The 72,089-nt window shown below is 35.4% G+C and overlaps 1 long non-coding RNA gene across 1 annotated transcript; it reads right to left on the bottom strand.

The window, feature by feature from the left end:
- Positions 1–39,886: 39,886 nt before the first annotated feature.
- LOC116183493 (uncharacterized) lies at positions 39,887–66,429 on the bottom strand. The gene is made up of 2 exons (XR_004148127.3): positions 61,216–66,429; positions 39,887–40,102 (listed from the first exon to the last, which is right to left on the bottom strand). It is a non-coding gene; the product is annotated as an uncharacterized LOC116183493 (long non-coding RNA).
- Between the last annotated feature and the right edge of the window lie 5,660 nt (positions 66,430–72,089).

Genomic DNA, 72,089 nt, shown 5'->3' with positions numbered 1-72,089 from the left:
GTTGTGTTCATACCCTGATAGGCATGATTTATTTTATCAAATTTTAGCCAGTTAAAAGACTGATATTTAAGCTTCCTATTTGGCTGGGGATTGTCTTATATAGTATGGAATTTCTCAACAGTGCAACATATTCCATTGGCCCAGATAACTCTCCTAAGAAGACACTCACTGTCTGCAGCCATTTCCTTCCACCAAGTACTGAGGAAAATTAGTAAAATCTTTCTGTGATACCTTGAAATATGTTGTTCCTTTTATTTCCTAAATTTCCTCTTTGTTCTGTGTTTGTATCAAGATACCTTCATACAAAATATTTCAAGACGTCTGTATACAATGTGCCATCCATATTGTGCCAACCATATGTGACATCGATGTTAGCTGGTGACACGGAGCTGTGGCACAGGTACAACATTGGTCTGCTGCCATCCAAGCTGTTAAGTTGTTAACCCAGGCTTGACTCCTGTTGATTTTCTCCCAGATAGCACCCAAGCATGCCTCAGGGCATTCATTTTAATAAATGTTTGCAGAATATCTGTAACACAGCATTTCTAATTTTAATGATAAATTTCAATTAGTGTAACTCAATCAGATATTGAAAGTTTTTTGTGGGAATAGAAAAAAAGTAAAATAAATCAAACCCACATATCTGCCTTTAAAGAACACCACAACATGAAAATGAGTGTACTTTTATAGCTTGTTAAATAACATTGCAATGCCAAATTGAAAATCCTTTTTAGTAGTGATCAATCCATTTCAAAAATTAATCTTCAGCAGATTTTTTAATATATCTAGTTTTGGTTTTCAGTTTGTTTGCTTATCTGTTTGTGATTTCAGAAAATATAAATATGTACAGACACATGACACTGAAATACTTAAAAAAAACTGAGTTGCAGGCTCAGAATGGAAAATCTGAACCAGCTGGTTTAGTTTGGAAAATTTAATGAAAGCTCAGTACAATGAATTTTGATTGGAAGTAATCCATAATGTAATAGGATGTGGTCCTGTCAGGTGATACACTTTTAAATTCATGACAAATGGCTTTAAATTTTGGAAAACATTATAACAATCTCTTAAACTGCAACTATCTTAGGGGAAAGAATATTGTCAATTTACAATCTACATTTTAAATAGACTTGTTACATCAAGTTTAATCATTTATGTTCAGCTTGCATTAATTTCTATAGTTCAAACTATTTGTAATGCAAATAAAAGAAGTGTGATGTTAGTAATAGTGAAATGATGCAGGGAATTCTCTGAAGTGCTGTTGAACTCTGTCACGGCTCAGAAAAAGTGGACATTATACTTACTGCACATGGTAGAGTCAGTGAAGCAATAAATATTAATTCTGTCCCTGCAGGGAAGGGGAAGACGTTTTATTAGTATGAGCTAAGTACCTGTGGTTGTTAAAGAATTTTCTTCTTATCAGCTTTGAGAAGTTGAGTAAAAAATAAAGTTGACATATCAGTACTGAATTAAATTAAGACAAACCTTTCTGCTGAAGAAGTTTACGAATATTGGCAAATTAGATTATTGTAGCAATACAAAAAATTCATCAGAATACCTAAAGGACAGTGCTTTAAAATGAAAAATACATGGTTAAAAATGAAGAACATAATGGAGAAAAAAAAAGATTGTAAATATGTAAAAACTCAGAAATGAGAATTTTGATTGCAAGTAATGGATAATGTAACACGATGTGGTGCTGTCAGGTATTACATTTGTAAATTAATGACAAATGACTTAATTTTGGGAAAATTTTATAATAATCTCTTAAACTGCAGCTTTCTGAGGGAAAAAATATTGTCAATTCACAATCTACATTTAAAATAGAGTTGTTAAATAACGTTTAATCATTTATATTTAGCCTGCACTAATTTCTTCAGTTCAAACTATTTGTAATGCAAATAAAATGTGTGATGACTTGTGAAATTTTAAACCAGCACCTTTGACTCTACAACTTTAGTTATCATAAAACTGTACAAGTGAACACTCAAAATTAAATATTTTGAGGTTGTCATCTATTTCTTTTCATTTATTACCCTATTTTAATCTGAGGTGTTTCTGTAGATAGATGCTTTGTCAGCTCTATGCCTTCATTTTTAAAAAAAAATTGGTTTTGTCTCTGACAGCATCTGGTTTATGCTTATTTTCTATTTATGTATGCCAGAAAAACAAATGACACCTAAATTGAGGTTTATAAAAATATATCTTTGGACCCTCTGCAATATGGCAGCCCATCAGAACTCCTCACCAATGTCTCTGGACACTTATTTATTATTATTATTAATAATAATAATTATGATATAATTCTACCCAAATAGGTAGAAATATGAGTAAATTCTACCTGCAGTCTGGTATGGTTTCCTTTTTTTTCTGTAAGATTATTTACTGGAGCCACTTGATAAAATATTTCTGTTCTTTAAAGTTTGTGGGAAACAATCATCTGCAAGTCTTCTGAAGTTCATATGAAGAAATCAGAAGGAACGTGCCCTTGGAGACAAAAAAGAAAAAATGTCATGGGATAATGACACTGGTTTTAATACAAATATATCAGCTTCACTTACCATGTGGAAGACTATAACCCAAACTAAATGGATTTGTTTGTTTACCCATATCTATCTCTTGATACAGGTATAAATCTATGGCTTTAAAATTTCTGAAAGTAGGGAATAGTTCAGTAGTGTATCAGTAGTATTACTAGGTGTTTTCTACCTCAGCATCTGGTGTCAGGTGTAGTGTGTAGCCAGGACATTCCAGTGTCTGAGTTCTCCACAACCACCACATGGGAAGCCATCTTACCTTCCTGGTAAATTTTTTATGATTTTTTTATTATTTACACAATTTTCTTACATATTGAAGGTTTTTCCTACATCTTGTGGTGTTTGAGGTTTTTTTCTCTTACTTTTAGGGAGCTTGTATTTTGGTTTTATTGCTGTTTGCTTTTTGTTTGGATTTCTGGGGTAGATTTTTTAGGTTTTTGTGAGGTTTTTCATTCCAAATATTTTTTTCTTATTTTTTTTATATTTTTTATTCTTATATTTGGAATATCTTATATTCCAAATATATTTATAGTACTTTTAATATTTAGTACTTTTAATGACAATCAGAATAAAGAAGTACTCAATGAGAAAAAATCCCACGCAAAAACCAAAACCAAAACCCACAATAGTTACACTGGCACTTCTTTGTTCAGAGATACTCTGTATAACTGTTTACACAATCCCTGCTTCCTTTCTGTCCAGCTCCCTAAGGATTTGAAGAATCTGAGGATGAGAGGGACTATGAAGGACACTTCACTCTTTTCTATGAACAGAAATTTGGAAGTATAATGTACTGCATCTGACTGGGGTTAAGTTAAATTTATTCCTAGTAACTAACTGGTATAGTTCTGTGCTTTGGATTTAGGATGTGAATATTCTGATACTATACTGATGTTTAACTTACACTTTGTCAAGGTGTTTTCAGCTTCTCATTCTGCTGGTTGTCCTGTCAGACATCCACAAGCAGCTGCGAGGGGACGTAGTTGGGACAGCACCCAGACAGGCCAAAGGGATGTTCCATTCTATGTGCTGTCAAGCTGAGGAAAAAAGTCTCAGAGAGGTTGGCCAGGGTATGGCAACCACTGCTCAAGGCTGCACTGAGCACGTGGCGGCCTGTGGTAGACAATTGCATTGTGCATCTCTTGTTTTCCAGATTCTTTTATCATTATTATTTTTGTCTTCATTTTCTGTCTGGTTCAGTGGTATTTATCTCAACTACCTGTTTTGCTTTTTATCCACTTCCTTCCTCTATCCCACCATGATGGTGTGAATGAATGACCTTGTGGTTTTCAGCTGCCTGCCAGCTTAAACCCCAACATATACATGTGGAATTACCATGGATGCAGATAGATCAGCTCTCACCTCTCAAAAAGTCACCCAACTGCCTCTTTCCTCTGCATTATATTTGCATGTCCTGTGTGTAAATCTATTTTTATAGGGCATTTCACAGATAAGTCCCAGGTAAGTTTTCCACCTTTAAATTACCGGCCATCTCCTTATCCCAGGTACTATACTGAAAAGAAACCTTTAAACTCAAACCAAACCAAAATAAACTTAAAAAAAACAACTCCAAACCCCAAAGAAAACAAATGTCAAAGTTGTGAAAAAATGCATTGGTAAAACTCTATGACTAAATGAATTTATTTATTTATTTATTTATTTATTTATTTATTTATTTATTTAAGGAAAGTGTTTTCCTCCAGTTTCAGCCCCCTTTGCTTCTGTACTGATCTGTTTTCTCTAAGTTGTAAGACCTTCATAATATGTCATGGCTCAAAGTGGCACAGCATCACTTGCAAAAAGAAATGTTCATCTCTTGGGTGGATTGATTTTTGGTCTTGGCAGCTAGTCTGATAAAGATAGATTTCAAGACTTTGGGGGTTACAGGTATGTTAATTTGTAAGGTCGAAGCTGCATTTCCTGGCCTTTGTCTAATATGTTTTCAATGTAGGCCACAATCTTTTATTTCCATGTTTGAAAAAAGTTTTGCAATTCTTATTTTATTGCCAAAGTAAATGTCATGAATAGAAATGAATAGAATAATATTGTTCTTTTGAATAGATGCTCATTATAAATATCTACAATAAACTTGCCAGTTCAAGGATGATATATTGATTTATTTTCTAATTTCAGCTGGAAAACTACAAGGCAGCTGCCTGGGTTAGCATTTTCAGATTCAAGATGTATTCCCTCTATGAAAGAAATAGATTTTCTTATTCTCTTTGATGGAGCAATTGTTCTGACTACATTAAAAACATGCTACAGCAGTTTATAGTTTATCAACACTACTGTGCATGTCTGTCTAAATTTAAATATGCTACATAAAGAAAAAAACCCATCATTTTTATTCAGGTTTGGATATTAGTCACAAAAATGTGTATCTATTTTCTCTACTTTCCTAAAGAGACAAGATAAAATAGTGCATCAGAGCAGTGTATCTGAAATAATTATTAGACTTTTTTAGGAACTTTAAGACTCTGTTTTGGTTTCTTTGCCTTATGGATTTTGTCAAAAGTATTGAAGGGTGATTAATCATACCTAAATTAAACCTGAGAAATTAGATATTTAATACATACTCCCTTTCTCTTCCAAGGAGAGGGACATGTACTATGGACTGTAACTCATGTAGTCTTGTGCATGGGAAAATAAGCTAAATAGTTTATTTGAATCTGTTATAGTAAATATGGTTGCTATTAGTGTTGCAGCCTACTTTTCATGGATCCTGACAAGAAGGAATGACATAAGGCTCTTCATTCTGTAGATAAGCCATAACTTGATAACTGTGATAATTTTTTTTTGTGGGATGTCTTGGCCGGGAAAAGAGAATAAATGTATCCATGCCTCCTCTATCTGTCAAATTCTGAACACTTTCAGTTTTGGAAAAGGAATTCTACTTATTATAAAATCAATTGCTGCCATTCAGGGCCAACAACTGATGTCAAAAACTAAAAGTATTAGATTAAGAGGAATCCAAACTGTAACAGCTGAAAAAGTCTACTGAAAATTAGTCATGATTGTGTTAGTCTATGCTGGTTTCAAAGGCATTCCCAGCAGAGCAGGAAATAATAGGTTGGTTTTACTATTCCAGCTTCTGAGAAGCAGTGATATTTCCTGTAATCAAACTTTTGTTTTGCAAAAACAAAAGTCACTAAGTTAATGCATTGAAAATACACTGTCATGGGAAAATGGGAGATGACTACAGGTGTGCAGAAATCCTAAAATACTATATTGATTGTTAGTTTGCTTTGTAATGGAGAGATTACAGGATATAAGGTAAAATCTTGAGAAAAGGTGTTATATACATTTATAAATTTAGCACCTCTTTCATCTATTTACATTTTTACCAGGTATTGAACCAACATTTATTTGGTGCTTTTGCTGACACACATACATACATTTTGTTGAAAAAGAATTACATAAGTCAGAATTTCTTAGATATTTATATTTACATACAATTATGACCTTACTGCTATTTCAGCCAATCTCACTCTAAGAACAACTCATAATATATTATGTTCAGTTCAAAGAAGGCAAAAGTCCTCCTAGACATATATAAAGATGTACCTTCAGTTGCCAGAACATGTGTGTTCAGAACAGCTATTTTTCCATATGATATCATATCAAGAAACTCTGTTGTGTCTATTGTGATGACTGCAAAGATTCTGCTGTTAGCTATAGTTCAGAGGTAAATTTGCAGCAACTCCCACATTTGTCTCAGTGTTTTGTACCAGATTTTGAAACATTATTTCAGTAAAAGGCAAACAGAAATTTATCTACTAACTACTGCTAATTAAACAAACAAACAAGCACAAACAAAAACAAGCAATTAAATTAGTAAAATTGTAGCAGATTAAGAGTTTTGTCATGAAGACTCTGCTGTCTGTATTAGAATGTGTTTCAATCTAGGTAATCCAGTTTCAATATAACTCTTGGATGATGGTTTTTCATCAATGGCAAGCCTGCCATTTTACAATTCCCAGGCTGAAGGTTTTTTCAGTGTAGATGTTCTCTCATTCATCTGAACAGTGCTGTCCATCATCTCATTCTTGCTCTCCAATGACATGGTAACAGAACCAGCTGGTCAGCCATCTCATTAGTCTGAAAACTCCAAAATATCTTTTTTTTTTTTAATTCTCATCTATGTTTTTTTTTTTTTTAATTAAGGGCTGTTTTCTTTTTCCCTCTTTAGTTCCTTGCCAAACACTGGACTTGATTTTATCATCCTGCTCAGTATCTCCAAGGTCCATATGATTTTTAAGTGAAAACATTTCCCACTGATAAGTTACAAGCTGAAAATGCAGCAAAATTGTCAAATTATTTTTAGACCACTTCCCTGATGTTACTGTATATCTTTATGTCTGTTTTGATTTCTTCTTCCTCTCTTTTTGTATGAACATTTGGAGAGATTTTGAAAGAAAATTTAAAATACTTTGTAAAATAATACTTGAATTAGAGAGGAAATTAATGGAGTTTTGATCACCAAAAACAAGGCACTGATTTTGAAACAGAGAATTTAGACCCCTTTATTTAGAAACTGCAGTTTTATCCTGGAAAAAACAGGCTGCTATAAGTCTCTCTCAACATTGGAATTGGTGGTCTGAAAGTAGACCTCTTATGCTCTTCACAACTTGAAATAAAAACTATAAAAGAGTTCTGTAACAACACAGTAACAGATCATTTTTAAAGCCTTGCAAAACAACTAAAATTAAAAATTGATTTAAAAAAACTCTTTATTTTGAAAGTTACTAATTTTTAGCCATAAGCTTATATATAAGAGCTCCTGAGTGTAAATCACACACACATCCTTGCTTTCTCCATACATCTGATTCTATCAGAGAGCTTAATTTAAACTCTTTTCCCAAATTAATATCATTGTGGCAGAAAGAACCTTTCACCATGAAGAACATTATGGGCAGTTGCCAAATTCCCCTAACACCTGGACCTGGTAATTAGGCTCATATTTTTGTTTGCACTTTTAACCAGTAGCAAGGCAGGCAGGCAGGCAAGAAGGCAGGCAGGAGGGAGGGAGGGAAGGAGGAAGGGAAGGAGGGAGGAAGGAAGGAAGGAAGGAAGGAAGGAAGGAAGGAAGGAAGGAAGGAAGGAAGGAAGGAAGGAAGGAAGGAAGGAAGGAAGGAAGGAAGGAAGGAAGGAAGGAAGGAAGGAAGGAAGGAAGGAAGGAAGGAAGGAAGGAAGGAAGGAAGGAAGGATTAAAATCCTGAAATGTATGGCAGTCTTATACTGAATTCACAATATACAGGATTAGAAGTAATACAAAAAGGCCAGTGAATGGAAATTGATGTATAACTATTGGTCCTCTAGATTTTGACTTTATTTTATAAGGGTAGGAAACAATCAATAAAAATTACTAAGCTCAGTTTTAGGACAAGAGTCTGGATATTTTTAAGATAAATTGAATAGATTCTTCCCATGGAACAGATTTTCCTAGAAGCTACTCTAAGGCATATGGAAGGCAGGGAGATGATTTGGGACAGCCAGCACAGCTTCACTAAAGGCAAATTTTGCCTGGTCAAAGCAGTGACCTTCTATGATGGGGTGACTACATCAGTAGACAAAGGGTGTGATTTATCAGATGTGATTTATCTGGACCTCTGTAAAGCTTTTGACGTATTCCGCTTACCACATCCTTCCCTCCAAACTGGAAAAATTTGGCAGGTAGACTGTTTGGAGGAATAAGAATTGGCAGGATGGACACATCAAGAGGTAGTGGTCCATGACCTAAAGTCCTCATGGAGACTAGTGACAAGGAGTGTCCTTCAGGGGGACCAGTGCCATTCAGTGTCCTCATCTGTGACATAGACAGTGAAATGAAATGAACCTTCAGCAAGATTGCAGGTGACACCAAGCTGACTTGTGGGGTTGAAATTCCAGAGGGACAGGATGATATTCCTGTGGGACAGGATGCCTTTCAGAAGGGCCTGGACAAACTCGAGAGGTGAGGCCATGGGAATTTCATGTGGTTCAAAAAAGTGCTGTGCAGGATCAAGGCAAGGCCTGTATCATCCCCGGCTGGGGGATGAAGGAAATGAGACCATGAGATCAGCCCTGCCAAGAAGGATCTGGGTGTGCTGGGGAATGAGCAGAGGGACACGACCCAGCCACGTGCCCTTGCACCTTGGAATGCCAAATGCACCCTGGGCTGCATGCAAAGAACCATGGGCAGCAGGGGAGGGCGGGGATTCTGTCCCTCTGCTCTGCCAGCTCTGGCACCCCCAACTCAGGAAGGACATGGACCTGTTGGAGCTGGTCCAAGGGAGGACCACAAAAATTGTTAGAGGGCTGGAGCATATCTCCTTTGAAAAGAGGCCGAGAGAATTGGGGTTGTTCAGCCTGGAGAAGAGAAGGCTATGAGGAGACCTTATTCTGGTCTTTCAGTACTTAAAGGGGACCTGTAAGAAAGATGGAGACAGACTTTTTAACCAGGCCTGCTGCAACAGGACAAGGGGCAATGTTTTAAACTAAAAAAAGATAGATTTAGACTGGATAGAAAAATAAATTTCTTACAATGAGGATGCTACCCCAAAAGGTGGTAGATTCTCCATCTCTGGAAACATTTAAGGTCAGGTTTGATGGGACTGAGCAACCTGATACAGTTGAAGAAGACCCTGCTCATTGAAGAGTTGTTTGACTAGGTAACACTTCAATGGTACCTTGCAACACAAGCTATTCTATGATTCTATGATTTTATGTCAGAGATTTTAGAATTTCCCTGTGTTAATTCTCACCTTAAGTGGAATGGGTATTTTTGCTAAAAAAGGAAAAATAATAATAATTATTATAATAATTATAATAATAATAATATAGTGATTTAAGTCACCATTCAGGTTTTTAAACTATTTAAGTGGACATTTACTCTCTTTTGGACATTAAAATTAAGTTAGAAATTACAATTACATTTTTTTCCTTTGGATATTAGCGGGCTTTTTTCTGGTTGACAGGAAAGCTCATGATGCTACAAGGATAATAAGCTAAGCACAAAGTGAAATTTGTGTAGTTACATAATACATCTTTTAGTAATCTAAAGCCAGCACGAATGTTTCCTTTAGAAAATGTCACATACTCTGTGATAAGTACATTTTTAAGAATCCTGTTAGAGTCTATCCACAAACTTATTATTTGAAGTAGTTGAACTTGCAAAGGTGTAGCAGCTGGAGCTTGTTTTTTTTAGGCAAAATTTAGGAAATAATTCACCTGATGGACATCACAAGACAAAAATCCAATCAATCACACATAAAGTCTGTTAGCACAGCATGGCTAAAGAAGTTTTAAAAATTCATTCTGGTCACCAAGCAGATAAGAGCTGAAGAGTAGATTTATTGATTAAGAAGGTGACAGTCACTTTCCAGATTATAATGTCACTCTAACCAGTATTGCAATACTGATTTTCCAAGGAGATTCTAAGGAATAAGAGACCTCCAGGAAAAGCTATTTCAGATATGAAAAGGATTTTAAAAATAATGCATTCTAATCAATATTTAGTCATCTGGTAATATCAGATATGCAAAGCTTTAAAAAATAGCCTTCTAGCTATATTGAAAATTGTTATCTAGGACAATATCCCTTCAGATGCTTTGTTTGTGCTTTAGCACTTTACATAAATATATATCTATTTCTATCAGTATACATTAAAAGGGTTGTAAAGTGTGAATTTTGCATTTCAGTATGTTTTCACATTATCTAGCTAATGGTTTTGATTAGAATGGCCAAAGTATTTACGTGGTTGTCATTAAGACTTTTTTTTTTTTTTCATTCTACAATGTATCACAGATTCAAAGGCCTTTTTGGACAAAGCATTTGTGCTTTCTGACATAAGTTTAATGCCTGAATGCTTAGAAACACAAAAAAAAGCAGCCCAGTTTGAGATACAATGTACCAATTCACAATAACAAAAGTAGGCCTTAGTCCATACCTTCCACTGGTTCTGGGTAGTTTTAATGGTTCATTACAAGTATAAAATACTTATATTTGTAGAATTAAAGAAATACTTCAAACAGATTTCAAATGGTCTGAACTGGAAATATTTATAATGTTATCAGAAATAGTAACTGGGATCAGGTTTTTCCTTATGACCTATTTTATTAACCATTTTCTTAAATAATTTTAAAGAAATATACAAATTGCTAGAAACTTCTGTTTTTCGTTTTGCAGATTTTTTTATCCAAGGATAAACATACTCCCTTTCACTTTTTCTTTTATCTGGACCTAATCAGGCCTAGGAAGTAAAAATATTTATACTCAAAATTTTCATTTACATTTAAATTAAATCATTAAAAAATAAATATGCTCATTTTTGGCTTCAAAAGGAATAACTTTTTCTAGGTTCTGAAAAATCAAACATTAAAATATTATAACAACTTAAAAGACGGAACAGTTATGTCACAGCAGCACATTTAATTCAGTAGCTGAAGTAAAGAACAGAGACTTGACTGAGATAAAATAAATAAAAGTTGCATGATTAGGTGAGCCTGAGAGGAGAAATATTTCTCTATTTTTCTTCTGAGAACAGAAAAATCATAATAATTTTATGCAAAGTGAGGAAAGATAACACTAAAAGTTCTGAGCTAGTCCTTCCTCAGAATAGTTTTAGCTTCTGCAGTTTTAATGACATTTTGAAAATACAAATTTTCTTTAAAATGCTTCACGTGTAAACCTTTGATGAGTAGGAGAAATATTATATTTTCACCTTTAGCCAACTGATGAAACAGAAATGTATGAGACAAGCAAAATCTACAAGGGTTTTAATATTAAAATTTAATTAGTTTTGGAGGAAAAAAAAAGAAAATTAAAAAGAAAGAAGCAGCCTCCATTGGTGTGATTTTGAGAATCATTTCAGATGCACAATTTTTATTTCAGACTGGGAATTATCTTTTTATACTTTAGAGTATAACATTGTATTTTGAATGTGACACACTGAAAAAATCCTTGTATACCTAGTATTTAATCAGATCTGAGAGCCGTTGTTTAATTTAACAACCCCTCCCATTAATATTGCTCTCAACAACCCCTGCAGTGCTACAGGTTTGGGGAAGAAAGTTTGCAAAGTGACTCAGTGGAAAAGAACCTCAGGTTGGTGGCCAACAACAGTTGAACACAAGCCAGCGTGTGCCCAGGTTGCCAAGAAGGCCAATGGCATCCTGGCCTGTATCAGCAATAGTGTGGCAGCAGGACCAGGGCAGGATCATCCTCCTGTACTTGGCACTGTGAGGCCACACCTCAAGTCCTGTGCCCAGTTTTGGGCCCCTCATGACAAGAAAGACATTGATGTGCTGGAGAAAGTCCACCAAGGGAGCAGGTGAAGGGCCAGGAGCACAGGTCATATGAGGAGCAGCTGAGGGAGCTGGGGATGTTTAGCCTGGAGAAAAGGAGGCTCAGGGAAGATCTTCTCACTCTGCAACTCCCTGAAAGGAGGTTGAAACTGGGTGGAGGTAGGGTTCTTCTCCCAGGCAACAAGTGGTGGCACAAGAGTAAATGGTCTCAAGCTGTACCCAGGGAGGTTCAGCTTGGTTGCTAAGAAGAATTCCTTTACTGAAAGACTTGCCAAGAATTGTAACCGACTGCCCAGGAAGGTGGTGGGTCACCATACGTGGAGGTGCTCAAGAAATTACTGGATGTGACCCTAAGAGGTGATGATCAGTCAAAGGTTGGAACCAATGATCTTAGGGGTCTTTCCAACCTAAATGATTCTATGGTACTGTTGCTAAAATATCTAATTTCTAATAGATAATACCAATACTTCTGCTTTTCTGATAAAGCAGATAGGTGGGGTTTTTGCTGTTCTTGGGTTTGTTTTTTTTTTTGGGGGGGGGGGGGTTTGCAGGTTTTTTTGTAAAATAGAGGTGTCTCACTGACAATTGATGGAGAGGAGAGAACAAAAAAAGAAATTATAGATATAATATCGGGAACAGAAAGTCTTTTAGACAAATGGCAAAGGCTCCAAGATGAGAGAGAGAAATATACCAGACTTCCAGTATGGAACCATCCACATAGCAAGAAATGGATATGGAGTCAAGCAGGTTTGTTTGAACAAGGGAAAATAAGCTGAAATATGCACAGACATTTTTCAACTGTTATGTGCTTTTGAATGTTAATGAATCCTGTTGTCCATAGAACTGATGCTTTAAGAAAGTGTCCACTTAATCTGTTGATGAGCTACAATAAACCTTGAGATTTTAGATTAATCAGGATATGAGGACATTTTTTTTTTTTGTATTATTGCTCTAAAGCAAGTATGGCTCAGAGGCGCGTGCACTGCCACCTACTCGTGTCCTGTGAACTTTGCAGTCACGTGTCCCAGTGTCCCACAATCCAAGAAAAACTGCCAAAGAAGTGCTAAGAGGTTTCATGTCTTCAAATACCTGGATGTCAAATGCTTTATAATTTTGTAGTGAGCAATTACCTTATTAAATTTTCTACTGGGAATTTTATCTTAATTTTTTGGAAGTCAATTAAAAATCTCATTAATTTCTGAGAAAGCTTATTTATCACTGAAATAATTTTGTGTGACTTGTATTTTTATGTCATGTCTCCATTACTTTCTTCAAAGTAATCCTAAAATTCTTTTATGAGTTTAAATCCATACATTCTCTCAAATTTTTGAAATCTTTCATCATATATATATAGATAATTGTTTTTCAATATATAAATTTTATTTCAGGTCTTTTAGCAGAGTTTTACTGTGTTTTTCTTAAAGCATTATGCTAAGAAATCCTCATTTTTACTTCAATTTTTTGATACTTATTATTGGAAGGTAGTTGGGAAAATAGTATCAAATTCTTTAAGCTTGATTCACTCTTTATCAGTTTTATTACTTACTCTCTATCAAGCTCAGTCTTGTCAATCTGTTTCTCAGGTCTCCTTTGTAATCCTGCAGGATTCATATTTATCACACACTGCCTATGAGACCTTGGTATTTAGCAATAAAAAGGTCCATTGTCAGTTGCTTATAGCTTTTTCAATAATTTAACTCTCCAGGCTGATATTCTTTATGCTCCCTTCAAAATTAATATCTTTCAGAAAAAAAAAATCCAAACTAGGTCTATTTGGCATGCCAATCATGTTGCAAATAATATTTGGTGATAAACGATTTATTTTCAATCACAGGGAGAAAAGGAAGATTAATTTATATATTTTTTCACTCTCTAGGAATGCCATTTAGTATCAAAAACATTTTAAAATTGTAAAACTATAATTAAATTTATCCATTTTGAAATATATCAAAAAAGTTATAGCCACAGCCTTAGAAATCCTACAGAATAGGAAGAAGCAAAAGCAAGTCTTCATCCTGATAAGTCTGAGATTACATATACAACTTTTCATTTTAATGTAGTATGTTTCTGTAGGTGTACACGTCTGTGTGGGCTATGCAATGTCATTATCAGGAAATCCACTGCTTTGGAGCTGGCTAAACTAGAGTGCTTTTCTAGAGACAGACCATCTGAACGCACTTGCCCTGCAAGTTTTATCTTCTTTCTTTGCCTGCTCCAAGTTGAGACTGTTACAGGATCTGTCCTGTAACAGAAGGCACTGCTTGATGTTTGATAGTAGGGCTAAGGAAAGCTTGGAAAAATCTGATTTAGTTTTAGTGTTACCATACTGGGCACTGACCATAGTTTAGCCAACAGTGAAGACTGATGTGTTTTTCCTGAGGTGTTTCTGCAAATATGTGCACGAACATTAAGATTTGAATTTTTACTACTCTGTTAATGTTTCTGTATGGTACATTTGGCCTCTTGTTCTTATTCTGTTTTCTCCTGACATCTTGATCTTTTCTTCTAGAAAACATCATGTGCTTATTTCATCCTTATGAATAACATCAGTCAAAATCTTTTATTAGAGATGATACTGAGGTGATACGGTTCATGCACACCCAAATAGTCTCCTCCATCACTTATTCAAACAAGTATAAATGCTTTCTAGAGTACAGTTCCATCTTTTTAAAATCAATTTATGCTCTGTGTACAGAATAATCAGTGGTACTGCTCTTTGTCTAACAGAATTTGTTTCGCCACTTAGGATGCTCTATTTGAGAAAAGCTTGAAACAGGAAAAGCTGTAAAAAAAGAACAGGTAAGCATGGTTTATAAATTTGTTCCACTACAAAACTAGATACTTCAGGAGAACAAGAAATATAGGAAACCATAAATGTTAGGAGGAGGTTTAAGAAAGTGAAATATTTGTTGATTGCCAGTATTTAGAATTATGAAAGGTTCTCCAGAAATTGTACCAATCTTCCAGCCTTAATATTTTTACTGGGACAATATCTCTTACTGTTTTTCATGGCAAGCTTTTCCAGGTGGGTAATTGCAGAGGTAACTTCAGTGAGAAGATGCCATAACTTGTCTGCATGTTGGAAAGATACAGTTCCAGCCAGGTACAAGATGAACCTGATGCTGGCCAGAGCTGAGCCAGTTAGAAACATTGGTAGTGCATGTGTGATTACATATTTAAGAAAGTGATAAATAGCTATGCAGTAGCTGAGAGAGAGAATATATGAGATAAAACACACTGAAAACAACAAGGTCAGTGCAGAAGGAGGGGGAAGGACTGAAGGACTGCTCCAAGTGCAAGAGCAGAGATTTCCCTGCAGCCCGTGGTAACACAGGTTACTCTGCTGCTGACCATGAAGGACTCCATGCTGAAGCAGGTTGTATCCTGAAGGATGGTGTTATCCCATGGAAAGCTTGCATTGGAATTGGCTTCTGACAGGACCTGTGGCCCCATGGAGAGGAGTCCATGCTAGAGCAGGTCTGCAGTCTGATAGGACTGCTTTTCCTGAGGGTGACCCACACTGCACCAGTCAGTTCCTAGAGGACTGTACACCATGGAAAAACATACACTGGAACAGTTCCCAAAGAACTGAAGTCCATGGGAAGGACTCATGCTGGAGAAAGCCATGAAGAACTCTCTCACAGGACAGACTCCATGTTGGAACAGGGGAAGAAAATGAGAAGAAAGGAGCAGCAAAAGCATGTGATGAAGTGACTGCAATGGCCACAACCTGCCTCTACTGCTGCTTGGAGGAAGGAGGTAGAGGAGTCAAGAGGGAAGTTGAGCCTATGAAGAAGGCAGGAGTGAGGTGCAATTTTTAAAAATTTGTTCTTATTTCTCCATAACTTGTTCTGCTTGATTGGTAAGAAATTGATTTCCCCAAGTTTATTTTGTTTTGCCTGTGATGGTAATTGCTAGGTGCTCTCCCTGTCCTTATCTTGACCCACAAACATTTTGTCATTTTTCTCCTCCATCCTGTTGAAGAGGGGATGCGATAGAGTGGGTTGGTGGCCACCTGGAGACCAGTGAAGGTCAATCGACAACCCTCCCTCTCTGCATCTTCTTTCATATACTGAAGATTAAAGAAGTTTCTTTCCTCTCATCTGACACCTCAGCCCCATATAAAGGGACACATAAAACAGAATAAAGGTGTGAAGTTCTTAGTAGTTTTCGCTGTTTCTTTAAAAACAAGAATCAGAGATTTTACAAAATCAAATACCTCCTTCTTGGACAAATTTCTCATCTTGTGTTTTCAGATTATATGAAGATCACAGCTGGTTCCTAGAGGCTATAATTTCCTTTTGCTTGTTTTTTTCAGTTTCAAAACTTAATTGCCTACAGAACACAAGGATGGGGGAGGGGGTGGGGAAGAGAGGTCTGCAGAGAAATGAGGGGATTAAAAAAAAAAGGAGGAAAAGAAGAAAAAGAAACTTGATTTCATTTAAATATCATCTTAAGAAATCAATGCCAGAAAAAATATATTTACAGGTTGGTATTCTGAAATTATCAAATATCATAATTAGCATCACTATTCATCTTCATCTTAATTCCAGTGTTTTTATAAATTTTGAAAAACTCTAGTAATATGGATATATTTTAATAAGATCACTTTCTTACCTGGCCAGATATGACAGTTATTTTCAAGTCAGAAGTCAGCCAATATAATCTGCACTCACAAGACATCCTTTTGTCAGGGAACTGAGTGCCCTTTCAAAGCTTACTGGCCCTGACCACCTTCCTGGGAATTTTATTTTTCTTTAATGAGAGGATAGGCTTGAACACAGCAAGTATATGCTATGACCTGGACTGTTCCCAGTCCTGCTTTCTGCTGTCCCAGCTGATCTTCCAAAATGGATCTTGGATCCATGCTATAGGTCACATTGTTTTCAGTCTCTGGACCTGCCTGATGGATGGCCCCAAGGCATGGCTCATTTCCTTGCCCAGTGTGACTGTAGGTAGAACTTGTCACCATCACCAACGTGGTACAGCTCAGATCATGCAGAACTGTGCCCAGGACACCGCCCTGCCTATCTCACCCTTCGCTCTCTGTGCAGCTCCCTCATGGACCAGTCATGCTCCTGCTGCTCCCTTTAAATGAAGTTTGTTTCAATGCTTCCTCTTGTATCTTTTTGATGCATCTTATTCAAAACATGTCTGTAATATGGAATTATAAACCCCAAGTTATATTGAAATATCAATATAACATTCATGCATGTGAACAGAAATGCTTCTGTGGCACTGCTATAAAGCAAAGGTGTAGGAAGACTTTTTCTCAAGGGTTTAGGAATAAAAAGCCTCTAGAAGGCCTCAGGAAAATTTTCCTTTTTACAAAGTTGAACAATTAAAATTTTAACTTTGAACAAAAAACATTATTCCTGATGTCCACTGTGAAATGACTGCAACTTGATTTTTCAAATAACTCAGAACTAGATAGAATTGTGTAATCATTTAGGTTGGAAAAGATCTTTTGAGATCACTAAGTCTAAACAGTAATCTAACATTGTTAAATCCACCACTAGACCATGTCCCTAACATCACATTTAAACATGAATCTTCACATCTGCACAATTTCATAGTTTCAAAGTATGGTTCCTTTTAATATGAAGCTATGGATTCTTATAATATCTACCTATCAGACTTTTAATTCATAGACTGTGTACTCAAAAATGACACAAAAATGTTATAAAAGTTAATTCAGATACAAAGAAGTCCTGAAGGATTTGCTTCTGAGGAAGCTTCTGTTTCCCAATGCCTTCTTGCTAGGGTTACTTAATTCTGCCCATGCTTTCTGAATTTCTGAATAGATCATATTTTGGCCTGTCAGACTTTTAATCTCAGCAAAATAAATGGAGTGAATAGTTGGTAATGTAACTTTAACACCTATTGCATGTTTATCTGACAGCGAAAAAATGTAAAAAGAGAATCTTTAGCTGTTCTCTGACTGTTTGCATCACACTTAAATATTGCTAAAGAGTTAAAAAGGATCAGCTTTCAGCACCAAAGGCCCAAGGAAGATTTTATAGCAGTGTCTCAGGACATTACTTAAACATCTTAATTGGAAACATGGACAGTGGGACTGAGGGCACCCTCAGCAAGTTCACTGATAGCACCAAGCTGTGTGATGCAGTAGCACATTGGAGGGAAGGGATACCATCTAGTCAGACCTGGGCAGGCTAAAGAATTGGGCCCATGATAACTTCATGAAATAAAATAAGGCTGAGTGCAAGGTCTTGCACCTCGATTAGGGCAATTCCAAGCAGAAATGAAGGCTGGGTGGAGAATAATAGATTGAGAGCAGCCCCTGAGGAGAAGGAAATGGGGCTGTTGGTGGAAAAGAAATTCTACCTGAGCTGGCAATGGGTACTCATGGCCCAGAAAGCCAGCCCAAACCATGCTTCTTTGGATGCAGCCAACCCAGCTGTAGCAAAAGAAGCATGGCCAGCAGGCTGAGCGAGGAGATTCTACCGCTCTTCTCTGGTGAGACCCTGCCTCTAGTCCTGCATCCACATCTGGGGCACCTGAATATAAGGACACAGATCCACTGGGACAAGTCCCAGGAAGAGCTTTGGAGATGATCAGAGGGCTGGAGCATCTCTGTTATGGAGACAGGCTGAGAGAGTTGGGGCTGTTCAGCCTGCAGAAGAAAATTCCCAGAGAAGGCCTTATAGCACCTTCCAGTAGCTTAAGGGAGTCTGGAAGAGAGCTGGAGAGAGACTTTCACATTTAAACATTAGTAGTAGTGCAGCAAGAGGACAAGGGATTATGGCATCAATCTGAAAGAGGGCGGGTTTTCATTATATATAAGGAAGAAATTCTTTACAGTCAGGGAAGTGAAGCACTTGATCAGCATGCCCATAGAAACTGTGAATGCTCAATCCCTGGAAATGTTCAAGACAAGATTTAATGGGGCTTTGAGCAATTTGGTCTAGTGAGAATTGTCCTTGCCAACAGTAGGGGGTTTGGAACTAGGGGAAATTTAACATGTTTTTTTCCCCACAAAAACCATTCTATGATTCCATGATCAACCACAGTATGATCTTGTCCTGACATGATTTTCAGTCCTCTACCTTAAAGGTTTCAAGACCCAGCCATATAAAGCCCAGAGCATCCTGGTCTAATCTCATAAATGAGCTGGAGACCTCTTGCAGTATTTTCTAACCTAAATTATTTTCTGATTTTATAATACCAAAAAGAAGTCCAAAGCACCATGAAAGAGCAATTTAAAAATCAAGGTAATTTTTTCAGGACTGGAAAAAATAGCTAGTAGTGAGTTTCTGCTCACCTCCTCTGTAATGCAGTTACCTGAAATGATTTTTTTTTTTTTTAACAATGCTCCAAGTACTGTCACATTTAGTATTTTCTGGACTGTGAGTGAGAGAGTCATGGAAACCAGACTTAAGTGCATTTTGAAGCAATTAACCTGTTAGAACATTTTGTACTGCTGGTTTTTATGGCCAGAACTAAATAATTATAACCTTTAAACCCACAAAACATGTAAGATGAATGATCCACTTGAATATTCTAATGATATCTTCATTTTGATTGCTATTTTCTTCCTGTCTCATGACCTAATACCATTTAAAAAGCATTGTGTTTCTTGAAATTACTCAGGTACATGTTGATATTATTGTTTAATAACTGCAACAAATTACAATGAAGGAAAAAATATTTACAGTTTTTGTTATTAGATGTGTAATAATGAGGCATTGATTAATCAATTGCTTAATTGTAGTATTTGAAAGCAAGGACCTTCCTCTATCTGAAGAATACAAAATCATATCACAGAGAAGAAGAGAGTGTTTTTAATATCAGGTTATTAAAACTTTTGCAATTTTGCCCATATTCAATTTATAAAATATTTCTTTGAATGTTACCTGAACCTTGGCTTTACCTTTACTTTTACATCAGCAGAGATCATTGTAACCAACAATAAATTACCAACATTATTTATTCTCATCTGCTGAGAGGTCCTTCAGCTTCACTTTGCTCATCTACTGCAATTACTGTGCAGCACAAAATGTTAAGATCAACCTTTTTCTCTGAGCCACTTGAACAGGACTGAAAGGAAACACAGATCTATAGTCTTTGTTAGCAGGTATAGTTGTTTTGTCCTTTTTTTCCTCCTCAGATATGAAGTCATCTCAACACTTAGGTTAGTCAACACAAACATTTTTAGAGGTCAGAGAAAAATGTAAAATTAAACATAAGAAATCTTTTTTTTAATTTATGCATGTATTTACTATTCTTAAAATATTCAGTTTTCCCTTTTATCAGGAATAAATGGAAGCAGCTTTCCTTTCCTAAAAGCAGTAGTGTTTTCCCACAACTGATTTTGTTGTATGTGTCCTAATTCCCTAGTCACACTTACTTTCACAATCTGACTTTTCAGGTACAGCTTCACCCCTGTATGCCTAAGATATGCATTCATGTTCCACATACCTTTTTTTACCAGTTATCTACACTTGAAATAGTTTTTCAAACTCATCTCTTTCCCTATAAGAACAGCTTATTGAAGAGGCAAGATCCTTAATGACGATTTATGGTTCCTTTCTAAAAGCTTAACAACCAATCTTTTGTGATCCCATTTCACAGATCTGTGTGCAGTCCTCATGACTTTGCTCTTTTTTGTTTTCTCCTCTCACAGAGACATTTTAACACTAGCTATCACCATTGTAAGTTGTATTCAATTTGTTATGGAACATAAATTAGGCAAAGTAACACCAAACTACAAACCTGAAAGTGAGGAAACAAAGCAAAGGTGTGGAAAGTTGCCAGTGTGGCTGGACAGCTTGATATGAGCTCAGTGATGTCATATCAAGCATCAATTTTGCAACAGCATCACTTCCTTAATGAGAAAATCTACTTAGAGTTTGCATGTGCTTTCAGGTAGCAGAGATTACTGATTTCTTTTACCTTTTAGCTATTGAGCCACACGTAAACAGTACATAAGAAATGGCATGTCAAAACTGCATTTGTCTTTGTAGTTATGTAGTATTTGTTTTTAGCAGGTTTTTTTCCTGTATTCTGTAGTATTTGCACTATTGGACTGTAGCAGTTAGAAAGTTTTCTTTAAACTTCTCTGTAAGAAGGGTGTGGAAGATTCAGGCACTGAAAAAATTATAAGGTGTAGAAAAATATATTGAATACAAAATTCCATAGGTTATTTCTGGGATTGAGTATACATTCATTATTTTACAAAATTTGTGCTGTTTTAAAATGCATTTTATTATGATATTTCTTTACTTGATGTTTGATCTTTAAAGCTATTAGAATTTTCTTCCATTATTTGTATAGAAAATATTTTTTTTTTTTTCTAATGGTGATTATTCAATTTTGTTACCTACAGAAGACTTTAATTCTCTTTTTAGAACTTTAGCACTACTGAAACTTACATTAACAATATTTTTAATGGTGGAAGAAAAGTATGTTTAGAGATTTTTAAAATCTTTTTTCAGACACATGAGTTTAAAGAGAATTTTGAACATGTCAAGAACATAATTTTGTGGTTTGATAAATATCAAGAGCATAAAAATGAAATATCTGGGTGCATATTCTAATGAAATTGACCCTTCTTAAAGCTCATATACATTGCCAAGCTCCAGTATAAAATATCATATATAGCTTATTTGGTGCACAAAAAATGCTTTCAAACCATGTCAAATATTGTTGGAAGCAAACTCTCACTATGAACAACCAAGTCAAATTTAACCCTACTGCAACTTCAAGAGGTTGTATGAGATGGTTGTGGTATAAGTAGTGAAAGAAAACTAGGTTAGAGATTATACTAACATCTGACAACCAAAAATAATAAGCCTTTGAATTTTACAAATAATTTGCATTGATATAAAACAGGGTCTAGAGGAGCAAAATTCAGTAACTCTGTGTTGTTAGGAATTGAAAGCAACAAGGATTTAATTTCAGTGTTTTTGTAGATATTATGTTCTTCTATAGATACCAATTCTTTTCATGCATGGACAAGCATTTCGTAAAATTTACATAAAATTTGCATAAGAATGATGTAAAGATAAAAAATAACATTCATTAATGAGATCTAGAATATTTTCTCAACCACCCTCTGGGAGCTACTCCTACTTCTTTTTTTCCCCATCTCTGCATATCCAGCACAACATTAAAAAAAAAACCCACACAAAGAATCCCCAAACCAAAACAAAAACCCCACACTATTCTTGTGCTAGCACTTAAAAAATCTGTAAAGTATTATATTCCCAGGAAACTCATACAGGCTTTTATGGCTTATTCCATTAGAAAAAGAATATTCATCCCTGCCATCTCTGAGATACAGATAATACAGAAGAAAAGTATATAATTTCCATATGTATCCTCTTCTGTATGTGTTTATACATGCCCAAACATTCACATAATTTATTCAGTTCACAGAATTTATTTATATATGTCAATACAGTTTGAAATTACTTAATTAGATTATATTAAAATCCAAATGCCAGTAGCATTGCTGACAAATTTTAAAATATGAGATACCAAACCTTTTGGCATTGCTCTTAGTGAACATTAAACATCTGAAGGAATTTTTAGTACCTTACACAAAAGTACAAAAGAATAAAAAATCTTTTAATATTTTTATAATACTTCCAAAATGGTGCATGCTGGGAGAACAGGTAAAATATGGACTGTCCTATATTATAGCACCTTGATGAATTCTTAATATTATAAATTTTGAAAACGATTTACAAAGTTCTATTGTGAAATATTACACGGACATTTAAGTAGTAATAAAGGGTGGCTTTCAAAGAGTTTTCTAAATTCTACTAACTTAACACTACAACTCCTAAAGCATCTGCATTAAAAAACTTATTAATAATATCAGAAACTTTCTATAAAGTCCTTTGAAAGAACTATTATATTAAAATAGGAAAATCCAGCTAGGTGATTTTAAGACAGCTCACAAATCCATGTACAGTTAAAGCCTGAATTCTGTCATTTGTTCTTTGTAATTTTGTAATGAGCAGTAGTTGCAAACTTGGCTTATGTTCTTGTAAACATAAGTGCACAGAAGAAATATTTACAATTTACAGAATACAAAATATCAGATTACAGTCTGAAGAAAGTCTGGAGTTCATCTTCTGGACAGGTGGCTTTGGCTTATTATCTTGTCTCTCTTTCCAGGATATTTATGCACAGTTTCCCTAAGATCAAAAAAGATAAAATGCAAAAACTACAATGTACTTTCAAGGTGCAATGCTATAATCAAAATCTACTTTGATTACTTTCCAATATGTTATGTCAGCTGTCCTGGATAAAAAAGATCTCTTGCAACTGAATTAATTATAATTATAGAAAAAATTCCTTATTAGAAAAATTTGTTACTGTTATTCCAATTAGTTTAATGGGCAGAAATGGAAAAGTTCAACAGTATATTGCACATCATATTTTTGACATTGTGCAAAAATATGTCCCATTAGAAGCATAAAATTATTTTACTGTAAAAGTTTTGAATCAGCACAAAATATATATAAATATATCATAGGCAAAGTTATTTAAGGTAATTTTTTGCACTGGCATTCTTATAAGAGGTCTTCAGGGAGGTTCCTTCACTGGAGTTTTTAGCTGTTAGAGAGGATCCTTATGAAAAGTCTGAAGAAATTTCTGTATCAGTAGAAAATGTTCTTAAAAAAATAAAAATGAAAAACTAATATCAAGATTAGATTGCAATCTTCCAAAAATACTACTCAGGATTTACACTGAAGACAAAAATTTTTACATCTAACATATGTGCTAATAAGTTCAATGTTTAAATATTTTTGGGTTGTCATTTTTCAATTCATTTATTCTTTCTGTGGGTTTTGGATGGTCTAGAATTAATTTGCTTTATAGCCACTGTGGTAATCACATATCCTCTGAACAGAGAGAGAGATAGCTTTCCCAGGATTTTCCTGGAGTGCTGTGAAAAGCTGTGAGAAAGCTCAGAGAAAAGAATGAGAAAAAATTATAATTATTATCTTCACTTGTTGCACTTGTTGTGCACATGTGGAATGTGTTATGGAGGTTTGTTTACTAAAGGACGATTTCTGAATTGGACACTAGTGACGGTGATTGAATTTTCAAGGACTCTATCAGCCTGTCTGTAAGGATGAGTGTTTCTTATAGTATAGTGTAGGATAGTATAGTATTGTCGTATTGTAGTATATTATAGTACAATAAAGCAATTGATCAGCCTTGTGCAATCATAAAGTCAGTGCTAATTATTATTTAACAGGGACCCCTGCTACGATAAGCTACTACCATAGTTTTGGTTTTTTGCTGTAAAGTGTGTTGTTAGCACAATGATTACAAAGAGCCAAGGCCTTTTCTGCTCATCCCACTGCCCTACCAAGTGTGCTGGATGTGCACAAAGGGCTGGGAGGTGGCACAGTCAGGACACCTGACCCCAGCAAACCAAATGGATTTCCCATACTGTACGGCATCATGCTCAGCACAAAAGATAGATGGGGGCTTGGCAGGGAGGCCACTGCCTGGGGACTGGCTGAGAGTCAATTACTTGATGGTGAGCAATTAATTTCATTTGCATTCCTTGTCTTTCTTAGGATTTATTTCTCTCCTTCTGCTATTTCTCTTTTCTTTACAATTTATTATTATTTTATTTAATTCCCACCACCCTCCCCCCCCCCCCCCCCAGCTATTAAACTCTTTTTATCTCAGCCCATGAGCTTCCTCACTTTTGCAATTCTGATTATCTCCCCAGTCCCACAGGGGTGGGGAGCGAGTGAACAGCTGTATGGTACTTAGTTGCTGACCGTGATTAAACCATTACATGTAGTTATGGGGTTTTTTTTTATTTTTCATATGACACATGAAAGAACAGTGTAACATTGCTATTCTCCATTTTAGTTAGGACATAAATAAGAGAGGAGATAGAAAATGTATGTAATAAATTATAACAAAAAAGAGTTAAAATAGGAAATTCAATTAACCTGATATATCAAAAAGTTCAACATTTAATTAAAATTATGAGATATGTGCCCAAATTTCTAAAAATGTTACTGAAACTACTCTAGTATATTTCTGGCAGCAAGATGTCTTTTATCAATAGAGTTGCAGGTAGTTTTCTGTGTATCCTCACCAATTCCATAACAATTAAGAAAGATAAGATGGACATAATCATGTCCTAAGAGTATTATTGATGGTGACCAAAGTACAAAAAAGTCAGTAGTTGAGAGATGGAACTGAAAATATAGGTGACAGAAAGCAAAAAGTCTAGTGAGATCTTAATCTAAAGTCCTGGTAACTATCTCAGGCATATATTTCAGAGCAGAGCAGTTGCTTACCATATCTCAGGGATATCCAAATATTACAAACTTATCTGTAGAAATAATTTAGCCCTTTGAATCCTTTATAACTTGCATCTGAATACTTTGGAGTCACTAGAGCTGTGTAACTTGCCTCTGATTCATGCTGCCTAACCACTCAAGTGTGCACTTCTGCCATTACATTTATTTATGTGCACCTGTGTTATATAGGTCCTGTGTTATATCTGGAACAAGTAATGCAGTTGTAAGTGATTTCTCAAAATCAATGTATAATAGAGGCTCAATTGTCCTCTGAGGTGTGACTTAACTATTTAATCTAGAAAACCAAATAAAATTAAAGATTAAAAAACTGCGTAAATGAAAAATATGCAATATGTTGAAATTGAAGACCAATATATATAAATAAAAAACCTTGTGAACTTCTCATTATCATTTTACAATTGTGCAAAATCAAATAAATTCTTATTTCCATAGATTATTAAACCCTATATTATTACAACATCTATCTAGGGTTTTGCTTTTTTTTTTTTTTTTAACAAGAAGTATTTCTGTAGATGTAACTTATGCATATAAGTGACTGCAAACACAGATTGCCATCAGTTTCAGAAAAAACAGCCTCAGCACAGAGATCTTTGTTAGAGACAAGTAAATCTGCTGATTAAATCCATAGCCTAAGGTTAAGACAAGTGGTTTGGCTTCATAGCAGGATTTTTCTGTGATCTATTCCTATTTTTTTGGCTTCTGTTTATAACTCTTCCCAATCAGCAAAATGTGGACAGCAGTTTTTCACAAGGGTGATTGCATCTACTCAATTTATACAGAACCAGAAACTGCCTTCTGTATTCTGAATAACTGCACTGGGTTTCTATACTAGACAAGCCAGAGATCAACACATTTCTAGGTAGATACTGCTATTTTAAAATTTATCATAATTATTTCTAAGACAGGACCATAAATTACTACACAATGTTTAAGAAAGAGTGCCTTCCTGCAAGGTGTTAAGGAGGTAATTGCCATTAAATTTGTGAGATGCTTAGACATGATCAAGGGAATTATGTGAACACAGATAGGTCAGAGTCAAGTTTTTTTTTTTTTTTAATTCAGGGATTGTTGGGAAAAATGGACAACATTTTCTTACTGTAATCCAAATAAAAACATTAAGAAAAAACTACATTAGTTCAAGGAATTAGGGATGTGGGGAAACTAATGAGCATCTTCAGAAAGATATATGGCCTTTAATTTAAACAAAGTAGCATAAATTAGATTTTCAAATTGAGAATGTTGATTCTAAACCTACTTTTATTTTTTTAAGATAATCTAATAGCAAACAGGAGAAACAAATGTATATCTGGAAACAAATGTTTAGAACTCAGTAATTTTATGGAATAAACAATTTGTTTTTGTTAGAAAAATAGACCATATGACTTTTTTTATTATTATTTTTCTGTTAAAGTTATCAGTTCAAATTTATACTTGTCACTTACTTTTCCATCCCAAAATAATCAATTTTCATTACCCAAGGATAAGGAAAAACAGATATAAGAACTCAAACACTTCTTTTTTTTTCTTGCAAATCCATATACGTCCATGTGTAGGCCTAACATTCCTTTAGAAAACACTCTGCTTTAGAAAATTAGAATTCTTCAGTGCCAAAATAGTGGCTGATTTTTTTGACAGAATTCAGAGCTATGTGGAATTTCTTGAAGCAGTAGAGTGGATATATATTAATTCTCATTGCTCCTCTCTACAGTTGCTGGTCTCTATCCTACCCTAGGAGCCTCTGAATCTTCAACTGCCCTTGCACACTCTCACAATATATGTCATAGCTTTGATGTCCTCAGCATCATTCTACAAAAACCGACTTAAATGAGTATCTATTTCTCTGCACTTTATTTCAGACTGGAGGGCCTTCCCTTGAATAGAGAACATTTTTCTTGCACTGGCTGTTGGCCTTAGGGTCAGATGTGTCCTTCTGATGAACATTCTGGGTCTTGCAAGAAGGAAGCTCAATTCAGCATCAAGTTTTCAGTACCAAAATTCACTTAGTTATGGGCAGTTCTCACTGCAAAGCAATGCAGTGCTAAAATACAGCACTGGCATGACAGAAATATTAGATGAAACCATAATCATGCAAACCATTTTAACATTTCATTTTCTAAGCAAAGCACTAATGACTAGAATGGTACAGCACACTGGCAAAAAGCTCAAAAAGTTTCCTTAGATCAGTCAATCTATTACTAATTCAAATACCAAGGATACTTCTTGCGAAAACTGAGCTATGATTATGCAGAGATAGTAGTTTTATTGGGCTTTTTCTAATTACTAACAAGAGGAATCCAGGCTTTTCTCTTTTCCTCATTGATGAAATTTTTTAAACCAATTTTGTTGTTTTATGGAGAACCCCATAGAGCTATAAAATGTATTCATGAGCTAGTTTTGTTAACACTATGTCTTCCATTCTGCTAAAGGGTGTTATTTTAATTTCATCGTATCTGTTTGTGTGTCTTTAAGGGATAGCCATAAGCCTATGGTTTGGCTGTCTGCAACTGATTTAAAAACAAAAAATCAAAAAACACCATAAGTAGAAGAGAAAAAACCAAAGTCTAAACAATTCAGCTGCCTTGAATGTATTTCAAGCAGAAATAATTACTGTTACTCAGACCAAAGGAAAATCACCTTGCTTTCTAGCACGATTAACATTTTTTTTTTATATTGCCAATACTAAAACTAGTTCAATCATTATTTTTTGAATGTAAAGCATAAAACATTCAATACAGTATGTTATTGAGGAATATGAAAAGCAAAGGCCTAGAATTCTTTATTTCCTCTACAAATGCAATCAGTAATAATGGACAGCAATACTATGGAAAAAGTAATTTAAAGCTTACTGTAAACAAGAATTAAAAGACAAGTGAAAAATCCAGAATCTAGCACAAGAACTATTTCTGCAAGGGGAAAAAATAGTCTCAGTGCAATACTGAATGTTACTAAAGTGAGAGCTACCAGCACAGATGATTAATCTTCTCTTTTTTTTTTTTTTTTTTTGTCTTGTAAAAGTAGACAAAATTTTAGATAATATTTCTTCCTCAAAAGATTTTTTCAGAAAATATTAATAGATGTTCCAGTTCACTTCACAATTTATACACAAGCTGTCATTTTTAGGAATAGAAACAATTAATTGAACAAAGAAAGAATAGAAGTACAGGTTTCAAAGTACCTTCAGGAGATGATTTGGTCTGTATCCCTGGTCAAGGACATAACCAAATATGTCCAGACATAGTCTAACAGAATGCTTTTGTCTGGTATTGCCTGAAGATGCCTGTTCAAAATAAGGTCTAATACAAATTGTACAATCTCCATCGGTAATATGTATAATGATAATTTTCTGACCCATATCAAGTATTTTGAGTTACTTTAGACTTTTTTATTACTATTATTATGCACGTCTACCATTGGTGGATATAAAGACATATTTGTACTATCAATTCTGTAAGAATGTCTTTCATATATTTTAATATTATAGTTATATTCTTAAATCTCTTTTCCCCTTCTTCATTTGTGATCTTTCCTAAATTCATTTTAGCAGCAGATCAATGTTTATTATCAGTTTTAACAGCCTCAGGCAGTTTGTGTTTTCCTAACTCATTCTAGTGGAAAAAATCATCCCTCCCCATAGTGTTGATAATCTAAATAAAAGATCAAATTGTGTCCTGCTTATTACGGTCATATCTTGAGACTGGTAAAACTGACACTTTGCAACAGTCACATAAAGAAGCCAAATGTACAAAGCTGTGTTGTTGCTACAACCTTAAGAGGGATTGTGAGTTTGCACTTGCATCAGGCTGATAAAACAGCTCAAAATACTGATTTTATATACAGTCTAGACTGTAAAAGAGGAAATTTATCAAATGGTTCATTTGGTACCAAAATGATCCATTATCATTCCTTTATATTAAGCACAAGACCTTAAACAGGAAAACCAAATTTTGATCTTGCTACGTCATCTGTAGCTGTAATGTATCTATCTATTGAAATGTCTTACCCATTTTTTGGCTAGTTGGGAAATTGTCAAATATGAACTATTGCTATAATTTCTATGAACTACTGATATAATACCAGCTTTTCATTAGCATTACAGGTGATTATAAAATAGTTATTTCTTTGAGTAAATGCATTCCCAGTGTACAGTTTCTGGAACTTTTTTTTCTGCACATTTCTTTGTCCTCAAGAAAGTCTGCATTCTTTAAGCTACAATAGTAAAAGACCTTTTTTTATTATTTATTTCTAATCATTCCAATCTCAAGTATTTTGGAATCCAAAATCAAACTATTAAATAGATTTTTTCCTAGATTAATTCTTATCTTAGCCCTAGTAGCTGTTGTTTCAATTGTTTTATTACCTTAGTGTACATAATGGTTGTTATGACTTTTACATTCTCAACCAAAAAAACAATCACTTTACTGTCTTTCAAGGTCTATGTAGGTTTTCTTTTCCAATTAAATATACTTTAATTGATTTGTATTTACATTGAAAATACTGCTGTTTTTAAAAAAATTAAATAACTATGATACAATAACAGATGCCTGAAAAGAAACAGCAAGTATTCAGGAGATTGAATACAGGAGTCATATTCAACTTTACAGCTATGTTAGTTTCTCACATTATAAACCGTGACAGGTTACCTCTACAAGAAAAGAGATAAACTTGTATTCCATTTGCCATCTGTTGGAGGTTGGGCAAGTTTGTTATCTTTTCCAAGAACAATGGTTTGCTCGAAGAGGTAATGGTTTGTTAATGGGCCATTGACTGACTCACTGCAGGCCTGGTAACGTAACACCATCCCATTGTGAGATGCTCCACCCAGAGGGGGAAGCCAAGCACTCTTTTATTGTATAAAGGGGTACCTTTTGGGGGACAGAGCAGCTCTCTCTTTGCGGGATTTCCCAGAGAAGCAGCTCCTTTGGCGGGATTCCCAGGGAAGCGGCGGGAGCGCGGTGAGGCGGCGACAGCAGAGCTCGGAGGCGGCCCCGGCACAGAGGAAGACCGGCCCAACTGCCACCAGATCTTCAGAGAAAACTATACCCTTCTAAAGATCACCACTGCAGCTGCAATTCATCAGCCACTGCAGCTATCATTTCAACCGGACTGCTACCAACACCCCGAATCCTCAGGTTGTGGACTTTATCACTAGTTTTGTTTGTACTGATTGCATTTGCCTTTTTTTAAATTGTTATCTAGTTTTCTCCTAGTAAAGAATTGTTACTCCCATTCCCATATCTTTGCCTGAGAGCCTTTTAATTTAAAAATCCTAGTAATTCGGAGGGAGGGGGTTTACCTTCTCCATTGCACAGGAGACTTTTGCCCTCCTTCACAGACTCCTGTCTTGTCAAACCAAGACATTGGTAAAGTGACAAATTCTGTAATTAGACAAAATTATATGATTGGAAATATAAAGGTCAGCATGTTAACTCTTTTCTGACAGTATTTATCTTACTAAATATTTTATATATATATATGTGTGTGTGTGTGTGTGTGTGTGTGTGTGTGTGCGTGTGTGTGTATTATTTCTGCTGTGCATATATGTATCTCTGTGTAGGCACACAAAAAGACATTACTGTTTTATCACAATTCAGTAATTTTAAACCATCTCATTAAAGACTTTTGAGAAGAGCTGGATCAAACCTTTGTGGTGCAAGTTACATTAAAGTTCATGTAAATTAATTTCTTTTTTACTTCTCCACAGGTTTGTTTAACCACTTGCTGAATGGGATACACCACTTTCTTGATGGGATACACCGTCTGTTAAACTGGAGTCCAAGACTTCTCTCAACAGCAAACCTCTCTTAACATCCACATTTTAAACATTCAAATTCACATTAAAACATTTCTTCTGACTGTATTCCAGACAATGTTCATGGCCTTGGACATCATCTACCCTGGTTATGAAAAAATCAAGATGCAGGGATAAGGAGTGGTATGTGGTTTTCCTGATCACTGAACTGCTAATCAAAAATGGCTGGTTTTGGTTTATCCAGGGTTTTGGCCTGGATAAACAAACTCCCTCTCACCCTATGCCTGATCACAGAATCACAGAATCATACAATAACAGAATCGCTTTTGTTAGAAAAGACTTAAAGAATCATCAAGTCCAGCCATTAACCCTGCACTGCCAAGCCCACCACCACCAATTCATGTTCCTAAACAACATTAACAGGCTAATGATTTTAAATACCTCCATAATTGCTGTTAACCAATAGCAGCCAGCTTGAACAGGACAGCATGGTTTCACAGAAGAGTGGGGACATTAGCTTCACTTGCGCTAAACATGTTGTACTTGGAATCTGTTGTTTCCTGATATGGTTTTAGCAAATAAATACTCAGATATAATTGATTTCTTGATTCTGGGCTTCAGTGTTCACATCACACACAAAGCCTGAGTTTTATCTTGACTGCAATCAAGGCTGCAGACAGACAATGTAAGAAGGGTCCCGGGCCCCACCCTACTGCCTTTTCAGGTCCTCTCATTGGTGATGGAGGAACTTCCAAGGGTTCCTCTGTTGACTTCAATTAATTTTTTATTTGAACACAAAATTTTCAAATCTTACAGGACCATTTTTAAGAGAGGGTGAAAATATTTCCAAAACAAGTCAGAGAACATTGAAACAATCTCCTGGAGGCCGCTGTGTTTATTTTGCTTTCAGTGCTAAAACCTATCTATTTGTCTTGGAGTTAAAGACTGAAAACCCATTACTTTAATCTATCTCAAGCTGTTCAGCTACTTTACTTGAAATATAGGCACCTCTCCATGATGGAGGCAGCATTTGTGACATTAAAAAGCAATGAGGAGTTAATTACAGTTATTCAAATTTGTTAAGGAAAAAAAATAGTGTATTTACATCCAAGTGTTATTTGTTCACTTTTGTTCATGTAAGACTCCTTTCTAAAGTTTCTGTAAGATCTAGTCAATTTTAACCTTAGCAATTTCTAGTGCCTATGAGCTCTGTTAGCACCCTTTGGTCAGAAGCAGTTAGCAAGCCCCAAAATTGCCCCCTGAAAATTGCACTGCAGACTGGACATGTAGTGTTTCTTTATGTCTACCTATATAGCTGAAATGATTAGAACATCACTAGTAGAACAATAAGTACCTCCATTTTTTAAATATGTTTTTTGATAGCAACCTTTTCTTCAGAATTACAGATTTTTGCAACATTTCTTGTCTTCATATTTGCTGTAAGAATGTAATTAAACTGTATCTTAATTTCAACTCTGACAGACAATCAATTACAAGTTCTTCCATCTGTGGCCTCTAATTTAGAAGAGTATTTTGACATTACATGGATTTTTGACTATGATTTAGAATCATAATAGATTTTTCATGCCTTAAGATCCCTTGGTGCCTTTTGTATCCCACCCCTACAAGGAAGTAATAATTTATGAGCATCAGTAGGAGAATTAGTCAGGCTAACTTTTGTGCTGACCACAGTTCTAGCTCAGAGACACATTCTGACATTGTGATAGATGAGATACAGCTTTTTGCTTTTGATGCACTGACAGTGTGAGAGACTGAAATGTTAAGGGTTAATGACTCAAATAATTGGCCATTTGCAAAAAAGAGGGTGTTTTGCTGATGATGTGCAAGGTAAAAGCCCAGGTGCAGAGGGATCCTGCAACCACCACTGGAGGTTAGTTGCTGGTATTTGAGCCAAAATATGTGAAGAGGCAGATCCTGTCAACGTGGAATAATGACTTTTATCACATCAGTGTTGTCTCCTACACAACTGACTTCCCTTCAGGGAAGGCTTCTAGACATTCACACATAGGCCTGAAGATATTCATTCCTTCTGATGGGTCATAACCAGCAAAACTACTCTGGGTGTGAAAGAGCTATCATGTCCAGAAGGTGTCATAAACTATCAAAGATCCCTCCCACACCTGGGCATTCGATCCGACCCTGAGCATATGAAATTTGTGCTTCGTGGGTTTTCTCCACCCCTGAGGGATCATGAGGCCACCATCACTTCAACCAGCAGACAATGAAATTACAACAATCAAATCTTGCCACTGGGCCCATGGGTGGTGATATCTTTCTACTTTTATGTTATTATATTGCTATTGATAATGATATCCAAAAAGACTACATACCTCTTTCCATTGCAGGAAAAATGTTTTTAATGAACCTTATCTATCTATCTATCTATCTATCTATCTATCTATCTATCTATCTATCTATCCACCTCAGTGGATACAAACATCATCATTCAGTGTTGTTTCACTCTTATCTGCCCTAAGGGGTCTATTAACAAGATCCTCAGTTACCCTCACCTTCAGGGGATGGGTCAAAACTGTTTTGGTCTGGATAACCAAGGGCATATTATTTTGCTAAAAATTCACACATTTTTCTATAGATTCATTTGGCATATATTTAAAATTTACAAGGATATATATTTAGAATCCAGAATTTTCTTGAAAGCAGTTCAGTAATGGAATGGTTTTGAAATTATTATTCAGAGCTGGGTGTTAAGGCAGTTTTATCTGATCCTGAATAAAGAGAAGTGACCTTCCTATTGCATTTTGAAAAGTTTATCTTCTCCATTCCACTGCAGGAGAAAATAGTTCATGCAATAAAATCAGTTGATCATGCTCTAGAATGATTAAAATCCAGGTAGAAATTCACTACAGAAACTAGGGAAAAATATAACTCTGATAAGGAACCAAGATCTTTCTAGCTTGGTTAATATCTACTAAATATCTATTTAACATACCTATATTATGGATAATTTTTTTGTGCTGAGTGCCTATATTGCCAACACAATAACATCATCAAATGCTGTTGCTTTCTAGCTCAAAGGTTTTATATGATTTTTCGCGTGACAGTATGTTTTTGCATGATCTTATGGAATAGTGTTTCACTATCATTCTGTTCTAATGTTACTTGTCTTTCCTTATCTTTCCATTTCACCACTGCTGTATCCTATAAACGTTTGCCTTGCTGATAGTTTTGTATGCACATTATCACATCTATTAGTTTCCTTCTAAGGCATCTTACTCAACCAGCATCCCTAATGCATCTACTTCTTATCTCACCATGTAAGAGTAATGACAAATTGAGTTGTACATGAATTAAAAATCTGGGAGTATATCCAGCACAGAAAAAGCCAACCAGAGTCACATGAATCTATATATAATCTATTCCAAATAATATCTGGAAATTTTTCCCTGCAAAGCTGAAAAAATATGCTGGAAGCAAGGAGTTATAAGTAAAGGGACTGGAAACATTAACATTTATTTGTGAGTTTATTTAGCAACCAGCTTTTTTTTTTTTTTTTCTGTGTGCATGATTTGTGAAGATAGTGCAGAAAAAAAATGGATAACCTATTTCTAAGAGATACAATTTTAGCAAGAATGTTGCAGAATAAGTGGACAATTTATATTAAATATGAGTAGTGAAAATTATGACAATAAAATTATTTCTATAAGTATCCATCTCTTAAAAATCTGCAGACAGGATTCACTTGAAATTTATTAATCTAGGTGGTATTCATGTAAATACATTACTAAACATAATTATATTTTGTATGGCCTAGAAATTCCACATATGAAATTGAACTGAGCTCTCATAATTGAAATTATTATGGGAGTGGGTTTGCCTCATGAAGTTTAATGTTTGAGCAGTTTTCACCTAGAAATCATAACCTGTGCATTTCTTGTTTCATTCAAGAGGAGCTATATTTGATTGCTTTATTAAGTGGGAATTAAAACTATTTTCTTTCTGAGTGTACTACATTTGAACAGCAGTTGATCCAAGAAAGCTTGGGTAATTTGGGAACATGGTTGGAGCATTCTGGTGTTCAAAACCACTCTAGAAGAAGAAATGTTTTTTCCCACCTTCATGGAGGAGCTGGAATTCTGTGTCCAAGAATTCATTCTAGGAAGAGAAGAAGAGGAAAACCCTTTGGTGAAACTGGTCATCCAGTTCCATGAGAATGGGTGGAAGAACAGATATCAGGCCATGCAGAAATTAGATGTGTTTTCTGATTAAATGAAATTAATATGCGTCTAGTATTGTCCCTGTCACTAAGATAAGAAAGAAATTACATTGAGAATACATGACTTATGAAGTGACGGTCTTTAGCATACAGGAAAAAATATAAAAAGATATATTATTATAAGCAGCAGTAATTGGACAATTCCATATAAATGAAATTTAAAATATGTTTTATGCAGTTAATGCTATTGTTGCCTTTGTCATTTGAAAATTTTAAATGCACACACAATTTTTTATGCTGATAGAGAGAGGGAGACCAAGAACTGACAGGTGCTGCTTTCAGATTTTTAAAAGTTTTTTAATAACTAATCACTAAACCAGAAACCTGACAATGTAGACACATTATTTTCAGTGTTCTTGCAGTCTATTTTTGAAGACTGACAAACTAGAAAATATCACATTTCTTTGTATCAGATAGGTATTCAGAGTTCAAGCTCATTACTATTTTCCTTTTATAAAAGAAACCAGACTCATTCTAACACCCTTGTCAGCTGTCAAAGTCTTCTCGTGTTTCTATTCATTGGCCCGGATAAAAGCCTCAGATAGGTCCATTAATTTCAGTGAAACTATGCAATTTATGCTTGCTTAATCCTGCTTGCTGCTGGAATAGTTCCTATTCAGTTTTTCTCCAAATTATCATCATTTCTGAAGAGAAAGGGAAGAGAAATAGGACCAGACACAGCATGACCCTTCTACCTCTAACCCAGACCAACATTTGCCTATATTATAGTTACATTTTTTTATTTCCTCCATGCACTTTCAGTGTTTTTTTTTCCTTTATACATATGTTCACATCTGCCCTCAATCCAGTTTTCTCACCATGACTCTTCTGCATCTGGCATTTCTGCCTGACCCATTACATGCATGTGGATAATTTCTTATATGTGGTATCACAATCTAATCTCAAAACTTAAACTTATTTTCCATGTCATGCTTATGGAATTTATTAGGAGGGTATAATTCTATATTGATATAATTTTGGAAATAGCAGAGCAACTTTATTTACTGATTTTTTTCTTTTTAGCAAATTATATTCACTAATATGAATACATTTAATATTATTTTTACTCTTTCTACCAAACTTTTCATTAGATGGACAAAATCATATGAATATGGAGAGTTAAAGTTAAAAGAGAGATATAACTCTGCAGGTCTGTAGTTGTACAAGTTATATTCAATAGCAGTTGATGACAGGACCTTAATCCTGTTGTTTGAAATTACTTTTCTGTCTTTTTATTTTTATTTGTCTTCTATTTTCTCTTCTGTGCATTTTATATTTGTATGTTTCTTTCCCTACTGTTCACATTATGTACATTATATGCAGTAGATATTAGAGCTGTACTGTCAATGTCTTTAGGTAGCAATCCATGAAGATTACATTATCCACTAAATATAGTATGGATGGATGATTAAATGGAAAAGAAAGTGGTTGGAAGATCAGATCCAGAGGGCAGTCAACAGTTCAGAGTCCCAGTAAACATCAATAACAGGTGCTGTCCCTCAGGGATCCCTACTGAGACCAGTGTTTAATACCTTCAGTGATGATGTAGATGAAGGTGAGTGCCCCCTCAACAAATTTACCGACGGCACCAAGCTGAGTGGTGCTGTTGACACACCTGAAGGATGGATGCCATCCAGAGGGACCTGGACAAGCTTGATGGCTGGTCCCATGGGAATCTCATGAGATTCAACAAGACCAAGTGCAGTCTGCAGCTGGGGCACAGAAGCCCCCAGTACCAATCCAGGCTGGGGGATAAAGAGATCCAGAGCAGCCTGTCTGAGAAGGACTTGGGGGTGCTGTGGGTGAGAGGCTGGACATGACCCAGTCATGTGCCCTTGCAGCCCAGAATGACAAACGTGTCCTGGGATGCATCCAAAGCAGCGTGGGCAGCAGGGGAGGGAGGGGATTCTGCCCCTCTGCTCTGCCCCAGTGAGAGCCCACCTGCAGTGCTGCACCCAGCCCTGGGTCCCCAGCATGGGAAGGACATGGACCTGTTGGAGTGAGTTCAGAGGAGGTCACCATAATGATTTGAGGGATGGAGCATGTCTACTCTGAGGAAAGGCTGAGAGAATTAAGATTTTTCAGCCTGGAAAAATTAAGACATCAGGGTGATATAATTGCAGCCTTCCAGTACCTGAAGGGAGCCTACAAGAAGGGTGGCAAGGACCTTTTTACCTTGTAGGGGCAGGACAAGGGGGAATGACTTCAAACTGAAGGAGAGAAGTTTCAGATTAGATATAAGGAAGAAATTCTTTACGGGGAGGGTGGTGACGCCCTGGAACAAGATGCCCAGAAGAACTGGGGATCCTCACACCTGGAAGTGTTCAAGGTCAGCTTGGATGAAGCTCTGAGCAACCCATTCTAGGTGTCTTTGCCCATGACAGGGGGTTGGACTAAATAATCTTTAAGGTCCCTTCCCTCAAACTATTATATCATTTGTCATTAGATATAAGCAGAAAGTAAATAGATGAACTTCTAAGCATGCCCAGGCCAGTTCCTATCTACCTGATTCTAGTTTGACTATATTTGGTTTCTGCAAAGTACTTTGCTTACTGCCTGTCAATGACTTTAACACTGTCAAGGAATTCATTAAGAAAAAAAACTTCAGGCAATGTTTCCTGACATTTCATCTAATTTCATAACCAACTGCTGTTTAGTATTTACAAATATAATTTTCAGACCATTTGGGTGACATTTTAAATCACAATGTCAGAGCATGTGATTAATTGATTATGCAAAAATACCTGATAAAATAAAGATTTCCTTAAGTTTTCCTGAAGAGGCTGAAAGAAAGCAAACACGATGTTAACCTTTCATCCTAAGAGTCACTTTGGGCATTCTGAACAGGTTGCTAATTAGGCCATCAAAAGTACAGGGGTTCACTTGTCAGACTTCAAGGTTAAAGACATTCTAGATGACAGACATAATTTTGGCTACCTCAGGAAATAAAAATGTTAACCAGCTTCACTGATTTTAAATTGCTGTTGACAGGATCTGAAAAAAAACACTGACCCTTGTCATATTGAATTCATCTGCTAGTCAGGCAAATGCTCATGGATGGGAAGACTGACACTGTTCACTGTCTTCGATGTGTCTAAGGTTGTAGTGTGTGAATATGTGCAGGGCTTTTACAAGGAGGCACTGAGAATACAAAAGATTTAAGAAGGTTGTGAAACCCTGTAAGCTGGCCTGTTTCTCCAATTGTCATTTGGCTTAAAAATTCTTTACTTGGCTTTCTCTTTAATTAATGCTGCTGTTCAGGAACATAGTGACTTACAAGTACAAAACAAACACTGGACATTAGCTGAATTCTTGCTTACAGACTTTGACTTTTCTGAGTTATGAGAGATAAAGATTTACCCTATTCCCATATCACTAACAATACATTTTTTTTTCTTTAAATTTTTGAAAAATTTAAGGAAACACTATCTACAAAGAGAAGAAATTGCTAAATTTTTTTTGTGTGATAAATATAATAATAATTATGTGATTGTTTTTCTTCCTCCTTTTTCCCAGCTATCACTTTGTCATTGCTGCCAAAGCCCCACAAGGAACAGTTCTATCTGAAATCCCTCTAATTTCTTTTTTTATCCCAAATTACGTCTCTCTGCTTTTTTAATTTTATTAATCATCTCCATATTATAAGCAATACTTATTTATAGTATGCCTATAAATTTTAAACCACATTTTGGATCCTCTGATGCTACACTTAGCTGCTGTCAAATATTTGAAACCTTTAAAACAACAACATATAGAAAAAATACTAAAATCCACATACAATGAACACTAACAAGCAGGCAGAGAGGTTGTTCTGTGACCCAGCACAGAAAGGCTGCTGGTTATGGTACATAGAGTAACAGGACTTCAGCTGAATGAAGGACTCCTCCACAACCCAGGAGGAAGAGTTAGCTACCAGTTGATTTGGGTTGATATCTCAAAAAGAAGCAAAAGAAACAAATTTTGACATCAGCTTTTTAAGTTATACCTCACAGAAAAGAAATATCTCTTTCAGCACATACTTTATCAAAAGGTTTTTTTGGTACAAATGGCAGAAAAAACTCAGGATTGTGACACCTGAATAGGAAGACACAAGTCCCAACATCTCAAAATTGGGCATTTAGATCTGAGAGCATGAAAGGATTTCATTTACACTTTCATGGATGTGATTAATGTAATAAATATATATAATTAATTAAATACTTCCGTGAAAATAATGCAGCCATGATATACTGCAGTGTAAAAAGACCTGATCCAGGGAGCAGCTGACTCAATAGCTCACTGTTTCAGCACCTCACCTCCTCTCATCATCTTGAATGTGAAATCCTTTTCCTAAAGGCTACAATTCCATTGTAACCAAAAAGAAAGCTTTCTATAGTTTTTCTGGTTTATTTTCTTGGGTCATGTAAGTGTAATTGGCTCCCTAGCAAAAGGAATGAGTGCAACTAAGAGCAGATGGAACATGAGGGTATGACCTCCTCATTCTGAGAATAATAAGTTGCTGGATTTGTTTGCCATAAATAGGGTTTAAATCTGCAAATCCAACATTAGTATTTCCCCTGCAGATTTTCAAAGGCAGAGTGTAAAATCCTTACAGCATTTTGGGGGCTAAATGTTATTGTTTGAGAGCGAACAGTTGCAAGAAAAAATGTCTACTTCATCTCTTGTGCTCCACTTTTACTTTAAAAAATACTCTGAAAATATATACCATAAAAAAGTAATAGAACAGGAGATCATAGTGTTATTCTCTTTATTTCAGCTGTTCACAACTTTTGATCATGCTTCAAACACCAGTTAGCACGAAGTGAAATACCAGTGATCAGAAGTTCGCTGACCCAGTGATGTATTAGCCAAGTCTCATTTGAAGTGTGCCAGCTGGAACATGGCGCATTTTCAAGATGCCAGGCATGCACAAGTCCATTACTGGAGCTGGAAGGGCTACTCTGTTGTACCTATGTAAGAGCAAAAAGGTCAAAACTTGAGTCACATCATGGGGTTACAGGCTACTGTCATCAGGAACACATTATGAAGATGCACAGAGTATCAGTTTCAGTCACTACTGCAACAGGCATATGCTATTTTATAATTAAAATATTAATTTTAAAGCCTTATTTCTGCCAGTTCATAAGGCAGAAAATGTTTAAAATAAAGATAGATAGTGGTAGAACTAGTAGAAGTAGATATGTTAGCTATCTCCTGAGATGGAATCTTTACTTTTGTGTGATGGCTCTCATGCTTTTGGACATTGCAGTTTCTTTAAAAATTCTGTGGGGTTTCCAGCCACAAAACATCTCATTTATAACTGCTCTGTAGACACAGGCTTGGTTGAAAATGTGCTGCACTTGTTGAAATTGTCTTTGTTTCTCTATAAAACTAGGGAATACAAGATTCATCATATCAATGATCTATACTGTACAAACATACAGAAGAAGATTAAATGACCTCTAAAATAAAATAATCTTTCTTCATTTCAAAGGATCTACTGAACTTAATTCCCGAACAAGTATAGAAAACAATGTGAAATTACAGTTTTTATCATTATATAGTTGCATAATAGTAAAGTGAAATAGAATGTGCTGTCTGAATTAGATGGCCCACTGTTGGATAATATGCACATACTGTGTAAGTGTTCAAACATATACCCACATACATATTTTTTTAATTTTTCAAAATACTGCATATCATAAGGTATTTTAAAAAATGCAAGTAGAAGAAATTCTTCTTATTGTAAATAAAATAACAGAAGAAATATTTTCTTTGTCCTAAGCATATAGTTTTTCATATTTAATCCTTTATCTGGAAATATTACATATTTATAGGCTAGGTTTATATCTGAAAATCGAATAAATTTAAGACCATAGATAACATTTCTAACTGAAGTACCAATGAAATAAGACATACAGTTTTTAATGTTATTTTTAAGGCTTCTATTCAGAAATCACAGAATCACTGAATGGCTTAGGTTGAAAAGTCATCTAGTCTCTGGGGGTCATCTAGTCAAACTGTACCACCTGAACAGGGCAGCATGTCCAGAACTGTGTCCTGGTGGCTTTTGAATATCTCCATGGCCCAAGATCCCACCACTTCTCTGGATGACCTGTGATAAGTCACCCTCATTGAGAAAAGGTGTTTCCTGATGTTCAGTGTTGTGATCTTGTGTTCCAGTTTGTGCCCAGTATCTCTGGTCGTGTGACTGGACACTGCTTTAAAGAAGCTGTCTTTGTCCAGTTTGTAAGCATAAATAAGATCCCCGTGAGCCTTCTCCTTGTCACCCTCTGTTGGACTCTCTCCAGTACCTCCATATCTCTCTTGTACTGGGGGGGTCCCGTCCTGGTCCAGTGCTGAGCAAATGTGAGGAAAATGATGTAAGGATACTCATGTCAGCTAGCTGGGAAAGGAAAGAAGCCACAAGAAATGTCTCAAATTTACATCCTTTTCAGAAGGGGTTAGAAGGATCTGAGTCACTTATTAGTGGACAGAAATTTAATGGGGGCATTGAACATGCTGGCCTTTTACTACCTGAATTGGTTTGGCACTAGGGAACTTTTGAAAGAAGTGGGAGAAGAAAAAAACAAGTTTTTTACTTGATTCAAACCAAGTAAAAAATCTTTCTTATATCATGTCCTCTGACCTTTTATTACAAAGAAGACAAAAATTGTTCTCAACTTTTCCACTAAGAAAATAATTTTGATATATGGAGATAGCACCTTTTTGTTCCACTTTTGAGAAAAACTTTCCTTCCTGTGTGATTTGAAAGCTTTAGAATGAAAGTGAATGTGAACTACTCTGTAAAATATGATCAGTTGTCCATACTATGGAGAGCACAGTAATTTTCTGTGGGCAACTTCCCCTAGAACCAAAAATAAATGCCCTGCTAGAATAAAGATAAAAGCTTGTGTAGTGGCTGTATGTATGAAAACAAGCATCTGTGGCATACAGGTGTAGAAACTCCCTCTGCAAGAATTTAGCAAAGAAAAACATGATGAACTCCTCTTTATGCTTGTCAACATCACACTGTCCCTTCCAGCAAATTTCTGATCTGCAGACTGGGCTGTAGCACTGCAACTCTTTCCAGTCAAGGAAGAGCCACTCCAGGGAATACCCAAAGCCACAATCTTTACTATTACTGCTCTTATCACTACTGTTACTACTGCTACAGCTACTGCTGCTGCTGCTGCTGCTGCTACTATTACTGCTGCTGCTTCTATTTTTATAGCTACTGCATTTTCTTTTCTCTAAAGGTGGAAAATATCTTGGTTTTATAGCACTGCCCCATCTGGAAATGTGTCCTTTTAGACCTCTGCAAGGAAATTTATCTCTGCTTATGTGTACCCCCATTCCAGGAGGAATTGCATTAGGTTTGTCTCCTGTTGTAAGAGTAGCCATGTCTCTTTTCTGAAACTCCAGAGTTTTTCTTTCTGGGCCTCTCTTCTTCATCTGTTTAAAGGAGTTGATCATATGTTCCTGATTCACAAGAATCATGTTAGAAAAAATAGTCTTATGAAAACAGGGTTTCATGTTCAATAAGGGAGAAAATATTTAAAAATAAAGAATTATAATGACATATACTTTTCTTTTTTAGTAATTCATCTGGAACTTAATAGGGCATATATTTTGCTTAGAACATAGATTTTGAAAAATAGCAAATATTTTTTTCAGAGAATCATCATCATCATCACAGATGTACATATCTATAAAGTATAATAAAGACAAAAACATCAAAATAGATAAACAATAGCTAATGTTTTAAATCCAAGTGGAATATGATATTCCTTGACACTAATATGGAAGCGTTAGTGCCATTCCCACAGCATGGGAAAACTGTTTGTTTACTTCCATTTTGTATTTCCCTAAGGACATTTTCCTCCACCAGTGTAATTAGGATGACATTTGGAGCTGCTGTATTTCAACACAAGAGCAAGAGACACTGTGCAGCTTGACAAGAGATTATGATGTCAAGTCAATTGCTGCAGCAATATCAATATTTATTCCCTCGTTCCTTGTGTCTTGCTTTATTTTTGTTCCTATTTTTCTATTAGGTATAAAATAATATCTAAAACTTTTCCTATTGTGCAGGATATTTGTTTTTGTTCTAGACATCCTTGCTTTACCCTAGTTATTTTTAATCTTAAATCCTCTCCTTTCTCAAGTAAATAGTAGTTAACTCTTTCAGTAGTGCAATTACTTTCATGGAAAGTATTCTCAATTGATCTAATACAACATTCCAAATAAGTTCTGTATCTTATTTCATCAGAGAGTGATCTCAGAACTATATTATGTTTTGAGTTTTAATTGCTGCACTACTGGTGAAAACATATTAGTTCTATGTATCCATTGTATTCACCAGTAGTGAAGCAATCAAAACAAAAAAAAAGTGTAATTATTTTATAGGTACTGAACTCATTAGAAATGTTGCACTTGATGCATCCAGTTGCATTCTTTAACTAAGAAATATTTACCTGCACCATGTAGCATTACCTGAGATTCCTGATAGTTTGTTTTTGCGAAAAGTAAAAGAGTGCTCTGGTTAGAACCTTATCCATATTTTCTTTTTATAGTGTAGCAGATAAGATTTACTCTGGAGTGGAGTCAGATTAACAGGCACATATCCTGATGAGCATTTCAGCACTGTTTGTGTGTAATAATATCATAACAGCAAAGCACAGCAGCTCAGATACTAGAGCTGAGAGCCAAGAGTGAAGCAATTATGTATAATTGTTATTAGTTTAGACTGATTAATTTTCTATGTGCCTGATTTTGTTGTAGAAAAGTATATTTATGTTCAGCAAAGCTTTTTTCTAAGATAATATTACAATTGCTTAGAGATATATGTCTGTCTCCGTATAAACAGATTATCTCCTACTGAAGCACAGTATCATTGATAGGATTATTTTTTAAATGGATCAGAAAATCAGTCTCTCAATTTAAGGATCTGTTGAAGTTTGATGCACAAGGTCTTGCTTGAGAATTGTATTTATTTCTCTGTAACACTGCCAGGAATGTTTTGGATGTATGATCTGGTTAACTTCGCATGATGTTGCTAGAGTGCAGTGTCCCTTCCAGCCTTGATTTGTGCCCCTGAGCGTTTCTAAGACATTTAATTGTGATTCATAATCCTTCAACTTCTATTAAGAAGGCATAATATTAATATAAAATTAATTTATATTTACTAGTAAACATAAGTATCAAAGGGAATAATGTTATTACCTCTAGTTACTCTATGTTTTTTACAGGTATTTATTGTTGCCCTATTCTAAAGTGACCTTAATGTCTACTGCACTTTTTATCAGTATAATTAGCTGTGTAATCAGTATAAAAAGCTGTGAAATATTTGAACTTCCCTGAAATTAATGATTCTAATTTCATGTTTTTAATTTTGTTTTTTACTTTTTTTATCACTTAGTTCACATGGGGGTCCAGATAATTGCTGAAAATTGTATTTTTTTAATAATAACTTATTTATGCATAAGAGAGAGAGAAAGAAAAGGCACAGGGAAGGAGAAGACAGTGGGGCTCTAAAGACTTATACTACACTGTGATTTATTCTAGAGGAACTGGTGCTAGTAGAAAGACACACTCAAACAGGTGTTTACAAATTTAGTCCAGTGAGGCTGGTCTTCCATTATGCTCATTAGAAAGAAACACCTTACAAAACACATCTGGAATAGTTAAAAATGGTCTTGAAAGCAGGCAAATTTGTGCAGTCAGAATATGCTGTTTGTCTCCAATGCCTCTAGCAAATCAGGCACTTCCACAGGCTTATTGTGTGCTGAGACAGCAGTTCACTCATTCATGACAGCCTTGAGGCAACCCAGCTCACCCTTTTTAGATAAATTGCTTAGGATGTGTCCCATAAACCTGTGGAGACATCTGTCTTTCTCTATTCAACAGTTATATTAAATGCACCATTAAATCTTTCACAAATTTAAGAGGTAGTCAGAAAAAAAAAAAAAAAAAACAAAAACAAAACTTTAAATTAGACTCCTCTCCATTGATTAAAATTGAGTACAGATGCAGTTTAGGCTAGGTTTGAGCTAAGATTTATTAGTACTTCTTCTATGTGATCCCAGGATTTTCAAATTAGCCTTTCAGTATGTGGTAGCAAATGTATATGTGTTACTTTAGCAGAAGAGTACCTCTGGTGTTCATGATTTGTTCAAGCTCCACCACAGAATAGACACAACACATGTAATTCTGAGTTACTGGTCTTTTTACTTTGAACATGGATGTTTCTCTTTTTTTGGGGTCAAGTAGAATGTCACTACTCCTCTCTGTAAAGTTTTGTGTGCTGCCATAACTAGTGTCACCACAGCTGTGTGGGGGAGCTCTGACAGCATAAGCATTTTGGCAATAGTCTAAATCATTGCATTATTTCAATCTAAACAATGAGAGCCACATCAAGAAACATTAACTTTTAGTATGATGCCTTTCATTCAGTGTAAATTGAAAACAAAAGTGAAGCTTTCAGTTTGTGAAATAGAATAGTGTTTCTTCCTAAAATTACACTGAGAACTGCAGTTGTTCATATGCAGGAACATCTGTCTCAGTCATTCACAAAACAGAACTGCACAGGGTCTGCTTGAAAGATACCAATTCTGCCAAGAGTGAGCAGTCACAACTGTATTAACATAGTCAATATGCCTAAAGAAATTAAAATATACTCTTCTTTGGTAAGGAAGTTAAATTTATGACTTAGGCATATTTTGTGAATACTACAGTTAGTTCTCAGTATTTGAAAGATTAGTTTTTTTATATTTCTATAACTCTTTGTAAATAATAATGATTTATATGCAAACAAAGGTTTGCATATGCCCAAACCGTCAAACTGGATTGCCTAGTGGCAAAAATCCATAAGTTTTATTGAAGTCCCTGAATAAAAAATGGGCTCACTTTCAAAGATTATATGCATCAGTGTTTTTTTATGGCATAGTAGCTGCTCAACAGTTTTGGTAAATGAAATATTGTTAAGGTGAGCCAGTATAGAAGAAGCTAGCTTAAAAAGTCAAAGATTGTTTTACCTTAAGGCCAAGTTAAAAGGATTTTCACTATTCTGTTGAAATTCTGATTTGTTTGGGTTGGTTTTTTTTTGATACAAACTTGCTTTCATTCTTTTTATTCTCTACAGGTTGTTGATATCTCCCTGTTTATATCCAGTTTTAGTTCTTTATTCATTTCATTCTGAATTACTTTTCCCTCCATATTATTTTTCTCTATGCAATTTTCTAGACACATTTCATTTACATTTTGCTATTTATTTTATAAAATTAAATGCAAACATAACAAACTAAGGCTTCTCTTTTTTACCTCCTTTTTATAATTAATTATAGTTGAATATAACTAGTAATCAAATGAATGCATTTCTGTTTCTTTTTCTGTATTATAAGAAAAGATATCTAGAGACTGAGTTAGAACAAAAACTTTAAAAATGTAACAAGATTAAAATGCAGGGTCATTATTGCAGTGTTTATGTTACCAGTCAATAGAGAAATATCTATGCATTATTAATGATGGAGTATTTAAATATTTTTCACACCCAGTGATAGAATTATTTTATTTTTTAGGTTCTTTCAACTATATACTATAGAGTTTTAGGAGCATAACACTGTTTTCTGGGAGTGGTAAATAACCCATTAAAACAACCCACATTCCTACTCTTTGTTTATGTAGAGTACTCTTACTTCTTGTACACTGATATTAATAATTATTTTACAGGGACTCATATTTTCTCTGTTAATGGAAGCAGCAGGCTCAGTCCTACTTTCAGGCTAGAAGGGCACAGGGGAAAGAATGAATTTTTGTAAAATTTTTGTAACAAGTTAAGTGAAATTATGCACAGGTATTATTTTAAATCTTCCTTTAACAAAGAATGAGTGATTTTAATGAAAATTTTATTCTTGTTTTAAAATAACTTTTTTCCTCTCTTGGTTGTATAGTATTTGAGAATCTCTCTAAACGTGCTGCTGGATCTCTTATTCCTTTAGGTTTCTTCCTTATAAACCATTTTCCTGAGCATCAACTCCCTTTTGTAGAGTTCTGAAAAATATCAAGAAATTCCTTTCTAAGGGCTTTCTCCATGGCATGCCATTATTGCATCCAAAGGGTTTTTTTAGTTGATTTGTTTTTTTTTTCTCATTTACATAACATTGTGTTGGCTTGAGAGCTGATGAACAAACACATTGGAGAAGCAATTTGAAAAAGGATTGAGTGGGAAGTGTAGATAATTTTGCATCACTGAAAAACTGTTGAAGTGGCTTGTTTTGTACCACCTTGGAGTGGTACAAAATAATGAAGGCTTTGGGATGAAGACTATTTGGAATGTCTGCACTTTTTTAACTAAAACCTTCTTTTTGCATTTTGTGTTTAGGTTAAAATGGGCAACTATCATTGTCTAAAATCTCATGCTACTCAGTCTCTGGACACAGCACAGCACACATCTTCCACTGAAAGCTATCAAGCCAAATAATACAAATAGAAAGGCTATCTCTGTCAGAAATGTGGAATACAAAAGCAAATTAACAAATGGAATATTAAGGCAAATATATTTATCCTAGTTTAACAGAATCATTGCATGCTTTGAGAGTCTGTTCTGCAGCTTGAAGTTCCCAAATGCAGTACAGCATCAATAACACTCCAATTCAGGTGAGTACCTGTGACTGTTTTAATGAGTAAGACATTGTCAGAATACTTTCATAACTAGAAGTGGGTGTACTCAAAATCATGAGCTATTTACCCATATGTAGCTTTCTGTACTCTGTGCTTCTCTTCTAGTCAAGATAAAGCTGTATTTAGGACATATGGGAGTCTGTGATACCTGACCTACAGGTGTTTCCTCCACACAGACTTTTACTAATTTTCCAAAAGAACAAAAGACTTTTCTGATTCTTTCTGCTGAAACTTTTCTTTAATTACTTCATTAGAATCAAGCAACACAGTATGGCAGCATTGAATCACAAAGATGGATATAAAATTCTATTGTATTTGATCATGAATGTTCACAAAACCAACCATGTTTTCGCATAAAAATATGCAGTCCTTATGTTACATTTATCCCTTAACTTTTAGAAGAAATTACTGTACCTCTGCATGTTAATTCAGAATATTTAAATGCCAGATTCATATACCACTCAGGTGATCCATTTTTGTAAGCAGAGGATGATAAATCTGTTGATGAAGTCACTTTTGCAAGTAATTGGAAAGAATATCATTCATAAACACACACTCATAAGCACGTTAATGTTGATCCAAAGTCACAACATTTCTATTTGGTACAATAAAACTAAGAACTGTGTTATCAGAAAAGTTCAGTTGTAGAGGCAAGTATTTTCTTACACAGTTGTTGAATCAGCATTGCAGTTTAAAAACAAAAAAACCCATCAAAATATACTGACTAAAGGCCATATCCTTTTCACTCTTTGGCATAAACCAAGAGTTATTTCAAAAATTGCTCCAGGAAAAGAATTAGATTTCTAGTTTTAGCTGTACTTAAGTACAAACCTCAGCTTTGGGAAAGAATCATAAAATGGGGTTTGTTTTGGTTTTTTGCAGAGCATCTGATTGTTTCACTGCTTAGTGTGTTTGGGTGAAGTCAAAGGACACCTGTTACATGTTCTGGTTTATCTTCATCCTCCATAACATACATTATATCACTATGGGAAAAGAATCTATAATCACATGGTAGAGTATTACAGAGTATTTTTTCAGTTATGAAAGCCAACACTTAAATTGCTGCATTCTTGCAAATATATGCACTGAAATTTTTTTTTTTTTCTAAAACAGAGTTATTCTAATCCAGGTCCACAGACTTCTCTATTTTGACTTGAACAGAATAATACCACATCTATCTTCAGGTTTACTGTCAAGCAATTAAATACTGTAATTTTCATTATGGCTTAAAAGAACACACTAGATTTTGTAAAGAAATTGAGGATTATTTAGGCAGCATCATTGTATTATCAAGTAAAGTGGAACCAGAAACATGTTTTATCAGCATCTAAGCCATCATTTCTTCTTCTTTTTCAACCCTTGCAAATAAGTTAAAAATATATTTTCTTCTTTAATAGTTTTTTTTTTTTAATCTAAAATTAAATGTGGAAAAAAGAATAAAATATTCAGACATTCTTTTCTAAGCTTTAATAAATTACCAGTTCTAAGCTTGAGAGATAGCTTGTAAGAACAATTTTTATTTATCTCCATTGTCTTATAGCTGTGGTGGTGAAGTATTACTGAAATAATGTGTTGCATTGACTGCTACCTTTCTATAATTTCTACAACTGCAATTGGATGAGTAGATTCCAGTTGTGCTTCAGTTTCTTAGCCTTGAATTCGATGATTTACTCAGGATCATTAACTCTGTTTGTTATGAAATGAAACATTCACTCCAGAACTGAATTTAGGGTACTAGAATAGGGTTCCCAGGGAAGTGGCCAGGGCATTGACTCTGTTAGAGTTCAAGAAGTGTTGTGAAAATGCTGTCAGGCACATGGTGTGATTCCTGGGCCTGTCCAGTGCAGAACCAGGAGTTGCATGTTGATGATCCTTGTAAGATCCTTCCAAAATTTCAGACATTATCCAAAAATTTTTTAGAATCTCTTTCCATTTGGCTTTAAAACTTAAAAATATATGCCTTTATATATGTGCTGTTTAAAGAAGTTATTCTGAGAAGTAATAAGTAACATCACATTATTAGAATTTGTTTATATAATCCAAATTATTCAAACAGAATTTTAACCAATAAATTTTACAGGAATAAGTTACCCTGAGTTCATCTCTGATATTTCACGTACAGTATATCAGAATATTGCCATTTCCTACTCTATAAGCAAATAAGAAATCATGACTATGTTTTCTTACACCAATTTATATTGCTTGTTTTAGAGTCATCCCTTATCATACTACTTGAGTATCTCTAAATAAGTTTTCATAGGGCATTCAAAAGCAATTAGCTTCAAAAGAAGCTAAGAAAGAAATTGTAAATTTAAGCTCCTTAAATTTACAATTTAAATTCAGGTGTGTTTCCTCATAGAAGGGTACTTAGCTACAAAACTATTTTTGATGGACCATCAGCAATAAATGAGAATCCAGAAATTCCAGTCATATGAGGCATGTGACCCTCTGATTAGCTCTGCTGGTTAGAGCATTTTGTGATTTCTGTGATTGATTTATTTCCAGAATAAATTGAAAGATAAGTGGCATTTCCTGCTCACAACACTGCTGAACAGGTCTCCTTTTGCAACAGAATGAAAATTTCTGTTACCAAAATGATGGTGCATAAATTCTTCCTTATGCACAATCAAGGTGAAACTCACTTTTCAGTAGATGTTTGATTTCAAATTATGGTATTAAACACATGCAAGTGATTAAAAAAAAATCATTGTGGAAGAAACCAAATAAAATTGGAGTTTAGTTACTTTTTAACGTACTTGTTGTGGCATCACAGTGCATTGTCCTTATCTATATTTATATTTTATATTGTCTTGTACAATCCCCCATCCACAGCATTGTACCTAGACAAGAATTTAAATTAATTTTCATCTTCTTCTGTTGAAAAGGGGAGAATGTAAAAGACAAATGTATATACTTCACAGAACTTGCACATAAAAAAAAAAGATGGAATTTTTTGGTTATTTCTTTACAGTTTTAAGCAACAACATATTTTTTTTAACCCTGCAGATAGCAAAGAGATCTACACTGTTTTGCCCAGTGCCATCTGGAGCAGCGGAGGAGGCAGCATAGGTGCAGACCAAGATCTACCCCATGAGTGGAGAATCATTTTGTGCAATGGGCACCATGGACCAAAGTTCATGTGAGGAGGAAGGCACCAAACTCCTCCCTCCAGCTTCCCAAGCTTTCAGTCCTGCCACCTGGACTTTGTAAAGGATTGAACAGGGGCATCAGCACTGCCTCTGATAACAGCAGCTGTCAGAACACAAAGGCTTTTGCCAGGGCTATGTGTTGAATGCTCACACATGATTTTACTTAATTGTTGGAATACAGCAGTAACATAGAAACTTCTGAGGATGTCATCACAGACACTGAATAGAGAACAATTTTCTGGAAGAATCTTTCATCTTCAGAAATCAGCATTCTGTCTCATTTCCATTTTAGGTGCAAGGCTGTGGACAAAATGCTCCATGGGGGACCTTTGAGCTAGTGCTGAAAGAGCTGGGATGTTTCACAGTAAAGCCTTCTGAAGAAATTCATAATTGCAATTTTCAAACAACAAGATAATATTGTCACTGGACTGCATTCACTAGGACATTTTTGATTGTGCATTTGGGAGCAATATGCAAAGACCTCTTTAAAAAAGATAGGATCTAGAGTCCTGAAGCCAACAAAAAACCCTGCAAATGGAGTGAGTTTTGTTATTGTTTTGGGCTGTATCATTGTAGTTCACTGCTTTGCCATACTTAAAACTACACAAGTAGTACAACAGGGTGTTCTGACATTTAGAGAACAATTAAAATGTCCATATGGCATACTTGCAGATTATTACTGTGCTTTTGCTTAAAATAAGTATATTCACTGTCTCTAGGAAACAGTCAAGGGACAAAGCAAAACATTTATTTCAAGTCAAAGCAGCCTCACCTGGTGTAGAACAGCACAAATACAAATTGCCCTACAACTCCAGTGTGTGATGGTAAGAGACTTGATTCTGATTTGAGATATGCATTTGAGAATTATATGGTTGTATACTTTCCTCATATATATTTCCCTTCCATATAAATCTCCTGGATTTGTTTCCATGATATCTGTGCTTCTTTCTCTTCCCCATACTACGGCTATACAGGATACATAATACTCTGTCTACTTTATTAACCTATAGCTAAACTGTAGCTCAGTTTACACTGGTCTGTGAAGTAATGCTTGTATTGCCTCTAATAGATAGCTTATTACTTAGTAAATGCAATCCTGAACTTTTAAGAGTCCACAGAAGTAACTAACCTTATTAAAAAGAATTAAGATTTAATTTATAATAAAAACTGTTTATATGAGTATAATTCAAGAGCTCCTCCATCACACACTTATTCATAATTTTACTTAGTCCTTTGTGAACATTTGAGAAAATAAGACCAAATTTTACCCTGCAGTATTAGGCAAAAAACTCATATTCTTCATTTCAGTAAATTTACTTAACTGAATATACATCAGTTCAAGGGCAAATTCAGCAGCAGTGGATTTTTTTATTTTAATTGAATACCTCATATAAAAACCTTAGATATTGCCAGAAATCCTTCAGGATGGTACCATTATAAATACTTAGGAAAATGATTCAGCTTCTTGGGAAATCAGCAGTAGTTTTTTTCTTAAAAAAACCCAAAGTTTTTGGTTATTGGTTTAAAACTATAGTTTATATTAATGGGGAAATGTGAGCTGTAGCTCACCAAGGGCAAACTGCTCAGTTCTGCTAAATTGTCCTGGGAAGATGCAACAGGTATGGATGTTCAGAACTTATTTATTAATTAAAATAAAATTCCAAGCTGTTTGCTGTTTGTAAATTTGCGATACAGTTAATAAAAATATTTCCTAGTGGTTTTTTCAATTCATAAACTATTGCAATTGTGCTAAATTTAAGAGATAGGGATTTAAAACACAGATAAACAAATACTATCAATTAATTACATGACATGTTGACAGAAGACTGTTTTCTATAACCCACAGTGTTTCAGAATTATAGGCATTGTGCTCAGTGATCATCACACAACAGGGCATCCTTTGCTTACAAATTCCCAGGCCTTTGGCTAATGATGCTGGGGCTTTCTCTGCTGTGACCCATCACCAGAACATAAAGGGAACAGCACCATGCCATGGCAAAGCTGCAGTTCATCTGAGTGCTGGAGTAATTAAAAACTATGACTAATTGAATGGGCTCTATAGTCATTATGGATGGTAATGAGATCTTTGCACAGTTTGCTCTCTATCAGTAAAACATGTCCCTTTGTGACTTGCAAATTTTGGCAATTTTCCCTCTTAGGGGTTTGGTGGACTCTGGAGTAACAATGAGGAGGAAGATAAATGTGAGATTTCTCCCATAGAAAATCTCAAACAAACATTTGCAATGCATTTGGGAACATTCAGAATTGCAAAGGAGATTGCTTATATATTCTGAAGGAATGCACCTGGAGAATTTTAAATTCATTTTTAACTCTACTCTGGAATTCAATATGTCCACACAGTGAAGCTCTACAGAAAGATATAAATGCCTTGTATATAAGACCTCATTCATTGCATGTTTTCTTGAATTTTGAAAATAGCTTCTGTAGACAAAAAGTACAATAGCTCTTTCATGTCTGTTGTTGTTTGTATATGCCAAAAAATTCCTTTCCAACATCCATTCCATTTTTGTGGTCATTTGGACTAGGACAAACACTTATTAACATGGGTCATAGTTCCCTTTCAATCTGAGTGCCTGAGTTTATGTGACATATGTGAGGACATGGGTGCAGGGCAGGGAGGGATAAATGTAGCTGGGATGCATCCCAGGATAAATCCATGGCATGGAAGATGTGTGTACCAAATACTCATGCCTGGAAAATCACTCCAGGGCCCATTGTAGACACTTAGCATAGTGGGCCACTACACTTCTAGGGAAACCAGTCAAAAATGGGCAGCTGCCACCTTTTCTAGTTGTCAGGACATATTGGATCAAAATTTCTTTATTTTTATTGCCAGAAAGTAAAGACATAATTTTACTATGTACCCTCACAATCCTCATCTTTGCTGGATTTAAAACTGTCTATTACCTCTTTTGAGACAAACATTTTTATTTAAACAAAGGAAGTTTACTGTCAAAGAAAACAAAATGGGAATCAAAATATCCATAGCCAAGAAATTATGAAGGATCTTAAAACAAAAAGCTTTCCGGAGTTTCAATTATCTCTTATGTTTTGTAGATAACATCTTCAATGATTACATGATCTAAAGCATAGAGAAATCATTTAAAAAGTTGAAAAGCTTTTACCTAGATTAGAAAATACATTCCTGTGGGAAATTAATCAGACAAAGTAACATTTAAAAAAGAAAAGAAGAAAAAAGGAAGAAAACACCTCAAACTTTTCAGCTTTAATGAATTCTTCATTTTATCTTCAGAAAAGTATTGTAAAAATTTGCTCAAAACTATCATGAGTTGACCCTGGCAGGATGCCAGGCAGCCATGAAATCTGCTCACTTACTCACTCCCCTCTGCAGCTGGAGAAGAAGATGAAAAATTGAGTCGAGACAAGGACAGGGAGAGAGATCACTTGTTAAGTACCATCACAGGCAAAACAAGCTCAACTTAGAGATATAAGGTGAATTTACTACTAAAAAATCAGAGCAGGATAACGAGAAGTAAAATAAGCCCTTAAAAACACATTTCCCCAACCCTTCACTCCTTCCCAGCAATGCAAGCAGACAGGGAATGGGAGTTATGATCAGGTCATCACCCAGGCTTCTCCAGCTGCTCAGGTAGAGGAGTCACTCCCATGCTATAGTGTGCGGTCCCTCCCACGGGAGACAGATCTCCATGAACTTCTGTAATATGAGTCCATCTCATGAGCAACAGCTCTCTGCAAACTGCCACAATGGAGGTTCCTCCCATGGGCAGACAGTCCTCCCAAAACTGCTCCAACATGGGTCACACCTCCACGGGGTGCAGTGCTCCAAGGACAGGCTGCTCCAGCCTGGGAGCAGGGGCTCCTCTCTCCCCCTGGATCACAGCCTTCTCCAGGCATCCTGATCTGGCCTGGGCACCTCCCCTATGGGCTGAGGGTGGATCTCTGCATCCCCCTGGATCTCTGTGGGCTGCGGGTGGATCTCTGCATCCCCCTGGATCTCCATAGGCTGTGGGTGGATCTCTGCATCTCCCTGGATCTCCAGGGGCTGCAGGGTACAGCTGCTCCACCATGGTCTCACCACAGCCTGCAGAGCAATCTCAGCTCTGGCTCCTGGAGCAACTCCTCCCCCTCCTTCCCCATTGACCTGGGTGTCTGCAGATTTATTCTCCTCTCCTCTCCTCTCCTCTCCTCTCCTCTCCTCTCCTCTCCTCTCCTCTCCTCTCCTCTCCTCTCCTCTCCTCTCCTCTCCTCTCCTCTCCTCTCCTCTCCTCTCCTCTCCTCTCCTCTCCTCTCCTCTCCTCTCCTCTCCTCTCCTCTCCTCTCCTCTCCTCTCCTCTCCTCTCCTCTCCTCTCCTCTCCTCTCCTCTCCTCTCCTCTCCTCTCCTCTCCTCTCCTCTCCTCTCCTCTCCTCTCCTCTCCTCTCCTCTCCTCTCCTCTCCTCGAAATAAAACTGCACCACAACTTCTGTTTTGGTTTTATCTTAAATATGTCATAGGCTTTACCACTATTTGCAATTGGCCCAGCCTTGGCTGGCAGCGCATCCATTGATGGAGCCATCAGGGATTGGCTCTGCTGGATGTGGTAGAAGCTTCCAGCAGCTTCTCACTGAAGCCACTTCTATGGTCCCCCTGCTACCAAAAACTAGGTCATGCAAACAAACAAACCCCCCCCCCCACACACAAACAACAAATCAAAAATGTAACAAATGTACCTGGGGCACACAGAGAAAAAAAAGGTTAAAGGTTCATGACAAGATAAGATCACACATGAAAAATTAAAGCCTGGGAAAAATGATATTTTTTCAGAGTTATATATAGTATAGTTTAAAGTTAATATTGATAAAGACCTTTATGTGGAAGTGATTATACAGCCAAAGCTCAACACTACTGCTATATATATGATGTGATCTATGACATTAATATATATATTTAAATTATATGCTTGGATACATACAACAGAATTAATTCAAGCTTGCATTAGAAACCATACATTGTGTAATTCCCTAAATATAGGATTTGCAGTGATGAGATAATCAGGTCAGAACAGGGTCAACTCGCTATGTATATTTAATCCTAAAAGCAAAGTATTTGAAAGCAAAAGTGAAAGCCAAAGAACGAAACAAGCCAAGAAGCAATACAGGGAATAAAGCATCTATCAATTCTTATTTCAAATTAAGACAGTGATAATTCTGGACAGTTACGGTAAGATTGTTATTTCAGTGCAGCAATTACTTTTTCTTCAAAGGATTTAGAAAATCAAACCTTCATCTTTGAATATTCACATTAAGCTGTGCTTTGTTTCTTTTCAAAATTTTGTTTTCTTCTGGTGTTCTTGAAAGATTTCAGAATTCTATTGTTAATTTTGCACTTTTACAGTACATAATATTCCATTTACTTTTCACAAAGATCCAGTGTCTCTAACTGATTTCATTTTACCATTAAATTGAATTTAATATTAAAGGTTCACTATTAAAAACATTAATGTTATTTATTATAATTAAACATCAATATTTGTTATGCTCAAACCATTTATTAAATTTATGTGTAAACATACAGAACATATCTAATTAGATAGAAGTTGTACTGAACCTACCCTAATATTCCATTCATGTGGATTTCTGTTAGCATTGATCCCTCTTGATACACTAGTATAAACATATATTTGTAGTTTTGTATTATTTATAAAATTGTCTTTTGTCCAAAAAATGACATTTTATACACACATGCACTTGATAAGACACTTTATGCTATATAAGCCTAGAGAAATCAGAGGAAAAATTCCAGAATATTGGAGATTTTCTGACTTAAATTTGGTTAAGCATCTATTTTAACAACAAAAAGGGAAAAATTTCAGTTGGTTTTCTTTCACTTTGATAAAGGAAGCATGGTTCTGTTTTCAGTGCCACCCGTGGTGATAGTCCTCCATGTCCACAACAAAGCACAATAATTTGAAGGATTAGAAAAACTGATCTTGTTCTTGAATGAAATCCTTATAAAATTACATCTTTGCTGAATGGGAGGATGCAGTGCAAAGGTCATCAGAGGTGACCCCTTGTGTAGAAGAGAGGCAGAAGCAGAATAAAATCACTTCTGCAGTTGTTAAAATCAAAGTATGGATCTACATGGCAACTCCATGAATTTTAAAAGTCTTCCTTGTACACAAGCAAAGAACAAGATCATAGCAGTGGTGCCTTGAAAGGTGATAATTGTAAAGTGAATTTGTAACAGTTCATTTCTCTAAGTGAAATATTAGTCAACTAAATTTTCTGATACAGTAATTCTACAAGCCATAATATAATTCCACAGTTCTTAAGTTCCATTCAAAATTATTTTCTCGTTATTTATGTTACCACCTCATGTGATGTTATTTGGAGGGAAAAAAGTGAGAATGTGCTTGATTTTTTTTAGAGATTAATTAATGCAGGATTCATCTTACCATAATCACCTAGAAGTTTTGTATACAGGTCTGTTTAAGATTTCTCTGGAATCATAGACAGACTTGGGCACAAGAGGTGGGAGCATAGGTAGATGGCATGACTTGTGCAGAAGGGCATTACTCTCTTTCTTGACCAGGAAGAGTAATCCTAGCTTAACTAATTTTCTGGTAAGGCCCTGTCTGTTGGTTGTCATCTAAGGCAAAAGAGAATTTGTAACTCGAGGACCAGTAATATAAATGACAGGTCACTCTGCTTGTCCTCATAAGCAATTAGCAGAGCATCTCAGACAGAATTAAGAGTGTTTAAATATTTTAGGAAGCAATTCATGTAGCACAGTGTTCATTTAGGAAAAAATAACTACTTAAATCTACCCTGAGTGTTATGATTATTGTTATTGCTACCACTAAAAAAAAACTGCAACAAATATATACAAAGACAATTAGAAGAACTGTGCATTAAAATAACCTGACAGAGAGGATAGACATGAAATGCTTTATAAAAATATTAGGATTATGAGTACATCTGTAGCTGAAAATCTTACACCCAGTGGATAAATGTCACACTTACAAGAGTAAGTTTGCCACCATGTTCTATTTGACTGGTGTTCTTGTTTGGATAATACATTGCAGCCTTTTTTTGCTTGTTGCTTTGGAATAAAATATAGAGAATCAAAGAATTTGATCCTCTTGTTTTTAGTATTTTTTCTAGAATCTTGAATTTAAATATTCTTTATAAAATTTCTCTGTCTATAATATGAGGATTATTCAATTATACATCTGTATTACCAACGAATTTTTAAGGTCCATTGCATAGTGTGCATAAAATACAGAGATCCTTTGCTGAAAGAATATAAACATCTAAATATATTTTTTATTATTAATAATCTCTAGCTGGAAAATTTTCTATTAGGGCTAAAGTCTAGATTATAAACATTTAATTCTGTTTAAGAATCAGCTATCTGCTTGGCACCAGAGTCTGCTTTCCTTTTCAGAAGCACTTTGCAAGCTTTATGACTCCCTTTTGTCAATTTCTGAAATATGCTTGCTAGCACAGACCACTTTTTCATTCATTTCACTTAAATGCATTGCAGATTTTCAGGGTATTTACATAAAGTCTCGAATCTTTAACTTTATGATCCATTCTCTATGAGCTCAATTCTCTTTCCTGATATGTGTCATTCCCAGTTTGTTTCATTTATTTCCAATAGATTGGCTAGACATGTAAAATATGCCTCATGGATGTCAATTTTAGCAGAATAGTAGTAGCAGGTAATGGTTAAATAATCACTTTGGATTGCAAATCCATACACTGTCTAAGAGATCACTCCTGCTGAAGGGTAGAAATTACATCCAGGAGAATGCCTGGGCACCTTTCTTCATACAGTATCTCAGGGGAGCTGTAAATTGTCTTCTTAATTAGTCACTGAGTGATGGAAACAAACTCAGTCCTAAAATATATACTGAATTCAGTGCAAGTAGATCCGGGAATTAATTTGGCCAAAAAGTATTCTTTGAAGACAAAGTTCTTTGTCTAGGCAGTGTCCCTTGTGGTGGAGTTTTGTGATTAGGTCAGTCATCAGGCAAAAATTAAAAAGGCATCTAGAGACTGTTAAATTCAGAGGAAATTTCACAGTCTTAGGAATGACATGAAGATGTCTCAGGCTAGGCTTTGATGGCCTTCCCTGACACTGATGGCTCAGTGGAGCAAAAAGAGAACAATGACTTCAGAGTCTGAGTTCAGGGTAAGGAAGAACAGGGACCTGATTAGGTTCCAACTCTCCAGTGGGAGAACATTTTCTGCAGTACTTCAAGGAAAAGGCTGGTGTTTAAAGGTGAATAAAAAAAGGAAGATAGAGAAATCCTGCAGCACTGACTTGGTAATGTGATGTAGCTATGAGATAAAATCTAAAGAAATTATGTTATCTGCCCCTGCTGTTAGGGTCCTGATTATCTAGTAATTTAAACAGAGCAAGTTCTGCCCAGAGACCTGGTAATATTTGCGTAGACATCTGCTGTGGTGGGGAAAAAAAAAGATTTATTTTCTACTGGAAGGTCTCCTAGGAGAAGGCTGTGCCTAGGTGTGGTGATGAGGGCTGAAGGCAAAGCACAGCTCTGTAGCCAAGGGGGTGGCCCCAGCTGCCAAAATGTGAGCGTGCCTGAGGCTTCAGTCTGGCTGGGCCAGACGTGTTTACACAAGCAATCCCAATCAAAGGATCAGTCATTTTTCAGCAGAAAAGTACCTATTGAAAAATAACTGCTCAACCCTGGATCTATCACTCTTAGAGAGAGTGAGAAACCTTGAGAAGGTGAGCCTGGGAACTAAAACCCATCACTCCTGTGGATACCAAGTCATGGCCTTGATAAAATTACAGGTTTGTGACATACTTTAATCTTTTTCTCACACCTTCTCATCCTACCTTATGCTCTGCATCTTGCTCTTTGCTTTATGCTATAAAATGCATACAAAATAACCACCTTTGTCTCCTTGTCATAGAAAATAACTACCACATCTCTCCCCTTATTTAAATCCTCCCCATTTCAAGTGTGCAATCTACATTTTTCTCTTGATAATCTAGCTGATAGATTTCCTAAAAATATCAAAACCTGGCATTTAGGTTTTAGGTTTGTTCCTTTTCTTTCAAATTTGAAGGAATGCTTGCCATGCCAGGAAACACATCTATTTTTGTCCCTCAGTAATCAGTAATATATTCCTTTACCTGCAAATGGTTATGTTGCTTATGGTTACGGAAAGATTCAGTTAAGTTTACATTGACATTTGAACAATTTTCTCTTAATAACTTAATATCAGCAGTAGTACAGAACCTTCAATGACAGTCTTGTGTCTTCTCCTCTCCAGGGAGGGAGGCTGGCTGACAAATTGCATTAATTCTATTTTAGTTCTTTTTTGTCTATGTGCTAAAGCATTTCTGTAGACTGCTCTTAACTGTACTTGAATCATGTAGCCTGTCTTAGATGGAGACTTCAACCAAAAGATTATCTGCATAGATTACAGTATTTTCTTCTGCAGTCCAGAGTATACTCATGATCTCATTAATCACATCAGAGAGACATGTAAGATTAAAAGTTATCTAAGTTAAACTTAGTGAGATTTTTCAGAGATAAAAGGCCATGAAATTGAATGTACAGGTGTTGGCAAATTTGCAGTGCTTCCATGAGAAAACAGCTACTGTACAAAGAACATCACTGCCATCAGCAGAAAATCCATCTTACTGGGAGCATCAATAGATTTTGTGCAACTCTGACTGTTCATGCTAATCACACAATGAAACACTTGTTATTTGACTTTCACATGCAATTGATACTACTTCTACAAAATAATCTCTGTAATTATCTGACAAATAAAGGGTCATCTAAGCAGAATTCAATAAATAAAAAAAAAATCTAAGAAAAAATTTGATACTTACCAATTTTGAATTTATTCAGAGGCCAAGAAAGACTGTATTTTTGTTTTCTGCTTTTGTCTTAGTTAATTTCTTTTCCCTCACAGTGTTAAGGGGAGTAATCATGTAAGTAAGTAAGTTCTTAGGTTAAAGATAAAATAAGTAAAGAAAAGATGTGCAGTAAATGGTAATTTATTTTTTCATCCAAATTTAGTCAGATTGTAAATTCTATTTTGAAGCTCAATGAATTTCTTTTTTCGAGTAGAGAGCTGATAACATTGAAATATATTGTGTTGTGACTCAAAAGAAAAAAAAAAGGGCAGTGCACAGGCCCTTGCTGCATCATTGCAAACAGAGCTGAACTACAGTAAAAAGTATTATTTAAATCAATAGAAATTGATTACTGTAATTACTTACATTTCATGAACTCCTAGATGGTTTGGTCATGGCATGGCTCAAAAGCAAAATGAAATGAGAGAATGTGTGAAAAAGCCCCTCATAGACATTGGAAAGAAAGTGACTGAAAGCAAAGAAAATGCCCTCTGGTCTTTCCTACACTGTAGTGACTCAGTGGAGAAATCTGGTTGAGCAAATGCATAATCAGTTCTGCAGTGAGAATGCCTACTTCAGTGAAACTAGGGCTCAGCAAGCCTCTGTGTTGAGATGTGATGCCTTAGGCAAGCTCCAAGCAATGATTCTATCCTCATATGATTATTCAGGTAAAAAAGAAAGTTCTAAGCAAGGCATGAACAGTCAGAAATATGATTAGTAAAGGAAATACATTTGTATGCAACAATTTAAAGGAGGTCAAAGGGTGCAAGAAGAAAATCTACAAAAGCAGGGTCGAGATGAGAGAAGTACAATATTGTCTTCCCTTTCAAGTTAATAATTAAGCAATACTACAAAAAAAGCAATTAATTAAAATAAAACATTAATATTCCCCATTTGTCCTAATGCAGATAATCAGTAACCTTTGCAGTAGTAAAACTAGAATGAAGAAGAACACTGGCTCTATGACAGTAGAATGGATATCCAAGAGCTATTACTTATTCAGATAATATCCTCTAGTCCTTAGCCAAATTTGAAATTTTTGAACTCGTGTTTTACCTTGCATCCATGTTTGCCTTTCATGAAGGGCTTGTATTGTTGTCTATGCACTGATGTGTTTTTTTATAAACTTCCTATTACCCTTATGATTGGCAATACAAGAGAGACTCCAGTTTCTTCCCTGGAGAAGAAGAAACTGGAATTCACACAACATTTTGTAGACAGCTAGAGTTAGGACTTTTGTTCAACATGTGTTATATTGGACAGTCTATAACGAGAGATTTGTGTGCTGAATTCTGACTATTACAAAGAAAATTTCTGATTTGTGACCTAATTCTACATTTTTAGATCATGAATAATCTCTCTGAAGGTTAGAAGGCCAAGCTGTATGTTTGTGGAGACGAAACTTCTTGAGAATAAGCTTTGGTCATTTTCTTGAGAAACAGCTTACCTGCAGTCTGTACTAGACTTCAAAAAGTCTAGACTTTAAAAAAGACTATACAAAATTATCCCAGTATGGAGATTTTTTGTCTTCAATTAATTAGGTTTAGAAAGCTAAAATTCCCATGTAATCATTGTTATTAGGTTTCATTTTGACCTTTGTTGGTTTATAAATTTAGGTGCAGAGAAAAACACTGACACAGCATTGGAATTTGAGGAAGGAACTAGAAAAATTAACTTTATATAAATAGCTCTACACCTATTTTGATCGTGAGTAATAGAACTGTTAAGGAAAGAGAATTGTCTAGCTACTGATATTCAATTAACTTATTTTTTAAAAATTAAAATATAGTACTATTTGCTACATTAAACTATTTTATTGGGGTAAATAAGAAATTATTTTTCAGTGTTTCTTAGCACTAAAGATGAAAGGCTTAATTTCAATGAACAGTGAATTAAACTTTTATCAATACTTCAGAAAATCATTTAAGTGAAGAATATAAGTCAAACCATATGACAACACAAAATCCCATCTATAAAATCAGAGAGACTATTTGGAAATAGACCAATTAATGAGAACCATCTTATATAAAACTTCAGTTGTGTTTTTTCTCTCTGTCAGGATTATCATATTTTGCCTCTTCAAGTAAGGAGTTTGCATTTATTTTATTGCTTGAAGGAAGAATTTATTAAGTGTTTCAGGCTACCATATCTTTTTAATATGGAAGTACAAGATAACATGGAATGACTAATATATTTTTATGTGCTATGTTGGAACACAGAAATGACTGAGCTGTGTCTGACCAAGGGCCAGGTACGTCAGCTTTTGAAAGAAGTATCAAATGATCTTTTTTTCTGATGTAGCCTCTAGCAGCACAGGCTGCAAGATTTATTCCATTCATGATGAAGAAACAATGCTGCTTCATTCAGTTAATTGCTTTGCTATTTTATTGTTTTCCTTCATGAAATGAAAGCATGTCAAGCAATTAAAATATTCCAGTAGTAGTCATTAGTTATGTTTTATTTCTATCTTATTTGCTTGCCAAAGAAACAACCCGTACCTTCCCAAGCCTAGCTGAATTGAGAAAATTATTCTTTCCTTCCCTTGGTTAACTAGTCTTTGTACTAATATCTCAATGTTTTAATACTAATTTTATTCATTCATATGAAGTAAATATTAATAAATAATAGCTCTTTTCTGGTGACAAAAAATTGTTACTTGGTACCAAAAGGCTGAGGGTTTTTTTTCTTTTTCATATACAACATCACTGAGATCTTTCTTTCGAGACAAAATTGAAGCATTAAAACTTAGTTGCAAATTTGTAGGTTCTGAAAGCATTTATTTATACTGAATAGATTGCTTTGTTTTTAAGTATTCTTTTAAATTCAATTTTTTAAAAAAAATTAAAATTTGAATAATAAGGACATAATCTCTTCTGTTATTTTCTATCTTTAAAACTACTTTGTTTTACTGTATTTGATGATGTAATTACATCAGGATGTAAGGATGATGAAATATAAATGAAAGAAATCTTCAGTGTGTGTTATTTTGCTAGTGATATTGTGATATTGGTACATTAGTTCTCAGGCTTTATTTTGAAATATTCTAACTTTGTCATAAGTAAGGCACATAAAAGTTATATAAATTTATATAAGGATTAATTTAAAACAGTGTAAATGATTTCTAGAAAATAACAAATATCACTATGTGAGAACTAAACAGCTGTTTTTAATAGTGAGAGAAACTGAACAAAAACTAATAACATCCTCCTGAAAAAACTTCTGGGTCCTTAGTATATTTCTTTCAATTTTTAGGACTTTTGAGGATTTATAAAAGACAGGTAGTCTCAATAAAAAGAAGAAAAAAAAGGAAAAGTCAACACCACCTTTCAGGCATTTTAAGCTTTAGAAAAGTGGGTTTCCTTCTCCTTGCAAAAAGAAGCAAGTGAACACGAACTGGTTTTAGAGTGTATTTTTATGACAGTGACAGAACACTTCTCATTGCTTCTTATTCCTGAGCCTAATATTTTCACAGCTTTAAAGAGAGAAGTCCTTCTTAAAATAGATACTTTGGAACACATTGCTTTAGCTGTAGTGTACTCTTTAACAAAAGACATTTTTCAAAAGTGCAAAGCATTCTCATTTTTGATAAAGGAATTGTATTGTGAATTCCTTTTTTCAGTCAGTGCTCTTCAGATTTACTGTGTGACATTTATAGGGCTTACTACTTGCTTTGAAAATCATCCATGCAATGTTTTTTTCAAAGCCATATTACAATAGTTAATACTTGGGCACAATCTTCAAAATAAAATGCAAAGAGTAATGATATACAGTTTAAATGCAAATGTTTGCTGAGTTTCAGGTTCTCTGTAAATCTGCTCTCTTTGCAGTCAGCAACAGGTACAACTCTTAGAATTGTCACTGTGAATGCTTTGTGTATATAAAACTTAATGAAAAAAAAAGAAAATTTTATTACTATCACTATAAGCACAATAGAAATAATCCTAAATATCACCTGAATTCTTAAATAAGAGTTGCTGAAGCAGAGAGAGAGTAAGGAGGCTTTTATGAGCCTTATTGATTCAGATTTGTACTTTGCTTTTTTTTCTGGTGGCAAATAAGTTTCCCATTTGACTTTATTTAAAATTGTTAACTCACCCTCTCACCTGAGGGGATAAAGCCATGAGTACGTGATGCTCTGAAGCCTCATTCTCTTTAGTGTCTTTGGCTGTTGGAACTGACATTTGTTGACTGTCAAAGTCTAAAGGGACAGCATAAAATCAAGAGAGCCTTTCACCTTCTGGCCACTGTGGAAGAGCCTAGATGCAGTACAATAACATTGTAAGAATATATATTCTGATAAAAGATTGAACCACTGGTGACAGTGCCTAATCTCACAGTGACTGTGACCTGTAAAGAATGTATGTTTCATTTTCTGTAAGAAGTCAAAATTATTTCCTTTCAAGTGAAGATGAATGAGTTGCTCAAGTGGAAGAAGAGATTCACAGACCACAAGGACAAGACACATCCTATTTATAGTGTCTAACTTTAAAGACTTTTTGGGTGATGACTACAAACCCCTCAGACAGAGTAGAGGATTGGCTACCAAGGTAAAAGAGAGACAAAAGCAGCAGAGTAGGCTGGAGAGGAAAGCACGTTTTGCTAGGAATTAAATTAGATTACTTCAAAAACTGTCATGTATCACAAAAACACTCCTCTGACAAAACCAGTACTCTGCCAGCTTCTGAATTGTAGCTCCTTAGCTGTGTGTTTGAGCATGCTTGAGTGTCTTCATTAGACACTGTATAAGGTAGACTTGATGGTCCTGCAAAGCTGTTTCATTTTAATTAGTACACTTGTTACACTAGTACCCTTGTGCCAACCATAGCCTTCTGCTTTCTCTCCATTGGTTTCCTGACTGCTCAGTTCCTCTTGCTCACCTATTTATTGTTTGTTTGCAGTCTTTTTTTGCAATATAGTAATATCTAAACCACGGATCAGTGCCAATGCCCTACCAGCACTACTGTCAGAAGTTATGTGATTTTTCTTTCTCCATCTCCTTATCCCCTTCCTACTGCTGACACAAAGTTTTGTACAGCCAGCAGTTAAAACAGGTTAAAATATCTCACGTTAAAATCTATGAGATGAGTTTTTAAAGGTAGTGAGAACCTCAACATACACTTAAACGTGGTCATCTTTTGAAAATGTTATTTTTGTCTCTCTAAGATTAATCATCTTTCACAATCCAGACTTTAGTTTCATAATATGCAAAAGTTTAATATTTGACTTTTGCCTCTACTGTTCATTCTGCCTATAGCCTGGGAGAGAAAATGTACATGTCTCCTGCAGTACATAGATGTACTGTGCTTAAAATTAATGCTTAGAGAGCTATGTTTTACTATTTTATTTTATTTCAGTTTATTTTGTTTTGTCAAGATTTTCAACCATCTTTATATTTTAGCTACAGTAGTTTTGTTAAACATTGTTTAAATCAACAGTTCTATGCACATTACACTGCACTGAAGCCTGTTAAATGTTGGAGTCCATCACAATATATCTCATGTCACATTACATTGAACTGTGTCATATAGGGACTAAAGTGTAAAGTGAATGTCAACTTGTCATCTGTGATACTACTTCCTAAGGGAAGTAGTGGAAGCCCAGTTGTTAGAATAATTTAAAATGAGGCTGGGCAAAACACTAGAAGATTATACTGTGGGGAACTGTCTCACTTTGGCAGGAAGGAAGAAAGAATAGGGTATCTTTTTTTTCTGTCTTCAACTTTGGTTAACCTACAAGATGTGGTAGGTTTAGTTTTGGTTGTGTATCATGCACTGTACTGTCCAGTGGTTGTTGCTTCTTATATAATGTCACATAGAGACATCACTACCCATTACACAATTTATGGTTTGTAACAGGTCAGCTTTTGCCATTCTACAAGGGATTATTATCAAATGCTAAAACTGAGTCACAGATGTTTGTCTTATTTCTCTTATTGCTATCTGTTTTCTTAACTGTTGGAGCTTAACTATAACTATAAATAGCAAAAAAGAAGAAAAAAAAAAAAAAAAGGAAGAGATAAAATTATCAGGTATTTTCAAACTTAGGAGGAAATATTTTCTTCTGCAATAATCTTTCATTGACATTCAAATTAAATATAGGTATCTTAATGCAAATACTAGGACCCAAAGTACTTGAGATGAAGGACAAAACAGGGGCAAATGCCACCCATAGAGTCCTTTCAGCTTGATTTTATTCTGCACTCATCTTATAGAAATGGAGCAGGAAGGATTATTGTGCTACTATTGGAAATTCTTAAGTATACCATCAAAAAGACTTTTTTTCCTTTGTTCTGAGATATAAAACTTTAACTGTGCCTAAGCAACAAAGAAGTTCTGCTCCAGTCTTCTTGGATAGCTCTGGTAGACAGACCAACACTAGAATGCCAGGAAATGGGGTAAAATGTAAGAACCAATGAGTCTGCATCTATTCCAGTCAAAACCTCCAGCAAAGCAGTATAATATATGTATATATTGTGTACTAAACATTCTTACAGATGAGATGCTCTATCATACAGAAAGTGCAGCTTCATCCAAAATGTTGAAGAGATTGATTTGGTCATAGCACTTGCTAACACCCACCATGCAAACTTTGGCATACTCCCAAATTGGTATAGTTAAATAATAAGAACAATGTCAAGCTGCATGATGATATTGACCCTGAGAAGGAAAGACAATGAAAACTACATACAGATACATGTCTTTGTGGAAAAATATTTTAGAAACCAGAGAAAATAAAACAAAACAAAGCAAACAGCAGGAATCAAACACCTTCCTTTTTCCAGTCCATATACTCTCACACATACAAGAGAAATATTACGATATAAAACAGGGTTTGTACTACAAAAAGACCAGTAAGACTTTTGTTGCATCCCAATTTGAAATGAGATGCCAGATTTCCTGCCACTGTTCCTCAGTAGTAGGAAGTGAGTTGTGTAGTTCTTGCCAGTTCGTGGCTGGCAATTTTTTTGTTAATACTATGCAATTTGGCTATTTTGATAGGGTGCTGTTGGAATTTAAAAATAATTCATAGAGGAATGACTAAATTTTATTTGAAATTAATTGTAGCATTGACTGAAAAATTTTTAAGGAGTGATATTTGACATAGATAGGAATAAAGACTGGTGCAGGGGAATTGTATAAATAATTTGACCTATGTATATGGATAGATTACATGCTGAAGCTAGAAATGAGTGCTGCTTTTGCAGGTAGGATTAATTAGAGCTTCCAGAGGGTCCCTTTGTCTTTGTTTCCTTTTCAATGAGTACATGAAAATCTCATAAATTTTTTTCTTTTCTGATTCTGCATCAGGAAGATGCTAAGTGAACAGAAATAGTTTTAACTTTAAAGAACTGTGAGGTAGGGAACTGTGCTGCAGACACAGGAGTGAGTGCAGGATGAAAGAAAGTGTTCAAAGTTTATTGACCTTTGCAATTGCCAAGAACAATACTTTGGGAATAGTTGCAATGAGTAAACCCACACCTCATATTGATTCAAACAAGGTTCAGAGATAAAATTCACACTCAGTCCCAGGGGTGCAAAACCTACAATCTCCTGAAACAAATGTAGCTACATTACATAAGAAAATAACAGTCCTATCAGTAGAGAACATTATGTGATGCTGTTTACTTATTAAAAAAATAAATATTTCTTCTCCTGTCAATAATTATTTCAGAACCTAATGAAAAGGTTAATATGGCTATCATATTTTCCTGTTGCACAATATTTTCTGGTAAATGATTGAGTCCTCAGAAGCTTGATGTGATTAGATTAACACAATTTTTCATTTGGAGGTATGAAAAAGTGTAGAATAATTTGGCATTACCCAGTTAACCTCTAAGATGAAGGAATGATTATGATTGCTTTTTAGGTACATACACAGCATTCATAATTACTGAGTATGTCTGTATGAGAATAAATTAAGATTGTAGCCAAAGCTGTCATTCAAGGAAAAATAAATAAAGAAAAACACCTACAAAATACAGCATTTGTTGAGAAAAGGGCATTTTGCACTTTAATTAAAAGGAAAACCTGATAGGAAACAAGTTCACAAAAGCATAACCTGCCTGGGGATTCTATGGCAATTGGCTAAGCTCTGGAAGGAGTGAAATACATTTTTGACTTGTAGAACAAAATTTCTGCCAGGTTTGAGTAAACAAGTTTCATGCTGAAAAAAAAAATGTAGTCACAGTCAACTGTTTTTTTAACTTAACAACTAAAAGTTAGAAAGTTACATTTATTTTAGTTATTGCCATGTCTTCCTGCAGATTCAGCATGTACATATTTCTGTAAAATAATATATATACAGTACATATTACTATTAAAAAACAAAAATAAACCCCACAAACAGCAAAAACAACAACAACAAAAAAAATCTTACCATGAATTGGCAGTGATTTGGCCTGAAATAAAGCAGAAGCAAGAAGTGGCCAGTTCCATGTTAGCTGACAAGATTCCATTCTCAAAAGGCCTGGTTTGTTTCGATGTCAAGTCAAAAAAAAGCAAAAAGGTAAATTAATAAACATTGCATAATGGTTGATTATTACCAGAAAAGCAAATCCTGGTATTCACTTGCAATGATGAGTTACTTGATACTTAAGCCACTGCTATTGAATTTAATGGTATTTTCCTGGAACTTAATGGAGTGCTTTAATTTGCTGACATCCATATCTTTTTTTATGCCTCTGCTTTCACCAAAAGCCTACCTACACATCAAAGCTTACCTGGTTCATTTCTTTTCTTGATGTCAAGACCCAAATTTGTCAAGTGACTGTAAACAAAGTAATTTGCCTGAAATTATTTGTAACTTCTATTAAATGTACTGTTCATCTTGTTTGCTATGAAAGACCTATCATACCAAAACTTCAGAGTGCAGTAATAAGAAAATAAAATCTTTTCAAGATCCTAGGCAACTTATTTAGTCTTCTTGAAGTGTTTCTTTGATTGTTGCTTTCCCCAGAAAAATGCCAAACCTAATTTCTTGTGCCTATTCACATCCTCACAGTGTCTTAAACCAATTTTATATTGTCTTTTTGTAGGAAAAAACCTGAGTACATTTAGATGTGAAAGGATTTATAATGATATTCCAGATAGGTGAGAATTTAAGCATATTACTTACTTTCAACAAAGGACTCATCCTGTTAATTTCAACCTCTCTGGAAGACTCCTGGAAAATGTTAATGTAGTGTCAATGGTAAGAATGTAGTTGTCTTTGTTCCTTATCTTTTGAAATCATCTAAATTATTTCACCTAAAATACATCTAGCTATTAACAAATTTTAGCTCTTAGTGCTGATTATTATTTGTAGTGAATACAATTATTGCATTTTCATGGGGCACTGTGTCAAACCATGACAGCTTTCCATTTTTTAATAGCAGTGAATTGTAAAGAGTTGGTATTTGTAATTATCATGTCCATAATGGGGAATGAGGCCTCTTAAGTTCAATAGAACTGTCATCTGCTATCTGCAGGCAGATAGAAAAGTAGTTGAATAAAAACTACATGTACAGTTCCCAGTCCTACTGCCTGTCCTGTCTCTGACATCACATTCCCTGACAGGTGTAGGAAGTGATTTCCTAGGAAACCACCACATCATCATTTTCAGCCTGAAATATGTCAGCTGGTTCCAACACACTCCACTTACAAAATTATTAGCCATTGAGATTAATCACTTTTGTGAGCAAAAGCTTACTTTCCAAAGTAAAGATTAACCCCAGTAGACAGCTCAGCCCCACAGGTCTCTACACTCACTTACCCTGTCTCAGTGGGATGGGGAAAAGAATCACTAGGGTAAACCCAAAAATTCATGGGTTCTGATAAAGAAAATAGGTTAAAAAAGGATGTTCATGCTACCAAAGCAAGATAAGGAATTAATTCACCACTTCCCATGAGCAGGCACGTGCTCAGCCATCCTCAGGAGAGCAGGGTTCTATCATGGTTATCCATCACTCTGAACACATCCACTCTTTCTTCTTTTGCCAGCTATATATCTTGAGCATGGCACCTTACAGTATGGAATATCCCTTGAGTCAGCCAAAGCCAGCTGCCCTGGCTGTGTCCCCTTCCAGCTCTTTGTGCATCCCCAGCCTTCTCGATGATGGGGTGGGCTGAGAAACAGAAGAGGCCTTGATGCTGAGTGGGCCCTGCTCAGCAGAAAAGAAAACATCCTTGTGCTATCAACACATTTTACTGCACAAATCCCAAACTCAGCAGCATACCGGGTACTGTGAAGAAAATTAACTCCATCCCAGCCAAAGACACTATGTTTCATCATAGGGAGTAAAGCCAACCAAATAGGTGATAGTAGTAGTGTTAAAAGTGCCCTTTTTACCACAGTTGGAAGACAATGTTTAATGAAAGAGATAAGAGGTATAAAGAACCAGAAAGGAATAGAACACAATCAGCAGAAGTGTCTGTGTATGGAGAGATTTAAATGGATAGCCTTTGAAATACACAAATAAGTTTAAAAAGTAATTAGGGTGACTATGTTTATTTCCTGCATTAAATTGGGTTTTGTTGTCAAACTCAGTACTATTGTATTTTTAGTTGTTTTGTGCTGCCCTACAAAATATTTTTACAGATACCTTTGTACAATATAGCCTGCTGAAGAACTCTAAAACATCTAATTGTAGCATGCATGCAAATGTGACAACTGTACAAATTAATGAAGGCCTATATTTTTTTTGCTGCTAAAAAATTCTAGCTTTTCTGTTTGTTGAAAGGGCGCTTTTTTTTCCTTTTAACAATCGTAGAATCATAGATTAAAATCAGACATGTGTTGGTTTTTCACAGCCTTTTTTTTTTTGGTAGTGGAGGGGCCACAGAGGTGCCTTCTGTAAGAAGCTGCTGGAAGCTTCCACCACGTCCAGCAGAGCCAATCCCTGATGGCCCTGAGGATGGACATGCTGCTGGCCAGGGCTGGGCCAGTTAGAGAGGATGGTAACTTCTCTGTGATTACATATTTAAGAAGAAAATCAAAACAAAGGCCACACACAGTTTTTCTTCTAGCAAAGGAAGAGGAACAAGAGAACATGTAAAGGAAACTACATGGTGACACCAAGGTCAGGGGAGAATAAGGTGCAGGAGCTGCTCCAGGAGCCAGAGCTGAGATTGCTCTGCAGGCTGTGGTGAGACCATGGTGGAGCAGCTGTGCCCTGCAGCCCCTGGTGATCCAGGGAGATGCAGAGATCCACTCACAGCCTATGGAGATCCAGGGGGATGCAGAGATCCACCCACAGCCCACAG

This window comes from Lonchura striata, chromosome 3, assembly GCF_050655825.1.
Source record: "Lonchura striata isolate lonStrDom1 chromosome 3, ASM5065582v1, whole genome shotgun sequence".
In the NCBI taxonomy this organism is placed as follows: Eukaryota; Metazoa; Chordata; class Aves; order Passeriformes; family Estrildidae; genus Lonchura; species Lonchura striata.
The sequence above is the reverse complement of the archived record's forward strand: the minus strand, read 5'-3'. Positions and strand labels throughout refer to the sequence as shown.